General features: G+C 39.7%; 1 protein-coding gene across 3 annotated transcripts; it reads right to left on the reverse strand.

Moving 5' to 3' along the window:
- Nucleotides 1-3,202: 3,202 nt before the first annotated feature.
- Nucleotides 3,203-56,748, reverse strand: LOC121947248 (YLP motif-containing protein 1-like). 3 transcript variants are annotated; one of them, XM_042492212.1, is made up of 4 exons: nucleotides 56,723-56,748; nucleotides 43,501-45,559; nucleotides 11,431-11,664; nucleotides 3,203-3,314 (listed from the first exon to the last, which is right to left on the reverse strand). In XM_042492212.1, exons 2-4 carry the CDS (start codon nucleotides 44,220-44,222, stop codon nucleotides 3,239-3,241), a joined length of 1,032 nt encoding a protein of 343 aa, XP_042348146.1. In that variant the 5' UTR covers nucleotides 44,223-45,559; nucleotides 56,723-56,748; the 3' UTR covers nucleotides 3,203-3,238. The 3 variants fall into 3 exon arrangements, with proteins under 3 accessions (XP_042348146.1, XP_042348148.1, XP_042348147.1); XM_042492214.1 differs by lacking the exon at nucleotides 56,723-56,748 and adding an exon at nucleotides 50,749-50,973 and having other exon boundaries at nucleotides 43,501-45,556; XM_042492213.1 differs by lacking the exon at nucleotides 56,723-56,748 and adding an exon at nucleotides 50,749-50,769.
- Between the last annotated feature and the right edge of the window lie 15,341 nt (nucleotides 56,749-72,089).

Genomic DNA, 72,089 nt, shown 5'->3' on the forward strand with positions numbered 1-72,089 from the left:
GCACTGAATCAGAAATATTTTTCTTTCGTTCGGAAAGGGAGGGAGGGAGCAGAGAGGAGAGGAGGAGCAGGGTGAAAAGAGGTCAAAGCTACACAGTTTAACACACAGACAAAGAGGAGAGAGAGGAAAGAAAATCGACCTACGAGATGAGAAAAGACACAAAGGGCTCCACTGTTTTGACGTCTCTGTCCTTCGCTTCATCATCACCTCCATCAGATTCTTCGCTCAGAGTGTTTACGTGCAGCCGAGTGATCGAGGCGACACTGTGACCTCTGACGCCATCACATTTTCTCAAATATATCTGAATCTACGACACACGCAGACCGAGCTCCACTTTTGGGAACTTTACAGAACGTTTCCACAACAGATTTCCTCAAAAAGCACAAACGACACTTTCACGTTAAAAAGCTGTGTTTGTCTAAGACTGCACGCTGCAGAGGGGCGGCTGCGATCGTGGTTTGGTTTAAGTGTCCAAGTTTAATCTGGTAAAAAGATTGACAACAGCAGTTTCATGTTACGCAATCGATTACAATCATTGGTAAATTCAATGATTGTTTAACTGATTTATTGTTATTTGAAAAAAAAAAAAAAACAGGGCCTGCTTATTTCAAACAATAGTACAATTTTTTTTCTTAATCAAATCTCACAGGAACATATTGCATACATACTTTTACAGCATTACGCACCCTAACAAATCTATTCAATAGAAGAGGATGATTTCATAAGACGGCGCTTGGTCTGCGTGTACGAATCAGAAACTTGAGATTGATCTCATTATCATCTTTATGTAGCGAACAACACGTAACATTTCGTACAGTAGATGGATTATTAAATAAATCCCGGTTTTGTTACGTCAGCATAAAAAGTTTCCTTAAAGCTGATCACTCTTTTGTGCACGTAAACACTCGCACAGACGATCTTTCTGATATCACTGATTTCCTTTTATAACCTCGGAGGACTGCTGTGTGTGCGTGTGCGTGTGTGTGCGTGTGTGTGTGTATGTGCACTGTACACATCAGGCACCAGGGTTCTCCATAAAACTGAGGGTGGGGGTGGGGGGAAGCACTTTTCTCTCTCCGTGTGTCACTTTGAGTCACTCAGGCGCCAAAAACGTAGAAAACTTTACTGTGCACGTGGCGCCTCGAGCAACAGCTGATCTCTGCAGGCCTCAAGCTGCTTCCAGATTAACTCTTCGAAGCCATCAAAAACATGGAAATAAGGCAGTGAATAAGACATGACCAGAAATAACCCCAAAATTTGCAAGAAAAGTACAAGAAAATGACCTCAAAATTGGTTTGAAAAAATAAATAAATAAATAAATAAATAAATGAGATTAAAAAGTCTTGGACAAAATTTGTTTAAAAATGATAATAATTCTGTTTTTTTATATATGTAATGATGATAATAATAATTCCAAATATATTTTTTTCACAGCTGTTTTCCTAGACATTCTTTTCTTTAAAAATAATTTTCTACATCAACTAATTTCTTCCAATTTGTGGAATATTTATAACCCGAAAATTAGCAAAAAAGGGAGGGTTAAAAAAAAATTACCTGGAAAAAAATTGCTATTTGTAAAATGTTACAATAAGTAAGTTTTGTAACTAAGAAATTACCAGAAGTAAAGCCAAAGAAAGAAAAGTAAAAAAACAAAAAAAAAACAACCTTAAAATAAGAGGAAAAAATTACCTGGGGAAAAAATAAAATTTCATAATATATAAATAATAATATATTTATTCAATACCTGTGGCATAAATTTCAATATATCATTAGAACTCAACATTTTCCTAATTTTCGGAGAATTTCCTAATTTCCGTAACCTTTTTTTAAAATTTTAATTTCTTTTATTGGGCGGGACATTTCTTGCCAAGTTACTCACTGCCTTTTTCGAATGAAGTCACACCAATTTCGGGGTTCAAAAGTTTAAATTCTTGTGATAGGCTTCTGAAAGCAGCACACGAAAGTGATGTCGCTCCAGGTTTCAAAGGGTTAACTCAGAGAGGCCGGAGATCGGTCTGTAATCCTGATTGAGTAGCACCAAACTGGTTATCACGATTTATCACGTAAATCCGTCTTTTTTGACCTTATCGTCAAACTCTGTTCTGCTTTCTGGCGTTTTCGTGCCAACAGAGCGTAAATTCTCCCTGATGTAGTTCGGCGCCTGCTGGCAGACGTCGGATCCGCCGGCTGATGCTCGCTCCGGTGTTTTATTCGGTATTTGCTGGAATCAGAAAATTGAGCAGTTCTAAGGAGAACCCTGGTGGCGGGATGTAGGGACGGTAATGACTCTGCAAAAGACAGAGCAGGAGATCTGATGACTCCCATCTCGCCGTTTCACCGGGTTTTCGATGACCTCCGAGCGGTTACCTGCCGGAGCGGCTCGCACAGTTCATGATCGGCTCGGACCGGAGGAGTCTTCAGTTCAGAAGAATTCGGTGTGATGTGGTGAGGACATGCTGTACAACACACCAGAGCCCCGCAGAGACAGAGTCCCTGCTGTCCCCTGCTCCACGAGCGCTGGGATGCTGTGATGTCGTGGACGACCCCGTCGCCAAACTCTGTCCGCCTCCGGCTCCGGGCGCAGCGTGGACAGGAAACAGCGGGGTCATGGCTTCATGCTCGGACAGGGAGGATAAACTGTTAAAGCCCCCGTTTACGCCCAAACTAGGAGACGAGGGAGTTTGTTGTCAAAGATCGTCCGGCGTGTTTTCACATTATGCACAAGACTCACCGCCGTCGTGAGTCACTGAAGCAGCTGAAGCAGGTGTGAGCTCTCCAGGTGGGTCAGACTGCGGCGGCGAGGCGAGCATCAGTCCGGTTGGTTTAAAGCTGCGACGCAACTTTTTACTGTCCAACGCAGGGTGTCATTTTTCGAAAATTTGTCGCCAGTTTTTAAAAGAAAAGAAAAAATTCGGATCAGCAGCAGAGGTGCAAAGCCAGCTTCGGGACTTCCTTTTAAGGGTTTTCTTATTTTGCACAAGAAAATTGTCCATTTTTCTCCACAAACAAGCCTTTAATCTGAAAACCTTGTTCGTGAAGAAACCCATTTCCTCCTTTGTTGTTCTGTTTTTTGTGTGTTTTTAGCCCACAGGTGAGTGTTTTTTTTCCTGTTTCATGATCAGAGGGCGAAAAAAAAGAGAGACGGCCATGGACGAAGGAGGAAAACGGGGGGTTCGTGATCACCCGTCATTTTACCGAAGAGAGTCGGGGCGGGGGAGTGGCTCACGGTCGCCCCTGGTTACCTAGAGGAGGGGCTACTGCACTCGGAGGCGGGGCAACAGAACTGATGGGCGATGTCGTCATCTTCCTCCTCTCTGAGAGACAGACAAACAGACGAGAGAGACAAAGACAGAGAGGAGGAAAGAAGAAGAAGAAGGCAGACAGAAAAAGAAAAAAAAGGATGAAGGAAGAAGAAAAGAGTCAGAAAAGAGGAGTAAAGAGGAGCACTGATGATGGGATTTTAAAAGCAGAGCTGCAGTTCTGCAGGAGGCCACCAGATGTCAGCGCTCACACATCAACTAACTGAGGCGGTGACCTTCTGGAGGAGGTGAAGCAGCGTTCCCTCGTCGCCGCGGGAAACAATTAATCTCTAAAATTATGAACTTTAAGCAGAATCAAAGGTGAGCAAACTCACGTCTGAGTCTGGATGTTTTTCCTCGAGGGGAGCGGACAGAAGGGATGGATGGATGGATGGATGGATGGATGGATGGATGGATGGATGACAGGAGTGGAGGGGTGAGGTGGCGGGGAAGCCTTTGGTAGTTTGGAGATAGTGAACCTGAGAAAATGAACCCTTTAATACCATCATCAGTTCTTTGTACTGCATTCAGACGCCTTTTCGAAGCATTTTGTTTTGTCATTTCATTTTTGTGGTGTGTGATTTTTGCTGCTGGGACTATTTCCTGTGTAAGACGTGTCTATTATATTATAGTATTTTATTATATATATATATATATATATATATATATATATATATATTTATGTATACATATTATATTCTTATAATAAAGATATTGTAAAAAACAAACGAAAAACCCAAACAACAACAACAACAACAACAACAAAACTGGTGCCCTGCAAACTGCGAGAGACTAGAAAAATATGCCAAGAAAAAAAAAACTAAAACAAAGAAGAAAAAAATTACCTGGGGAAAAAATAAATATCATAATATATAAATAATAATATATTCATTCATTATCTGTGTCATGAATTATATATCATTAGAACACAACATTTTCCTAGGTTTTGGAGAATTTCCTAATTTCCGTAACCTTTTTGACCTTTTTTTAAAATGACCTGAAAATCAGTTTTTTGATTTTTAAAAGGAGAGATATAATGATTAGAAGTTTAAAAAAACAAGAGAAACTTTCATAAAATATATTAATAATAATAATTACATGATTAAAATAATGTTACTGAAATATGTATGTTTTTTACAGATGTACATGGTTCTTGTTTTTAGATTTTTCTTTTTTTTTTTTTTTTTTTTTTTTTTTTTTTTTTACAAATTTCTTGCTAATTTTGAGTATTTTCTTGTCTAGTTGCTCATTTCCTCCCAATGCTTTTCAAAAGGAATAATAATAAAAATTTCGGTATGAAGTTCAAACGAGTGTGATATTCACGGCGGCTGTGATTTTTTAAACCGGGCTGTCATCCATCATTTTCATCACCAGTGTTTTCTGACTCCTTTAGATAATCTAACGGCCGGTGGAGAGAAAAGAATATGTCTTTGTTTGTGCAGAACTCATTTTTTTAAATATCATTGGCTTCATTCGGGCACTAATACCTCATCATAAAAGTCCTGCACTGAAAATGTTACTTCACAGTAACAGTAACGCCTTGATTCATTTCAAAAACACCAGGCGAATGCGGCGAGCAACTTCACAAGAAACAACCTAAACATACAGAAGAAACTCGAGGAAAAAAAATACAAAAAAATCATATTAAATATTCATATTTTGAATACATAGTTTGAATACTTATAAATACAGTTTCCCTATTTTTTTAAATTCATCATATGTCTCTATCTTTCTTTCCTTTTTCATAGATTAAGTTCACGTTATTTTCCTGTCACATTTTACCAATTTCTAGGAATTTGCTCATTGCCTTTTTCCCACGATTTTTAAGAGAATAAAACTTAATAAATATATTTTGCAACATATTTTGAATACATAATTCCAATACTTATATAGTTTCTGGATTTTATCCTCATTCTACTTAGTTTTTTTTCTCGCTCATGTTTAATAGGACTGTTGGGCTTTCTGTTGTTGTATCGCCGTCTATGATCGCAGTTCTGCTCTGCTTTGTTTGTCAAAGCATTTTGTAAACGTTTTAACGTTGCTACATAAATAAATAAATAGAAAATAAATACATAAACAAATATATATAAATATAAAAACAAATAAATGAATAAATAAATAAATGCTCTACTCTCATCATGTTTGTTATACGGTTTAAAGTGATGCTGCAGAACGCAACAGAAGAATCGGAGGTCAGATCAGCTCAGCCCGCCATCATCATCATCATCATCATCATCATCATCATCATCATCATCATCATCTTCTTCAGCAGCGTGAGTCATGTGGTGAATCCCTCTGCTCTCTGTGTGTGTATTTATGCATAACACCCTCTGAAAAGCTCCCTCCCCTGCTGGTGACTCATCCTCCCCTCTCAGCTCTCACACACACACGCGCACACACACACACACACACACACACACACACACACACACACACACACACACACACACACACACACACACACACACACACACACACACACACACACACACACACACACCTCCCCTTCACAGACTGGGTTGCAGAAATCATGTCCTCACTCTGCATCTATAATGTGCGACTTTAAAAATGTGTCACTGTGGCGCCTTTTAACAAACGCACACACGAACACGAACACGAACAAACACGTCCCCGACTGTTGTCAAATAACACAAGTCCTGTTTGCACAGAAAAAAAATAACCTGAGACCTCGAAAGATTTAACAATTTATCCTCCGTTTTTGGGTTTTCTGTCACATCCACAGTGCACAATAATAAATTAACTTTTCCAGCCTCTGGATTTAACCCTTTAACACTCTGATCAACGTCAGTTTTCTTCACCAGCATTTAAACTCTCCGAAACCTGAGAAAAGTTGTTTGATTTCAGAAACACGGGAAAAAACATAATGAGCAACTTGTTGAGAAATGTCCTTCAAACTGCAAAAAAAAAAAAAAAAAAAAAAAGTTAAAGGTCGCAAGAAAATGACCTGAAAATTAGCTAGAGAGGTTATAAGATATGACCCAAAAAATGAGGGTAAAATGTCCAGAAAAGTTGATTTATTTATTAAATAATGTCATTAATGCGTATTAATCCAGCTAAAAAAGTAAAATTCTGAGTTGCTCATTAGATGTCACGAGTAATTTGCAGTAATAACTGAAAAAAAAAAGTTCTACCTGTTGTAATCTGCAGTCCTAAACCCCCCTAAATCTGACACACTGCTTCATTAACCCTTAAGGGACTGTTTGGTGCATGTTATGTGCTTTTCATTCTTCACTTTTGATAACTGTGTGTGTGTTGATGCATGTGTCCTAAATGTAGTCCAGATTGTGTATTTGAGTGTAATCAGTGAATTTGCAGCTCAGCTCCTACAATAAGTCTAAAATACACTGTGGAAACTAAATAGTTACATTCAGACTGTTCAGGTCCAAAAATGCTCCATTGAAACCCATTCAAACTGACATTTTTGATCCCACAGCCATCAGAGCAGAAAAACAGGACTTGTATTATTTCTGGGTGTCATTCTGGGCTTTTGACTCTGAATTTGTCATTTTGACTATTTTCCACCTGATGAGGTCATTTTGACCATATTTGGCATATGGAGGAAATACATGCTATTTCCACTAGGTGACCTGTTACAATCAATGTAGCTGCTGATCACTGACATATCCCAGACTGTCAGCAGCATCATCATCATCATCATCATCATCATCATCATCATCATCAAAATATATAAATAAATAAATAAACAAAATAAAATTAAAAATTAAAAAAACAAAAAGCATGTAGTATATTGAAAATGATTCGTGCTTTTAGTCGTCCATCATCTGAACATTGTAGTTTGATCAACGCAGACGGACGTCAATAACATCCGCCGCTGCATCATTACAGAGCCGAGGAGAAGAGCAGTCGCCTTCTCTAAAAACCGCGATCAGCTTTTCTTAAATACTCACGAATTCTGCTTCTCATTTTACCTTCACCTTGTGACGTTTTCTATCAAGGTTAAGGAAAAGTGGTTGAGAACGGAAATTATCTGGACTTTTCGAGCAAAACTGTGAGTTTATACTTTGCCTTCTGCCTGTCACTTAAAGCTCAAAGCCCATTGGTTCCCACTGAAGACGTAAACCTTTAAAAACAGAAATATTTTATGCTCCCGCAGCTGCTCACAGTAACAAACGTGACGGTCTGTCTGTGTTTGTCAGACCAAGAATGGTACAATGCAATGTTTTAGTAATGTTTTCAGCAGCAAATCTTTTTTTAGTTCCCAGAATGTTCTTCCTAAAGTTTTAATAACTTTCTCTATAAAAATCATGGAAATGTTAACTTTCTTTTTCTTTGTTAACATATCACATTACAGCAGCGTTTCATATTAAATATTTTGTAATCTAATCTAAATAAGTATATTTTTGGAATGCTGTCATTACAACAGGCGCTCCTCTCTCTATTAAACTCATTCCATGTAGTGCACAGCACGCACCACCAGAGCTCATTCTCTGGCAACAATAATATTAACAGCAACATATCATATAGCAGTAATTAAAAACATAAAAATAAATAAATGTAATTTATGAGGGCATGTAATATTACATGCAGATATTGTAGTTTCTGCATGTGGCAGTAAGTCAAATACGTATAACAGCAGTGGAGGTATCACAGTGCAACCATGCACAACCATGTAGCCCGGCACAGTTATACCGCCATCTGCCACATAAACCGCTGAAATTTCAGGAAGATATGAAAGTATGAAATATGCATACCGCCTGAGCCTAATCGAACAACAAATGATCACTAATTGACTAATCGATGCACAGTAAGTCGTTGCAAAAAGACAAAATGTGTTGCATTCATGTTAATGAGTATTTTTAGATATATTTTAATTTTTGAAAAGAAATAAATTAGTAAACAATAATTTTCCACCGCCCCACAAAAGCTGAGCGCCCGCAGTTGAAGACTCAGAATGAGGGATTGAATAAAAAAATGAACTGTGATCATGGTGATAAAGGAAATACACAGCGGCTCGCTGATGTCCTTTTAAAAACAGTAGAGGAAGAAAACGCATCAGGCTGTAGAAACAGTCACTGCTGGTTTTGGTCGAAGTTATAAAACACAGAAGACGAAGGAGTGACATCACTGCCCTCTGCTGTTCGTGCTTTTCGTTGCGCCGGTGCTGTTTACCACACTGGAAATTATAATCAAGAGATTTTTGTCGTTTTTAACACTCACTGATTTATTTTATGGTTTTTTGGAGCTCTGGTGGACACTCGTTAATCTGCTCCTGTGGAGCTTGAATTTGCACGTCACTCTGTGAACAGATTAATACAAGGTACAAGGTCGATTAATCAGTCAGTTTTTAAACAACGTTTGAAAAATGAAATTAAATTTGTCCTTGATTCTGCTACATCTTTGGTGCTGTCATCTGCTTTATGTTTCTGTCATATTGTTTGTGCTTTTTGTGTTTTTATTATGTTTTTAAACGTGCTGCAACACAAATTGCCATCTGGGACAAATAATAAAGTTGAGCTGAATTGAATTAATTAAGCATTTAGAGGGAAAATTCAGGTGCTGCAGCAGCAAATATTTGCAGGCTGTTTGGAGGGAAATATCACAGAGGTAACAGGTTTAGAACGAGGAGGAAGAGCGAACAAACGGACAATAGATAAAAGACAAAGATAAAAAAAAGATAAAAAGATGAGAAAAAATAAAAACTGAGATAAAAAAGATAAAAGGATTAAAAAAGTCTTCAATAGATAAAAAAAATAAAAGAAATTAGACAAAAATGTCTTCAATCAGGAAGATTATGCTGCTCATAATTTTTTATATTTTTTTAAATTTACTATTAAACACATTTTTGAGTTTAGTTAATTAATTTTAATGTATGAAATTTAGTTCTACTTTTATTATAGATTCACTTTTTGTATTTTTTAAATATCAGTTTATTTGCAGCTCTGTTTGTTGTACTCTGATGTAAGAAAGTATTCAGTTTTTTTTTTTGTTACGACACCCGTCAAAGCTGCCAAAAACATCCAGATTAAAAACTACATAAACCACTGCAGAAAATTATTAATATTTTTAACTCAAAATATAAAAAACAGTGTGTGTACTGGCACCACTGAGCTGTTAATCTGGCCTGTGTGTGGCTTCCACATGTTGATGTTTGATTCAGAACTGCGTGGAGGATGAGGAGGGAGGCGGGGCGTGATGAAGGTGATGAAGGCGATGAAGGCGATGACGGTGGGTGAGGAGACAGAGAGAGAGGTGTGATGCGATGGTGTTTTTGGGAGGAGGAGGTGGATGAGAGAGACGGAGCGACCCGAGAGGCTGCCTCACCTCCTGTGTCAGGTGTGTGCGTGAGTGGGCGGGGCTTCACAGCATATTAAATATAGCAGGTTAAATATAGCACTAAGGGGGAGGCAAGGTGGGGGAGGGAGCGGGTGACGCCAAGATGCAACAAGAGCGAATTTGACCGACTTCATGTGACGTGGAGTTTCACACAACGGCAGAATTTAGGCTTTTTTTTTTTCAATGCAAGTTCCATTAATTCATTTTTTTCAGAGCTTTAGACCAAATCACATGATCTTCATCGTGTCTCCTTCTACTGAAAAAGTGGAGTTTTGATTTGCAATTATCAAAGAGTGAATTTTTATACTTCAATTAGATTTAATATTTAATATATTTCACTAAAAATATAATAAGCTAAATGCAAAGGAACCAAATAATATTGTTCCAGAGAGTTTTTAAATACTTAATAAAGTCAGAACGTTCTGTCGGCGTGATGTGCAGAATTCACTAAAAAACTTAATTCACAAAGATTTAAAATTATTTAAAGGTGGAAAATTTTAAAACACAGTGCAAATTACAATAATAAATACTCAAAGAAATGTGTTATTTTGGCATTAATTGTCTCTGATAATCTGCAACAAAGTCAGTGTAGCAATAAATCAAGTTTTCTTACATTAGCTAACTTTTCTATCACTCATTAATGTAGTTACAACTTCAATTTATGTATTTTTATTATTGATTCACCTATCAACTAAATTCTCGGTTATTGAATGAATCTTTAGGTTCATAAGATGTCACAAAAAATGAAGACTGACCATCATGATTTCCTAAATCCACAGGTGATGTCTTTGAACTACCTTTTTTCCAAAAGAAATTAAAATTCTAGCTTTTTAATTTGGCTTTCAATTTGGGTAAAATTTTCTGGTATCGCAGTGTAAAGTTTTGCTCTGTTGTAACACAAATGTTGTTTTTGTCTCTCACTTACTGCTGCTGCAGCTATATTTGCCATTTTTTCTTCTTAAATATTGTTTCTCTTTATTTTCATCTGATCTCATCTTGTAAAGCACTTTGGGCTGCATCCCCGCATTCAGTGTGCTACATATATAAAGACGTTATTATTATTATTATTATTATTATTGTTGTTGTTGTTGTTGTTGTTGTTGTTGTCATTTCTATTATTATTACTACTATTATAGTATTATTTTTATTATTATATTATTATTATTGGGGTTGTTTCTGTAGTTGTTTCTGTTGTTGTTTTTATTATTTCTATTATTATTATTATTACTCGATGATTTACCTTTCAACTATTTTTTTAACGACCCTGAACCACACAACAAATCTGTTTTTTTAAAAAAAAAAAAAAAAAAAAAAGTTTATTCTTAAAAACTATAAAATCAATCAAGTGTTTATCCCCCGTGTGCATCGAGGACATCAACAGTGTCCAATAGCAGCAAATCAGAGATTTAATTCAGATAATAATTTTTTTTTTTATTTGCACAAATAAGGGAATATATTTTACAATCTTTTTGATTAATAATTTAAAATAATTAATGATTAATTAATTAATTAATAATATTTTGTCATTAATAATAATTCATAATTTGGATGGAACGTGTGGAAGCATCTTGGCTGCAGCGAAAACATTTAATAAACAAGTATTTTTTTTTAAATGAGGTGAGTTTAGAAATAATGGCGTGCGTCAGATTGGCTCTCGATGCGCTCGGGGTCACCGCCCTCCCTGCTGCTGGACGTGGCGCCCGGGGGAGGCCGCCGGGGGGTCGGTGTGGTGGGTGGAGGCAGAGCGAGGGGTGGGGGGGGACAGAGGGTGAGGGTCGCGCGCGCGACAGGAGGGAGGGGGGACTCTGGCCCTTACCTTGCCTGCTCGTGGTGCTTGGCGGGGGGCAGGGCGCAGGGAGGCTTGGGCAGGCGGAGGCGCGCGGGACAGCAGTACTGATGGTAGGTGGCGTGGCTGTTAGGAGGTAGGCTGGAGGAGTAGAGAGAGGAGGAGGAGGAGGAGGAGGTGGAGGAAGGAGTGGTGATGCTAGTAGGGTTGTTGGAGGAACGACAAGAGGTGGTGGTAGCAGAACAGGTGGAGGAGGAATAAGACCTGACAGAAAGAGAAAGAGAAAGAGAGAGAGATAGAAAGATAGAGAGTTGGGGAGAGGGAGAAAAAAGAGAGAAAAATAAAGTCAAGAGAGAAACAGAGAAAGGTAGACAACAACAACAACAACAACAACAAGAACAAACGGACAGGCACACATAAACAAACACCATTAGCACAGTTAGCATTACAGCACACTATCAGCTTAGCACACAGTATTAATAGCAGCATGTAGCAAACAGGTGTAGTGTTAAAGCAAAAAGCACATTTAAATCTGTCAGCTTAGCACAGCAGAAATAAGAGCAGCACAGCACTCAGATCTTACCATGTTAGCATTACCTTAGCACACCATATATACAGCAGCGTACAGCAGTTAGTCAAGTCTTAAACCAGCATACAACAATTACATCACAGGTGTTAGCTTAGCAGTTACAACGCACAAGATATAGAAATCAGCTCATGGTTAGCGCACAGTCAGTCTTAGCACTTGCAGTTAGCGTCACAGCGGTACATGTAAAGTGTACGGTGAGTCAGGAGAGGGAGGATGATGCACAGATAAAGATAGTCACTGCGTTTTCAGAGGGACAGAGGAAGGCGCTCACATCGCTGTCAACCGTCAGTCGCCGATACGCCGTTTGGCTGTTTCTTAACCAGACGCCACTCGCGTGAGGCGACAGCAGTGACACACGCAGCCCCCGGGCCAAATCTGGGCCCCGACAGAGCGCACGGTGGCCCCCCCAGAAATAAAGTGACTCACACATTGGGAATTGTTTTTGTTCTTTAAGTATCCATGAGGTGCCAGAGTGCATAAAACAGCATCAACATAGAGCTTGTTGATCAAAAAGTGCCAGTTGAGGACCCCCCCCCCCCCCACAAAACCCAAAAGAGGTCCTAGCTAAGATTCTAATGTCCTAAAAACTGTGAAACGTCCTTAAATCCTGGAAACCTTCTAAAATCCCAGAAATGTGCTAAAATCCTAAAAACATCATAAAATCCTGGAAACCTAAAATCCTTGAATTACCCTAAAATCCAAGAAATGTTCAGAAATCCTAGAAAAGTCCTATAATTCTAAAAATGCCTTAAGAGCCTTGAAAAGGGCTAAAATCCTAGAAATTTCCAAAAATCCTGGAAATGACCTAAAATCTTGGAAATGACCTAAAATCCTATAAATGTCCTAAAGTCCTGAAAAATATCTTAAAATCCTAGAAATGTGCTAAAATCCAAGAACTCCTGGAAACATCCTAAAATACTGGAAACCCTATAAAATCCTTGAAACATCCTAAAATACTGGAAATGACAAAAAATCCTGGAATGGACCTAAAATGCTAAAAATGTCCTGAAATCCTAGAAATGTACTTAAATCCTAGGAATTTCCTAAACTCTTGGAAACGTCCAAAAATCCTGTAAATGTCCTAAAATCCTAGAAACATCAGAATATCCTGAAAACCTTTTAAAGTCCAAAATAGGTCCTGAACTCCTGGAAATGTGCTAAAATCCATGAAACAGCTTAAAATCTGTGAAACCTTTCAACATCCCTGAAACATCCTGAAATCCTACAAATGTGCTAAAATCCTAAAACATGTCTGGTGCTGCTGCGACTGGCCCCCGGCCCTTGGCCTCATTTTTCAAAAGTGGCCCCTAAAGAGAAATTCACATCCATCATCTCTGCGCTTCACTGATGGTCTCACGGAGCAGCTGCACATCCGCTTTATGGTAAAATAATATTTCTATCACGGAGTTTGAACCTGTGGCCTTGCGGCTGAAGGATGCCGCCGCTAACCGCTCGCTGAACCCTGCCGCCCACCAAACCACCCATCTGTCACAGAGCGGCGGCGTGAAGAGTCACACTCGTGGCGATCTGAAGGTTGTGATGTGACGTTCACACTCGGTGACACCGTGAGAAGTGCCAGAAGTTACAGTAAGATGACGATTTTGTTTTACAATCAACCAGAACTGCTTTAGGTTTATGATGTGTTTGATTTAAGCAGCTTTTTAACCATTTACAACCTGTGCAAATTGTTTTTTGGGGGTTTTGTTGTTTGTTTTGAAAAACAGTGGGAGGAGGTAATGAGCAACTTGACAAGAAATTACTCAAAAATTGCACAAAATTAAAAAACAACTAAAAAAAAAAACAACTAAAAATGGGCACAAAAAGATTAAAAAACAAGAATAAAATAAAAAGAAATGACTTTAAAAAAGTGTTACTGTGTTACATATTCCCATGACATGATGTTAAACATGTTATATTTTCAGAAAATTTCCCTGTTTTTTTTCTTTTTTTTTTTTTTTTTTTTTAAATAAACTTACACTGATTTTGTCTCTGCTTATAAAAGACAAAGATTTTCGGGTCATTTTTGTGGTGAATTTTGTGCTCTTGACATACTATTTTTCATTTCAGATTTTTTGTATTGCTTTTGTATTTTTATCTTAAGTTTGTCCAAACACCAAGTCAAACTCCTTGTATATGTAAATGTACTCGGCATTAAAACCCGATTCTGATTTCTTTGTCATCTTTTCCTAATTTCTTGCAGTTTGCCCAGCACCTTATGCCAAGTTGCTCATTGCCTTTTTTCCACCCATTTTTTTTTTTTTTTCAGGCTTCAGAGGTTCTAATGCTTGCAAACAGCATCTGAACGCAGCACAAGAAAACTGATGACGGTCCAGGTGTTAAAGGGTTAACAGTAACTACAAGAAACTAGAGCACCGAGCACCAGTCAAGTTTCTCTTTCAGGTTACAACCACGTCTGTGAAAACACGGACGCTTCACACACAGAAGATCTCTACAAGCAGCTCAGTTTACAGATTATTGTCACGAATTCAGTATTTGACCAAAAATCTCCTCTTCTGTTCCTGAGATGTGACGCTGAGTAACGGACAGAAAAGTGTTTTTGCGTAATATTATGATGTCATAGTGATCTTTTGGATAAAAAAATGTCATCACTTCCACATTTCTTCCACCAGTCTCGTCACAATCAGCGTACGAATTCTTGAGTTATGCTCAAAAACATGTTTTGTGAGGTCACAGTGACCTCCACCTTCTATCAGCTTATTTTTGAGTCTGATCGGATTTTTTTTTTGCCAAATTTGAGGAAACTCCTTTAAAGTGCTCTTCAATTCATGTTCACAAGAATCAAGGTCACAGTGACCTTGACCTTTGACCTTTCCCCACCAAACTCTAATCAGTTCATTCTTGAGTCCATGTAGACGGTGTCGCACGCGTGCAAACATGAGTGCAGCTCCCACGCAGCTACAGGCTACAACAAGGCTAAAAACATGACGCCATTGATGTTTTTCAAAACAACTTGGCATGCTGGGGCTTCAGGATACTTGGATTACTTCAGAGGAGCAGTATGGAGACATTTTGTTGTTATATTATGTATTTTTTTAAAATGCATATATTTTATCAAAGTTGAGTGTCTCATTAAGTATCAAAAATCTGAGTGAAAATACATTTTCCTGTCTATTAGAAAAGCGTGTTGAAAACAGCTCATTTTGAGGATAATAGCATTTCTCCAGACTGTGTGGGCGTGGCAGATCACGTTTTGATTGACACCTCCTTGGATCCCACTTTTGTCGACTGTCTCTGGTCTCCATGACGACAGCCATACAGCAGAGTCAGTACATCCCTTTCTGTCCCAGTCCAGAATTACATTGTTACATCTACAGTATTGAAAGGCGCGCTTAAGGATTTTAATTTGGCATATTTAACTAGTGTTATAAGAGTGGCGTGGCTCCTTTAGAGCCAGCGTGTGATACGAGTGTTAGTGAATGCAGTTTTGGGTTCACACAGTCTTTAATGTATGAATCCTGGTCACCATTTGCTTCAAATGTTTGGGAGGTGAGTGCAACATCTCCGGCAGCATTTTGTGGACTATAAAACTTCACCTGACTTTCCATCGACATGAGGGCGAGTAGATAATGACTGAATTGTCATTTTTGGCTAAACCATCCGTTTAATGTTTCAAGGTCATCCACATCATGAAATCACAACAAGGTTAGAAGAAAAAGTCAACAACTTTGTGTCACCGACCCTGGATTCTGATTTTAACGTGAGGCTGAGTGAACGTCCTGTGTTAAAAATTTAAACATGAATTGAGGTTAAAGCAGCCCTGGGCTCTCTGGGTCCTCCCGGGCCGACGCTTAAAAGTTTAAACTCTTCCTCTTGTTTGCACACAGCTGCTGTCTGCATCGTTTGTCTCCCAGCATGCTGAAACGTATGTTTGCATGGCTCCGTTTCCACACAGAGCGCTGCAGCGCTGCGGATCAGCCCGAGGAGCTGCGTCCACGCTCCACCAAGCCGAGACCTTATTCCTCACATTTCATGCCGCTCGTTGTGATGTGACAGTTTGCTGGTCTGCTGCACACTCACTGTCACTGTGTGCAGCTGCAGGCGTGATGTATGCCACGGCGGCCGGATGCACACTGTGATACAGTGCAGGGCGTACAGTGTAAATCCAGGCTGATATACGCAGACTGAAACGTCCTGGTGACCCTCCGCGCTGCTGAGAGCTTATATAACGTCAGCTGTCAGCGAGTCTCTGCTCTCTGCTCTCAGCTCTCTGCATTTGTTCTTACATGTTGCATGAAATGATTCTGACGTTGGCTTTCTGCTCCGGTCAGGACTAATGTTCGCCTTTACATGAGTGTTCGGCTTCACGTGGAGCCGAGAAATGTTCTGTTTTCTTGTGAGTTTTTGGGATGTTGGCATCATTTCTGGATCACAGAGATGTAACTTTTCTAATCTCAATGGACAAACGGGGCGTAATGAAACCTCCTGCATCAGTGACGCTAAATTCACAACCCGCACGCCAAATCTGACCCCCATTAAAGTGCCCAGTGGCCCCCAGGCATTTTCTCATTCACAGTAAAAATAAAGTAATTCACAATGGGAATTATATTTGTAGTTTTAATATACATAAGGTGTCAGAGTGCATAAAATAGCAACAAAATAGAGCTTGTTGATAAAAAAAAAAAAAAGCCAGTGGAGGATCCCCCACAACCTCCAACAGAGACTTGCTAAACCACTAACGTCCTAAAATCCTAGAAACATCGTTAAATCCTAAATATTCTAGAAACATTCTTGAATACTAGCATTTTCCTGAAACCCTAGAAATGACCTTAAAAGTCCTAGAAACATCCTAAAATGCAGGAAATTGAAATGTCCTAAAAATCACGTTTGTGTTGTGTTGCCAGGTACCATCACGATATCACGATAAATTGATACACATTAGTAGATATTTTGCGTGGCGATATTATATCGCTACAAGGCCACCAAGTATCAATTTTTTATTGTATTGATTGCAAACATTAAAAATAAAACCTTGAGTACTGGAGAAATAAAATAAGTTGCTTTTTAAGTCCACACGATGTTGCTGTTGAGCCGTTGGTGAGGTCGGCAGACGACACGTTCACTGTGCAGGAGAGAGTTAGTGCGACACACAGGAGGAGGACATAAGGAACGCACCGTCGGCATTTAAATCCAACGGTGGATTTATTTAGGATTTTTTCACAAGGAAGGGATGAAAGAGACGGAAATGATTCATGGGGTTAGGGAGGAGTGTCGCATGAAGGTAAAATACTGTGGAAATACGACAAACCTCAGGGCTCACCTCACTCACCGCCATCCGGAGAGAGCGATAGCCGACGACAGCAGGGGCTAGTTTAAATCGCACTATATCGCAATGTAAAGTATCGCAATACTCGGCATATCGCAATATATTAAGAATCGCAATAATATCATATTGTGAGTTACGTATCGTGATAATATCGTATCGTGATAATATCGTATCGTGATAATATCCCCTCAAGACTCTTGTGTAAAACAGGAGTGATGGCAGGTACGCTCTAGTTTTTATGTACAGATGAAAATCCCAAATCAAGAAGCCACAAACAACAAACACATTTCTGTTTCTAAAAGCCGTCGTAACAAATCTTTTCAGCGCCTGAGTTGTAATAAGGTCAGAAATTTTGGCATTAAGGGTAACGTCTCTCTCTCTCTCTCTCTGTCTTTCTTCTCTCCACCCTGAGGAGGAATAAAGCACCTCTCTCCCTCCTTCTCTATCTCCTCCCCCAGTTGTATTAGTATGGAGTGTGTGAGCTGCGAGCACTGCAGAGCAGGCTGGAGCCATTCATTACCATACTGCTCCCATACTGCAGAGGGCGAGAGACACAGCGAGACACACAGAGACAGAGAGAGAGAGAGAGAAAGTAGTGCTGCAGGATGTGACACGGGTCAGACTGTCATCATCAGTTATCTTTAGATCAATAATCCATATATCACTGTCACAGTAAGTGCTACCTCCGTCTAATTACTCCAAACTAATGACATCACGGCGGAGGTAATTGGTCACCTCAATTTCACACCTTTCATATCACCACCGCTCATGTTTCTTTAAATTAATGTACATCAAACATGCTGTTAATGATCTGCTTCAGCAGAGGGCGCTCAGCAGAGGGGGAGATGCTTCCAGCTCTGACACCTGAGCGTACTGGCTGGATTTCTTTCAAAGGCGTGAGAGGGAGAAGACGATGAGCAACTCAACAAATGAATAAGCAAGAGTAAGCAAGAAATGTTTAAAAAACAATTAAGAAGAAATTTAACTAAAAATATGCAACAAAAAAGAAAATCAACAAACAAAAACAAGAAAATGAAATTAAGAAAGTGCTAAAAAAGTAAATATAATATTTGTTTTTCCTGTAACATAATTTTTACACATTTAATAAGATCTATAAATAGAATTTTCAATGTCCTATAATCCCCCACCAGCTAATTTTTATTTTATTTTATTTTTTTAGCAATTTGCGGTACATTTCTACCCAAGTTTCTATTGCCTTTTTTTCCCAGGTTTTTAAAAAAAATTAATCAAACCAATTTTCTCAGGTTTCAGAGGTTTAGACACTTGTGAAAGTCATCTGAATGCAGCACCAAAAAAAAAAAAAAAAAAAAAACAAAAAAAAAAACTGATGGTGAACCAGGCGTTAAAGGGTTAATTTATGGGTCAAATCTGGCCCCACAACCATTTTCTGATTTACAGTAATCAGAATCAGAAATACTTTATTGATACCAAAGGGGAAATAGTGGTTTGTTACAGTCACTCTGATGCCAGCATAGAGAATTATAGCAAATAAGTAAAGTTAAGTAATAATAATAAATAATAAATAATCCTAATAAATAAGTACCAGCACAAAGTATGTAAAAATATACAACAGAAATACAGTAACAGTAAAACAATTACCAGTGGTATGAAAATATGACATGTACATAACATGTGAATATAAATAATGTGCTGAGTTTGTTAACTGTGTAAAAATATAAAATAAGTAATAAACAATTAGAAGAAGTGTGTGAATATTTAAAATTAAAAATACATATAATGTGCTTGGTTTTTAAAGTGTGTAAAATATAAAACTGCATAAAACAAGTGTGTAAGCTAAATTTACAAAAATGCTAGAAATGTCCAAATATCTTGAAAACGTCCTAAAATCAAAGAAAAATCTAAAATCTGAGGAATGAAGTCTAACTGATACTCTAATTCTTCCTTTTTGTGTAAGGACACTTAGTCACTTATAACAGTACACCCCCCCCCCCCACAGTTTCAGACGGAGGTAACAACGATTTTGAACAAATTTGCGGAAACAGTGTCGAAGGCTTGAGACTCTAAATGGACGTTTCCCATGGCAACAGTGGACCTCACAGGTTCACTGTTACACCCTCCAACACTGATACAAGGAGCCATTTCAACACAGTGATCAGCCATCAGAGACGAGCTGGACGGACGGACGGACGGACAGATGGACGGACAGACAGAGTTTATCAGGCAGAGGCAGTGAGCTGCTTTAACAGCTGTTATGTAAGATAATAAATAAATTAAAATTATGCTCCATGTGTGAGTGTGTGTATCACGGCGTAGGATTTCAAAATGTCAAAGGGCTTATGTAAGCATGTGATAGGGCACTCCAGGTGTGTGCGTGCGTGCGTGCGTGCGTGTGCGTGTGTGAGAGAGCAGAGTCAAAAGGTAACTTATTACTTTGTGACAACTTTTTGTTGTAACTTTATTTCCTGTATTACAGGTAACTAGGGGTCAACAGATTATTGGTGCCGATATTCTGCATGTTGCTGATTATTTGTATTGACGTTATACTTTAATCATTGCTGATAAAATGAATGAAATAGTGTTTCCTTTTTAATTAATAAGAAAATTCTTACTGTAAATTTTCTATACATTTCTACAAATATAATTATAAAGAATATGCATATTTAAATTTGGAGCGCATTTTTGTGATTAACCCTTTGAAGCCCGGAGTGACATCACTATTCTTGTGCTGCTTTCAGGTGCCTTTACAAGTTTTTAACCCTTTGAAAATGAAGCACATTGGTGCGATTTGTTTAAAAAATATTTTTAAAAAAAAAGCAACAAGCAACTTTGTGAGAAATGTTCCAAACACTGTGAGAAACTGGCAGATTTAGAAAATTATTTTTTAAGACGCAAGGTGAAAAAAGAGAAGAAAAAAAAAAGCCAGGGAAAAATGATCATAATTATGAAATAATAATATTTTTAAAGCATTTTCTCTGTGATATATTTGTGATATATTTTACCCTTTTTCCTTTAAAAAATAATCTTTAAGGTTTTTGTGTTCTATAATAATGTCTTATATCTGCCCCGATCATCAGCTATGTGTTATGACAGTTATGGACAAATGCATCACTTCTTATTTTTGGCATCCATAGAAAGTTCCAGATCTCCAAAAAAACGTGAGAGCCACTGACGGTTCCAGCAGATTCAAATAAAAAGTTTAAACACAGTAAGTAAAAAAAAATATGAGCGCCATAAACTGCAAAAATCTTTCAGTAATGTTAAATCTACAGAGATGAACTTTTCTATAATGAGACCAAATACATCTTTAAAAATAAAGGGTGAAAACACAGATACATAAAGAGACAGAGGACACGTCCCCTCATCACCCATCATGCCTCCTGTCTGTCCCCGGCTCTGTCAGATTACAGGCCGCTCTAATCTGATTACAATCTCATTTCAATCTCATTAGTTCATCTAACGTCCGCCTGTCGCTGAGTCACCGCCACATGCCAGCCAGCCTGTCATAACACATCACACACACACACACACACACACACACACACACACACACACACACACACACACACACACGTTACAGCATCTGTCTGTTATCTGCCTTAACTCATCGACATTTGAACGTTTGAAGGGTTTTGTATTTTAGTCATTAGACAGATTTACATTAACCCTCAATCTGCACAAATTGAAACTGAAAATATAAAATATGCCTGATGGAAACATTTAAATTAAAGAGCAAAGAAACTCCCATTTATTGCAAAAAAGTTTTGATGCTCGCATGAAACCCTTTTTAGTCTTTTCTAGGTCACATGATGTTGTGAGGTCACATGATGCTGTGAGGTCACATGATGCTGTGAGGTCACATGATGCTGTGAGGTCACATGATGCTATGTCTATGTGCTTTTCAGTAGGAAATTGCTCCCTAGGAGCTTATTATTGGGAAGTTCTGAATCCACAATTCCTCTGTGAAATCGTGGACTACGTCTCCCAGAAATCCCTCATACGTGGCCGCTCCCACGTATAAGGGGCTCTTCTTTCCATCATGGCTCCATAACACGCCTACGTGGCCTTGGATTGGAAATAATGACGGCTAGTGCGGTGGCTGCAATAGAAATAAAGCTGCTAATGTTTGAGCATCCATCGCCATGGTTACTGGGATGTTATCACCAGAGGAGAAGTTGCACAACATCACTCAGTGGAAACACAGTCAGCTCGCACCCTCGTTATTTTGACATTTCAAAAATATCTTGAAAGTTTTGTGCAAATCTGCAATGGAAATTTGCCTATTTTAGTTTGTGCTCCAAGTAGTTTGATTTGTTTTGTGAATTTTTCTTTATCAATAAAAAAAAACATGTATATCAATTTGTGATATTGGCAGAAATTAGCATTGTGGCTGATACTGATTCATCATCATCATCTTCACCATTTTAAACCCATCATCTGTCAATACTAATGAAGTGCAGAAAATATTCGTCCGTAATCAAAATACCATGATAATATTTCTGTAGTCAGATGATGCAGGGTCAGTCTGTGTGGTGTGTGTGTGTGAGTGTGTGTCTGTGTGTTTACACTAACAGTCAGTTCACAGCCTGAGCGGTGTGAAAGTCTTCCTGACAAGCTCACAGGAAGAAAGGAGGGACACATAACTGACATCTTTTGACATTAAATTAATCAATAAATCGCCTCCAAGAATTGCAGAATTGTGGTGGAGGTGTGTGTGTGTGTATGTGTGTGTGTGTGTGTGTGTGTGTGTGTGTGTGTGTGTCTGGTTTGTACGGTTTGTTTGGGCTGGTGAAAGCTGTCAATCGAACCCTGGTACGGAAGAAACAACCAAATTTTACAAAAGTAGATATGTGATTTAAGAAACTCTATCAACAATAAATCAACAATACATCCATCCGCTCACTGTGAAATCTGATCTCAAAATTGATCCTAAAAAGGCCAGCGCCGCCGATATGGGCCTTTGCATCAGCAGCGTGAGCGCGCTTTAACGTATTGTTGCAGTTAAGTGCCTCAGCTGAGCGAACTTAAGCTTGATATGCATTAAACAGTGAGACGGGAATGTCTTAACGGTCTTCATCATCATAGAAATGTCCTGAAATCCTGGAAATGTCCTAAATTCCTAGAAAAATCCTGAAAACCTAGAAACATCTCAAAATTGTAGAATTCTCATAAAATCCTAGAAATGTTCTTAAATCAATAAATAAACCATAGACAGCTATCAGACTGTTGGTAATATGCTTGTTGATACGGTTGCATTAAACGTAACCCATCTTCTATGTAGCCTCCGTGTTTTTCCCACTTTACCACCTCAAACTCAAGAACACAACAAAGTCAGAAGAACGACTTCCCATCTCGGAAATTACGACCCTCCGACTTCACATGAACGCAGCATTCATAGACAGTAAATGCTTTAAACGCTCTCCGTGCTCCATCTGGGTTTCTGTCCGTCACCTGCTGTTTGCATGAGTCTCTGCAGGCTGCAACACTCAACAGTTATCCTCTGTATCTACTGAACTTCTATCTATAGACAGACAGAGAGGGACAGACAGAGAGGGACAGAGAGAGAGGGACAGAGAGAGAGGGACAGAGAGAGACAGAGAGACAGACAGAGAGGGACAGACAGAGAGGGACAGAGAGAGAGGGACAGACAGAGAGGGACAGACAGAGAGGGACAGAGAGAGAGGGACAGACAGAGACAGAGAGACAGACAGAGACAGAGAGACAGACAGAGAGGGACAGAGACAGAGAGACAGAGAGAGGGACAGACAGAGAGAGACAGACAGAGAGGGACAGACAGAGAGGGACAGACAGAGAGGGACAGACAGAGAGAGACAGAGAGAGAGGGGCAGACAGAGAGAGACAGAGAGAGGGACAGACAGAGAGAGACAGAGAGAGAGGGACAGACAGAGAGGGACGGACAGAGAGAGAAAGACAGAGAGGGACAGACAGAGAGGGACAGACAGAGAGAGACAGAGAGAGGGACAGACAGAGAGGGACGGACAGAGAGAGACACAGAGAGACGGAAATCAACAGCGTAAGAGATGCTGTGTTTCAGTTTTAGCTGCTCCAGAAAGGAGGCCATGCCAACAGTGTTGTTAAGGGCAACCGTTGCAAATGAAGAAACATGTTGTCACGGTAACAAGGACTGCGTGCATGTGTGAGTGTGTATGTACGGTGTGTGTGTGTGTGTTTTAAATAGATCCTTCACTGCTGCTGCTGTTGATTTACTGTTTCCAATAGGTTAAATCTGGAATATGTCCACACACGCACACGCACACGCACACACACACACACACACACACACACACACACACACACACACACACACACACACGTGTACAAAGTCTGAGACATTCACTCATATATCTAAAAACTAAAGTTAAAAAAATAAACAAACATGGATACGTCTCCCCCGTTAACTGGCACAGTATGTGTATGTGTGTGTGTGTATGTACGGTGTGTGTGTGTGTGTTTTAAATAGAGGGACAGACAGAGAGGGAACAGACAAGAGAGGGACAGACAGAGAAGGGACGAAACAGAGAAAAAGAGACCCGGTAAGTGAGAGATCGGAAATCCAACCAGCGTGAAAGATGCTGTCCCTTGTTTCAGTTTAGCTGCTCCAGAAAGGAGGCCATGCAACAGTGTTGTATAAGGGCAACCGTTGGCAAATGAAGAAAAAAACATGCTTGTCACGGAACAAGGACTGCGTGCATAGATGTGAGAGTGTGTATGTACGGTGTGGTGTGTTGTGTTTTAAATAGATCCTTCACTGCTGCTGCTGTTGATTTACTGTTTCCAAAGGTTTAAAGGAATATGGTACACACGCGACACACACACCACAAGACGCAACATGCACAGCTCAAGGGAAAATTTAACTGTACGCAACGCACCAGGTACGCACGCAGCACGCACACACGCAACACTAGGGGCACACAACAGGACACAACACACCACACACAACACACACAACACACACACACACGCACACACAGAAACACACACACAACACGACACACACATCCCACGACACACACACGTGTACAAAGTCAGCTGAGACATTCACTCATAATATCTAAAAACTAAAGTTACAAAAAATAAACAAACATAGGGGATGACGTCTCCCCCGTTAACTGGCACAGAAGTGTATGTGGTATACCATATATATATATATATATATATATAAATATCAATATATATGTTTTATAGATCGATTGTCAGTCGCCATCGTTTGCTGGTGAAGTTTACGACTTTTTGAGGATTTGACCTGCTCCTGAACTGAAGACGCGAGAAACTTCTGATAACTTCTGGCAAACTTGTGTGTGCAATTTTATACATTTAGCAAAGTTTTCATTTTTTTAAATTTAAAAATATTCCATATTACAGTGCACAGAAGTTTTTATTGAGCGACATGTACAATTACTTGAGACTGTGCTGCTTCTTTTGGATGTGAAATCTTGATAAAAGTGTTTAAAAAAGACATTATATTGTGTAAAATACAAAGATAAAGAAGAACAGACTTAGAATAATGGGTCTTAGCTAAAGTTAAATTCAAACGGTGAACAGTTTTACTTCTTTGATTTATATAGGAAAAAAAGTTTGTGAGAATATTACTTTTCTTAACATTTTGGGGGTTTCTATAGTGTATTTATTAGACTGAAGAGCTGAAAGAAAAGTAGCACACACGCTGTCAGACACATTTATCATTAAAAACTGTATACTCCGGTGAAATTTCAGAAAGTATGAAATATTACATACAGCCCAGCCTACAAGTACAAAAACTATTTTTGGAAACCTCAGCCACTACGTCAAGAGCAGAGAACATAAACTACTGACAATGCAGAGGGCGTTATTGAATCCAAAACTAACATTATGAGATCTTTCTCGCTCTACAGGAACCCACACACACACACGCGCACATACACACACGCACACACACAGAGCTGGACCCCAGGGTGTTGTCCTGCGGCTCGGCTCCGAGAGGTAATTCATCACTTCTCTATTCATATCAGCTAGCCTATTTTCCCCTGCAACACACAAACACACAATACATACACACACACACACACACACACACACACACACACACACACACACACTGCAGCGAGTGCATGCATGCACAGCAACATGGTGGCAAACAAACTCTAACACACACACACACACACACACACACACACACACACACACACACACACACACACACACACAGGTGCAGGGCAGGCTGCTGATATTTAACTACAGTGCAGCTCCATTCAACAAGCCTGCGGCACTCTGCACTGCTGCAGCCCACACACACACACACACACACACACACACACACACACACACACAACACACACACACACAGACACACACACACACACACACACACACACACACACACACACTCTCTGAACAGATACTGTAGCTCACACCTGCCGCCTGTGTCCTTCATCAGAGACTCAAAGCGTCATGTGGATGTGAGGTTTTGACTCTTTTGCCAAAATCTAAGCATCCGTGACTCAGTTAATCCAAACCATCATCACACAGTCGGCGATGGTCTCACAGAAGCTGCCAGGTAGCGTTTTTCAGACGGTCTTTTTGGTTTACTGGTATTAGCGTGGATGTTGGCGTGGATGTTTATTGACGTTTAAAAGTCTAGACCCCAAAAATTGGACGACCTCACAGAGGGAAAAAAAAAAAAACTGTCTAATATTCAGGTACTTTGTAAACTCCATCATCGAGCTCTCAGCGTCCGATTTTGACAGAAAATAGTGCGGGTGGCTAAGACACTGATTATGCACAGATGCATTCTGGGTCAGTCATGCTTCAGAAGCATGGTGTGAGAGGTACCGGAGCAAAAACTGGGATGGAGCGAGAGATAAGACGGTGCTCCAGCTTATTAAAAGCCAAAATCCATCCGCTCGCGCCTGCTCACGCTCTACAGCTCATCAGAGGGAATGCAGCGACAGCCAGTATGAACGGGTGCTTACCTGGTGCAGCCAGGGCTGTGCAGTTAAACAAATTTCAATTTCAATTTTCGCTCCCAACAATTACAAAAACAACAATCTCTTTTCCACATTCTGTTTTAAAAGTGAAGCTTTATTTTGTCTTGTGCCCTAAATGACTCATGCATACACTTTTTGGCTCCTCCTTCCCTCAGCCTGAGCTCAACGCTTGCAGACGACACGACCAGCGAGGCGAGTTGTATCAGCGCGAGGAACGATGACGGAAGAAAAGCAACAGCATTTGGTGAGGAAATTAGGCCCAACAGATTCTGTTGTGTGGAGCCACTTTGGATACGAGGCGTCCGACGTGGAGCAAAAAAAGAAAAACATGCAAGATTTGCTACGTGGTGGCGTCTGCACCGCGTGGCAACACGTCAAATCTTTATAATCATCTAAAGTTTAAACACAAAGTGACCAAATAATAAAATAAAAAACAAAAGGAGAAAAGGAAAACTCATCAACATCCACCGCGCTGCAGCCATCAGTTAAAGACACTTTACACAAACAACTCAACAGGAATTAAAAGAAACTCAGCAGGAAAAGTATGAAGGGAAATTAAAGTTGAACCGTTTATAGAAGTTTTTTATGTTCAATAAATGCAACATGTTTACAAAGTTAGTCAGTAATCGTGGTAAATAATCGGTATTTCAATACTGACCCAAAATAATGGTGATTATGATGTTTGCTATAATCGAGCAGCAGGCCCATGTGCAGACAAAGATGATCATCTTAAATTCTGAATAAAAGTTTTTAAAGAGTGCGACACCTGAAGCTGATGAGAGGCGATCAGCTTCCCTCCTCATGTTTCGCTCTAATCTGAACTCACGTTTGTCAGTTTTAGTTTCGCGATGTGATTACCTCAATCATTTCATATTCTTTGCACTTTTACAGTTTTTAAATTCAAGAGTTTGTTCTTTTATCAGCTTTCAATCTGTTTTCTATGAGATTATTTCTTTTATTAGCGTCTTATCTGCCTATACATGTGGTTATTATTTTAATCTCAATTTCATGCTTAAATGAGGTTAATCCTCTTCTCTACAATGTATTTACTTATTAGTAAATTGTACTTTTAAACTTGCAGCCTCATATGTTTTTGTACACATTGTTATTTTATTACTTAATTGCTCTCAGTTGTGGCTTTGTCATTAGGGGGCAGGGGAGGGGCTGCATGGGTGTCTGACATTTATCTATTAAGATTATAATCATAATAAAGTGCAATCAAGTGCCTGATTTAAAAACTTAAAATGCGTGATAAAAACCACTAAAAAGGGTCAAATATTTCATGTTTGTGCATGTTTCAAAGAGTTCAGCAGCGGTTTGGCTGTTGCACATTCTGGCTGTCTCAGATTTTATGGAGCGATATCTCTAATCAAACTGTAGATGTCCAGCAGTATTTTCCTGTATTTGACTGAGCTCCTGTCCTCAGCCCCGGCCTGTTCGGTGTTAAATGTCGTGTAATGTGTCAGCGCCAGTTAACCAGGTGTGCGCGCACCTGCTGCCTTTGACAAATGAAACGGAGTCTCATCCTGATTCTTATCCAGACAGGGAACTGTCTGATCTGTAAAGCGCCTTAATTCATCATTAATGAGCCCAGAAATCAGACGTTTTGCTCTTACAGCAGCGCAGGTGCAGAGCAGCGGAGAGGGGAAAGATCATTTCTCGGCACAATAACTGGTGGTAGAGAGCTTTTGTAAATCACAAACTTTGACTCAAGTTATGCCGTCGACCCTGAACGATGATGACCAACACGTCACCTCGGACTGTTGTTGACAAAGTGTGATTATTCGTTGGCTATTAAAGATGATCAAATATTATTACGATGCTGACAAATATCACGATTCACTTTTTTAATACCGACTTTAGGAAAAGATCTTGAGACACTGTGCACGCTGTGCCGACTCGTCACCAAATTCTTCACACATCCACACACCCAAAAATACTCCATAACATCATTAACCCCCAGGGCCCACTTTAATAATACATAAGCTTTTCAAAATCAAGCTTTAAAAATATTAATATGATTTTTTACTTTCATTGATTCAAATTTTTAACCAACATCAGTCCTATTCATAAATATCAAATATGCATTTATTTTGAGAATTTCAGCCCTTTAAATGCCAGTTTTTTTCACGGTGCTACTATGTTTTTAGATGTAAAAAAGTAAAAAAAAAAAGTATTTTCAATATACTAGCTGCTAAGTAGATTTTTCTGATGCTGCTGACAGTCTGGGATATGTCAGTGTGTGAGTGTAGCTGCTGACAGTCTGGGATATGTCAGTGTGTGAGTGTAGCTGCTGACAGTCTGGGATATGTCAGTGATCAGCAGCTACATTGACTGTGACAGGTCACCTAGTGGAAATAGCATGTATTTCCTCCATATGCCAAATATGGTCAAAATGACCTCACCAGGTGGAAAATAGTCAAAATGACAAATTCAGAGCCAAAAGCCCAGAATGACACCCAGAAATAACACAGCCAAAATTATCAGAAAATGAAGGATGTAAAGCGCATTAAATGCCCAAAAGAATCTACTTTGCATGAAGTATATTGATGAGAATTCTATTTTTGTGTTTTTTTTCTTATCTAAAAACACAGTGGCATCTGACAAAAACCAGATATAAAGGGTTAGAAGTCTGAAAATTAATGAATATTAGATATATATATATTTTGACATTTATAATTCAGACTGATGTTGGTTAAAAAATGAAACTCAGTACAAGTAGAAAATGATATTAATGTATAATTATTTTTAAAGCTTGATTTTTAAAGTCACATTTTGTGCACAGAGCGATACGAGTATGTGTGATATCGAAGCGGGATCAAAGGGTTAATGAAATTAATAATGAATTTTTCTTTACGACGTTGTGTGAGACCGCTGGCAGCTTTTCTCCCAGAATGCATTGCAACTGTCCTCTCGGGTTTTGCAGTAGTGTGGATGGATTACCGGCGATGTCATCAGACCGAGACGCACAGCAGCAGACATTTTCTACCATAACGACAGGAGATACTGCACTGCTGGCCTGGATAGATACACACACACACGCTCACACTCACACTCACACACACTCACACTCACACACACACACACACACACACACACACACACACACACACACACACACACACACACACACACACACACACACTGGCCCCATTTCCAAAGGACTGTGATAATATTCCTTGAATGTTTTATTTGTTTCTCTCGGACGTCTGATCAGACCGGAGGACGGAGGGTAGTAACAGGAGATAAAGTCCTCTCAGTCAGAGGCGTTGAGTCAAATGTACAGTCACTTGTTAGTTTTTGCACTGTGAGTCAGAGGGACAAGTCCAGCTCTGAGGACAACGTCCTGCTAAAAGGTTGGACCGTCCTCCCTTCACCCCACCCCCACTGTCCTTTTTGGGGCTGTGTCTTTATCGGAGGAAGGGCGATTAACCAGATGTTGACCCTCTGAAACATGACAAAATCGACTTGCTCTCTTTCAAATCATTGCAAGAAGGCAATGAGTGATTTGAGAAGAAATGACCCAGAAATTAGCAAAAAAAAAAAAAAGAAAATTTGAAAAAAATTAACAAAAAAAGAAAAAGTTAAAAAGTAAGTTAAAGAAATAACAACAAACAAACAAGGAAGAATATGGAAAAAAGTGCTTAAAAATAATGATCAATAATTTTCAACATGTGCCTGTAATACTTTAAATATAGTTTTCTGGACATTTTGACATGTCCCCCTAGCTTATTTCTGATACATTTCTACTAATTTCTGGCAATTTGCGGTCATTTCTTGCTGAGCTGCTCACTGCCCGTTTTTGAAAGAAAACAAACCAATCGGCTTCATGTTCAAAGGATTAAACATTTGTGAAAGGCGTCTGGGAGCAGCATGAGAAAAGAGATGTCAATCCAAGTTTTAAAGGGTTAAATCCTGATGCCATTATCCTTTACAGTAGCTACAAGGAGTCTTAAACTGTGTATGAAACAGTCTCAGTTTAATACTGATGCCTCTTTCTGACCTACATAAGCAAACAAGACCATCAGCAAGAAGAATTGCTATTCCTGTATAACATTTATTCTCCGTGTCCCCGTTAAGCCCGGTATAAACCTGTTTACAGTTTGTACACAATGATAAGGTAGTAAGTTTGTGCACGTGTTTTGGCAATGGAAGTAGGGCTTGGTGATTATATCTCAAATTGATATCAGAATTAATTGAACATTTTACCTCGATTACGATTAATGAACAATTATTTAGATTTTTGGTTTTTTTGTGGTTTGTTTTTTGCCCTCATAGTTCACTGACACACTTTCATGTGACCATGGTGTGTTGGAGTGTAATAAACATGTGGTTTATTATTATTTATCAAACTATCCAGCATTATATAAAAATGAAAAGCTCCATCTTAAACAAACTTCAGGTGAATTTAAGCACATTGTTTTGACAAACAAAAGTTTTGAGTAGGCCTACAACAGACTGCCAACATTCCTAGTTAGAGAAAGGTTGAAAATAAGGCAATGGACCTGTGGCCCCGGGGCCCCAAAACATTACATCTACTGTAAACTAAAACAAAGTAGTCTGAATATTTGGCTGTTTGTTCATTCAGACACTTTGGTGCTGTGAGGAGAAGCTCCACTCTGATTGTCTGTCTGTCTCTAACCACGATCAGCTGTTTGATCTGCGATAATGAAACGCTGTGGAAGCACATACGACTCTGTTCAGCTGTTCTAGAGTCAAAGTCGTTTTTTGCATGATTCTTCAACACTTTGCACACAGTGTAAGACAGAGCCCAGATGCGTGAGAGTTGGCAACCCCAGTGGGGAAAGGATTAGCAGCACTTTTGAATAACTGAAATAACCGACATGGTCAAGATTACAACGGTTAGAGGTTCTGAATGTTGGTTTCGATTGATTTTTGATTAACTGCCCAGCCCTAAATGGAAGTATGGTGGAGAGCAACAGCTTGTCAAGTTATGCAAGAGGCTTAACCACCAAAGATCACAAATGCTACCTCAACCAGCTGACTTTGACAAATGGTGACCGACCTCCAGATCCATGTGCTGTTAGTGAGCTGGGTTAAGACGTTGGCAAGTGGCCATTTCTAGGATTTCAGGACATTTATAGGATTTTAGGAAAAATTTTTCTTGAATTTATGGTGTTTTTAGTATTTAAGGATGTTTCTAGGGTTTTAGGTCATTTCTAAGATTTGGAGATTTTCAAGGATTATAGGAATTATCTAGGAATTTAGAATACTCCTATAATTTCAGGACGTATCGAGGATTTTAAAAAGTCAAGACATTTCTAAGACTTCAGGACATTTCTTGGATTTAGGGCATTTCTAACATTTTAGGACGTTTCTAGGATTTCAGGGCGCTTGTAGGATTTTGGGATGTTTCTAGGAATTTAGGACAAGATTTTAGCAAGTTTCTTGGATTTTAAGACGTATTAGGACATCATGAGAAAAACAGCTGTTGTAAGCTGTTTCTGAGTGGGACTAAAAGTTTAAATTATTTATGCTGTCACTGTTTGTCCTGGTCAGAAAGGACACCTGCATTAAAGTCTGCATCTCCTCCCGTCAGTCTGCTGCTCTGTATGGAGCTGGACAGACGCTCTGTGAAATAAAACTCACATCTTTACATCAGCTGGCCGCCAGAATATTCTCTGTGCCATCTGTGTGCCGAGAGATCTGCTGCCAAAAATCAGCTTTACAACAGGACGTCACACACTAGTTAATGTCCTTTTATGCAGCTAAACGTTTACAGATGGACACATATCCAAATGTTTTACACTCAGGTGAATACAGACGGGGTCATCTTTAGTGTTAATATTTCCTGCAGTTAACACAGAACTAAAGGCTTTACTGAGGCCTCTGTATTTTTTTAATTTAAATTTTCGATGCCATACTGATGCTGCTGCCAAAACTATGTGACTGATGTACACCTTCTTGAGAGAGCGAGCAGTAAAGCTCCTCAGAGCTGATCACACTCTTTAATAACTCTTTGAAACCTGAGCAAACTCGCCTGATTCCTTCCAAGAACATGTGAAAAAAACCAATGAGCAACTGTTTGAGAAAACAGTAGCAAAACAAAGTAAAAAAAAAAAAAAACTTTCACATGTGAACACCATAGACTGTATATAAAGATGGACAACATGACAGCTCCCCCAAAACTGAAGCTTTTTTACCTGTATCGGCCCCTGGTGTCTGACCCCAACACTGGGGTTCGGATCCCCATTAGGGTCCCTAAACACTTCATAGGGGGTCATGAGACCTTCTTGGTTTTAACCCTTTGAAACCCAAACTGACATCACTTTTCTTGTGCTACCTTCTGACGCATTTCACAAGTATTTAAACCTGTGAACTCTGAGCACACTGGTCTGATTTCTTTCAACAACATGGGACAGATGCAATAAGCAATTTGGCAAGAAAATTCTCGCAAACTGCAAGAAATTAACAGATTTAAGATTTTTTTTTTTAAAGGAAAACAATTCTAGAAAACTATGTCTAAAATTATCTGAATTGTGTGAAATGTTAGATTTTTTATTTTGTTTTTTTGGATTTCTTTTTTTTGTTTTATTTTCAGGCAATTTTCTTTTCTTTTTTTAACCTTTTCTTGTGCTAATTTCTGAATCATTTCTTTTAAAGATGCTTATGAGTATGTTCAGGTCTTAATAGATAGATGAGGCCCCATCAATCAGAGCTGAAGTGGACCAAAACGAAAACTAAAAAAAAAAATCAAATGACCTGACAATGTGGACACAAAAACAATGAAAGACGACTAAATGTGAAAACAGTCTCAAGCAAATCTAGTTGGCAACGATTTAGCACCAAGAATATGCAAATGGACACTTCGGCCTGATTTAGCACTTGTTTGTCAGCACTTCCTGTTTGATCATAGTGATGTCACTCTGCATCACAGCGACTCGACTCACAGATATGTGTGTGTGTGTGTGTGTGTGTGTGTGTGTGTGTGTGTGTGTGTGTGTGTGTGTGAGTGAGAGGATGAAAAAAGCTGCAGAGGAGCCGAGCGTGTCTGCTGTTATGAAACCGACGGCACTCTCTCCTCCTTTCCACACCTCTTCCTCCTCCTCCTCCTCCTCGGCCTACCGAGCTGTTGCCATGACAACGCAGCATTTAGCAACCCTCCTCCCGGACCCAAAGAGGAGGGGTCCACCTTCACCGCCACCAGCAGCAGCCGGCTCTGTGTCTCATTTCCATGTTGCCAAATATAACAGACAGACGGACCGACAGAGGGAGGGGAGAGAGACACGGCACTGTGTGTGTGTGTGTGTGTGTGTGTGTGTGTGTGTGTGTGTGTGTGTGTGTGTGTGTGTGTGTGTGCGTGCGTGCGCGTGTGTGTGTGTGTGTGTGTGGATGAGAGAGATAGAGTCTCAACATCCAGGTCAGCTGTAGAATGATTACACCATCAATCAACAAGACTGATATCATCTAACTTCTGTCTCTCTCTCTCTCTCTCTCTCTCTCTCTCACACACACACACACACACACACACACACACACACACACACACACACACACACGCTCTCTAATTAGATTGTGTGAGTTGCAGGGTGACTACGGTGAGCCGGAGGGGACAAGTGTTATTAAGAGAATTTGAGTTTTTGTGACTTGCCGCATTTAAACTGGACTGGAAATGATTTAAGAAATGATGTAATGCGATTAAAAGTTAATTTCAGTCATAAAAAGATCATTTTAAGGATTTGAGCGGATTTAAAGTGACGGGCTTTGACTGACTGAGACAGCCGAGAACATGTTTTATGGAGATGTCGAAGAGAGAAAACCGGAGAGAGACAGAACGGGATGAAGAAATAAAGTAGTTTTAGGAAAATGCTCTTGATCAGGTTTGTGCAAAAGTCCTTCTTTAAAATCAATCAGTGACGTCAATTATCGTTTGACTAGAGCTGAGCAATATGGAAAAAGTCTTATCACGCTAATTTTTCATATCAGTTGATATCGATAAATATCACAATATGCATCAAATTACTATTTCTGTCAAGCTTAAAGGTTCCCTTTGACTCCTAAGTGAGATATGAAGATATCATAACCAGTGATGCACCATAACGATTATTTCAACCGATACGGATAAATCGATAATTTCCATCTTCTCATGGCCGATGAGATACTGATAACCGATAACTTCTTTTTGTTTGTTTTTCATTACAGAGGGATATGAAAGGCTGAGATGTGGTGAGTCAATCCTAAGACTGCCCGTCTTTTTCTCCAGATGGTCCAAGACTCACTTAGAAAAACAAATAAATCCTAAAAGAAGAGAAAGACAAAAATCGTATTTACTCTACAAGCCGTTTTAAAGAAAGTTTATGTCCTCAGCAGAAGACAGAGGATTTGTCAAAAGGCAACCTCCGAGGCTGAAAATGAAGCCAAACACAGAAGTGCCAAAACCTGCAGTTCCTCTAAAGTCCACTCGAGTCCAGCTCCAAAAAAGACGATCTCCACAAAACGCCAAAATGCCCAACTTTACAACAGAAATACACCGGTTTACAGCCCCGTACAAAAAACAGTTTTGGTCTCTATAGCTAATTTAAAAATTCATCACAACTATAATGGGGTAGATGCCCAGCTAGCAGGACACGTTCCCACAACATTGGCTAAGGTTATCTATGAAGCAGTCAGGACCGAGGCGCTGGCATCACTGAAGACGTTTGAACACACCCTCCCGTATAATTTTGCTAAATTCAGAAAACGTTATTGAGGACTGAGATTACAGAGGTTTTTTTTTAGATGGAAATGTAATGTGATATTTTAACAAAAAAAGCTGCAATTTGCTGGGTTCCCTGCTCGCAATTTTTGGTTCTAAAAACGTTCTGAGAATGTTACAATGTAACCACTGATGTTTTCAGTGGCAAGTTTTCTTAATGTTCCCAGGAACGTTCTCCGAAACGTTTGGGCAACATTCTCTGCAAAAATTTAAAAAATGATCATGTTGGTTAAGATTTTTTTTCAGTACGTCTTAGTCTATTAATATTTAATTTATATAATATCAGAAATTGTATCTTGCATTATTATAAGCCATTCTTGTGGTACAGAAATGTCACATTGTCATGTTTCCAAAGATGTACATATAGATTTAAAAAAATAGCACTAACCTACCCATTAATCTTTTGTATAAACCACTTAATTATGTGATTAAATAAATAAAAATACTGAAGTGTAAAAGATATATTTAAGGAATCCCGAAATGTTAACAATTTGCAGTTAGGTGAAAGTTGCCTTCATGTGTTTTGTGTTTGAGTCCCGCTGCTGAAAATCTGCAGCCGCTCTGATGCACACCTCAGAAATCAGAGTCACGGATTAAAACGGATCGATGAGCGATCCATAAACAAGCTGATCTATGGCCCCGATAGGTTCTAACATATTGATCCAGACACATTTAATCTTCCAGCTGGGGGTGCGGTTCATCTGCAGCGAGGACGCTGAAAGACAGCGAGGCGGAGAGGAGCTCTCATCAAACACAAACTGTCAGACGCAGAACGATGCAAAACTCTCACGAACACTACGAGTTCAGGAAGTTAGCATCACACTGGTTCCCTCAACGAAAACCTTCTGGGAGTTTTGGATGGGATTTTCGATTATCGACAAAAATGAGCTTATGTTACTTGCAAGTTTTGTTCAGCATGATCATCTTCCCAGATTAACACCACTTTTTTGTGTTTTGAAGCGTAAATGAAAGAGCTATTTTAAGGCTATAAACTAACTAGGGCCTAAATTATTACTACTTAATGAAACAGATAACTGATACTTTTGAACGGATACGCATTCACAATAAAAATGAAAATATTTTTGTCAACATTTAGAATTTGGAATTAAAATTAAAATTTGGACGTTGGAAACTCCAACACTGGATCAAAACTGAAACTTTCAACATCAAACACAGAAAGTTCCAAGCAAAAACAAAAGTTCAATAGAAATTTAAATAAAAATTAATAATAAAAATAGCTCCCTGAGGTTTTACAAAGTAAAAGTTCCTTCCATGTTGGCACTTTAGCAATCACTAAAATGAAACGCAGATACAGATAATCAGCAAAATGCCAAATATCGGTGCCCAATAATCTGCCAGGCTGCTTAAAATACGTTGCTGCTAAAATGAAGCCACAGTGCAAATGCACCTGTGTGCACATGATCACGACGGATCCTCCTCCGCCTCACTTGAGCCACGAGAAACCCCAAACGTTACATGTCAGCATCTGCTGACCACAAAATATGAGAAGTAGAAAACATACATGGCACCTCGTGTGAACTGACCTCATTAAAAGACCCGTGTGCTCGTCTTTAATCGACCTCCCGCCTGATCTGAGCCGCTGTTTAATTGCCGCCGTTTGTTGGCAGAAACATGTTTAGCTCAGGACTATCAGGCACCAGTCAGCGCTGATGAGGAGCTTTCAGCTGACCTCCGATAATCTACTGAGCCGAGACTTTTAGCTGACACACACACACACACACACACACACACACAGAAACATAGCGAAATTGTCTTTTGTTGTCAGAAAAATGTGAGATTTTTCTTCATTTTTTTTAGCACATTAATGGTGATGAAGAGAGTCTACACTCAGCAGAACTGTTTCCAGGACACTGAACTGATAAGGTAATACACACCCCCACACACACACACACACACACACACACACACACACACACACACACACACACACACACACACACACACACACACACACACACACACACACACACACACACACACACACACCTGGTGCAGCAGTGCTGCTGACCGCGCTCATTTACACTGGTGTTATCGTCATCAGCACACAGAGGACGAGATGTCAGCAGCTGTTTACAGAAACAGGGTCAGAGAGAGAGAAGCTATCCAGAGTCCTGGATTAAAACCCCTTCAACATTATGTTCACTGTTCTGTTGCCGTGAGCAGAAAAAGACACAGAAGAGGCTTAAAAAAAAGAGACCTCGTCTCGGCCCGGTATCAACATGTGATCCGTATCTGGATATCTGATCTGGATCAAGGAAAATGCAGCTGTTACTCTCACAGAAGATCCAGACCACATCTGGAGAGGGATTGTTTAAAGATGGTACCTCTAGATTTTTGGAATGAGTAAATAAATAAATAAATAAATAAACAAAAATACATTTCAAAAAAAGAAGATGTGAGCAAAATGGCTTGATTTCTCTGAAAAACAGTAAAAAACAGTAAAAGTAAAAGAAAAAGGTTCAAAAATACAAAAAATAAATAAAATAGTGAACAATAATAATAATAATAATAAAAATAATTATGATAATAATAATATGATAAATAAATCTATAAATAAATAGCAGCAGCATTAAGAATTTCCAGGCACTGCTACAACCTGCAAGACCACGGTCACATAGATGACGGAGGAACCCAAGCGAGCACGACTGCTGCCATCCGTCCTCGCCGGCTCTGATCACCGTCTCACAGTAGTTTTTAGTTTTCAGTGATATTTGCCTCAAACCAGACTTATATGCAAAAGCCCAAAATGCAGACACAAATTACAGGTTTATACCAGAAGGAGACGAGGAAGACGAAGACAGAAGACGAGAAAGAAAAGGAGGATCTGCAGCAGAGAACTGAAAAGTGAATGATGCCTCCTCTTTAAATTTATTTAGCTCCATTTTTCTCTCTTCTCTTCATCCTACAGATCTGACTCCTCTGACTCCTCCACACCCACACTGCAGAATCACATCGCTCTCTCTCTGTTCATTACCATAACGGCTCGCCGTCACTCTTTCCCTTCAATAACATCAATAATATGTCCCAGCACTGATGTCTACTGATGGTATCAGCATCGTCACGCCACACGTGTTCGTATCATCTGAGCTCTGAAAGTTTCTGTGATCGTCACAACCAGCCCAGGCGGCGCAGATCTGTTTTAACTGTACGCAGCAATAATGACTTTAAGGTTACATCAAAAAGTCAGAAATTGCAAGTATTGCCCGGCTTGTTCCTGATGAAGTGTCACGCAGTAGCTTGCTGGTGCTTGTCCAAGTTAGACACGTGTCTTACCACCTGTCCTGCTCACATAAACATGTATGTAGCTGCTGTGTAGACCCCCGAGTTTAAATATACATCAGGATGTGTTTGCCTCTGCATGTGTTTACGGGCTGAGAATAAGAGTCCCTCCCCTTTTTATTTCTTTCATGATTTTTGCTTTTCCTTTTTACACAGTATTTTCACTACCTTTATTAATGTTCTGTGTGGGATTATTTTATTGTATTTTATTATTTTATTTTGTTTATTTTTTATGTATTGTAGTTTATTCTGTTTTATTTTATCACATTATATTTTTTTCTGTTTTTTTTATTCTTGAAATGTTATGTGCCAGTACTTTCACTACCTTTACTAATGTTTTGACTGGGATTATTTGTTTTATTTTTTATCTTATTTTCTTTCATTTACTTTCTTTTATTTATTGTATTTTATTCTATTATATTTTAGTTGGTTCTATTTTGTTTTTATTCTCAAGATTTTATGTACCAGTACTTTCAATACATTTACTTATGTTTTATGTGTGATTGTTTTATTAATTTTATTTTTAATATTTTATTTTTATTCATCGTATTTTATTTTGTTTTATCCAGTTTTGTTTTATTTTGTAATGTTTTACTTTATTTCATTTTAATCTATTCTGTTTTTTTGTTTTTAATTTTCACTGTACATTTCTACTGCTTCATTAGTCCACTGGCCAGTTGCAACCAACAAAATCGGTCTGTAGGATGGAGTCGGACTGAGAGAGCTTTATGATTAAGGTTGAGGTTTAGATAACTCTTTATAAGAAAAATAAAAGGGGGACGTGTTTTCTGTTTGCTCTTTGTACCACCCACTTGTTTCAATAAAAAGCTGAAATAAAGAAGTATCCTGCATGAATATTGGGTTTTTTTCAGGACATGACTACTGCCTGAAGACTACAGACTGAAACAATGGTCCTAAAAAGGCCGTTAACAGAAGCAAACACTTCTGTGCAGTTTGTTCAGAAACTCCCTCCCTCGTGCTGCTGAACACTCGGCTTCAGCACGGAGAGTTCGCTGTTTCCTCGGCTTCACTTTTGAATCTTTAATAAAAAAAAACATTTAGGATCATACCAGCGTTTTGCATTTTTTATTCCGTTTACTACTCGTCGGTGAACTTGAGGCTGCTGTGCGTGTAGTTGACGCTGTGGTGAGAACGGCTCTACCCTCAGAGGCAGCGGGGATTTTAGGGAAGAACCTGAGTGAGTTTTGCAGTGCAGTTAGCTTGTTTACGAGCAAACCGGCAACTAACTTCCCAACAAGACGAGTGGGGCAAATATGACCCGAGTTATACAAACCCTTAAATAAATATGTCACTGATATTAAGAGGGGTTTCTTCACAGAGGCTGTCTCTGAAGTGGAAAGACACAAATACTTCTGAAGCTGTTGCTACATGAGCAGAGAAAACAGAGAAAAAGCTGTTGTTTTTTTATTTTATGTGCTGTCATTTTTTGTTTTCTTTTTAATTTTATGTCCTGTAATTTTTTTTATTTTTATTTTATGAGCTCGTTTTTTGTTTTGTTTCTTTTCTATATGCTGCTGGGTTTTTTTTATTTTATGAGCAGTTTCTTTTTTATTTCATGTGCTGTTGTTTTTTTATTTTATGCGCCATAAATTTAATTTTATGTTTTTTGTTCTTAGGGTATGTCTTTTATGTATTTTATGGTGAAACTGAAAGCAAATTTTCAAATTTGTAGACAATAAAGTTTTCAAATTTATAAATTTGTAAATTTGTAAATTTGTAAATTCACACGATTTTGCTCAAGAGGTAGAAAACCTAAAATTACCAGAATGCACTGCACCACACCAGACATATAAGATTGTGCCGGTGGGTGACGTTATCAAAACTCGTACGTGTGAAACAATGGCAATGGCAAGAAACAATCCAGTATTTCAGTTGAACTGTAAACTAAAACAGGTTTCTAAAGAATCTGAGGTGAGTTTCACTGGCACTGTTCAGATGGAGGAAAGTTTACCACAGTTCATTTACACAATCTACCCGCATAGTTGTTGGGCAAAACTGGTGGAAAATTGCCAAAAATGCAAAAAAGTACATGACATAACACAAATGTGACTATAAATCAGAAAATCATTACAAAACTTGCATTTTGACCTCTACCTCTAAACTGTAGATCCAACTTGTACCAAATTTTCTGTGGATTATAACTGAACCAACGTCATCAAAAGTTATCAAAATTCTGTCAAAGCAAAGTGTTATCAAAGAAGAGCGATGCACGGTGGAGATTTGGACGCAAATAAATGAGCATCTGTCTGATTGTCAAAAAACCTGTTTGATCATTTTAATACATGTCTCTTAAACTGTTTAAGGTGTTGCTCCTACCGTGCTTTCAACTTTCAAAGGCCCACGCAGGCTTGAACTCAGGAACTGCAGCTTGCGGCTTTATTTTAATATGCACTTGCTAAATCGACACTATTTAGATAAAATATCTTTGACAGAAGTTTGAGACTCACAGCTCAGAACCCTTCAGATGAAATGTTTAAACTGCTTTGTTGTGTGCGTGTGCGTGCGTGCGTGTGTGTATGCGTGTGCGTGTGCGTGTGTGTGTGTGTGTCTGTGCCTCTTGGGGTTTTTTTTTTACTGCTTCAGCCTGAGGTGCTGCAAGGTGCTGCAAAATAAATCTGTGTGAGGGTGTTTTGCATTTTGCTGCATCATGCCCAATACGAAATCACTCAGAAACCAGTGTAGGCAGCTCTGCAACATGCTGTCATGCCTCCGTGCCATAATCTGCCCCAGTGCAGTGTGGGATTTATTGGATCACACTCAGTCACTTGAAGAGGCAGCGAGCAGCCGATTGCACTGTGCGATTTCATAACGAATCAGCCTTATCTCCACCGCTGTCAGACTCCATCATTGTTCTCTGCCTGTTACATCATTTGCAAGCTTGAGGTCAGCTGTTTTTCACGATATCAGCTGTACCTGAACGTCCCATGACTAAGGGCTCGGAGGATTTCTTTTTTTTTTTTCCCAGCACTTTGATTCCTAAAGATGAAGCCAGATCTGAAAGTCTGAGTCACACTGTACCTCTGTGTGCAATCTGTTTTACTTTTTGGCCGCTTGTATGAGAGCTTATAAGACAAAGCAATAGTACTATTAAATCTGTCTCCATGAGTCATCACTGCGTTTCCCCAGCCTTCAGTTCTGCAGGTCTGTCGGGAGCCTCTCCGTGTTTGCAGAGGAGAGGAGGCGATGCTCTATGTTCCCAGCAGCAGAGCGAGCTGAGCAAAGCTTTAAACGCTGCGAGCACCGAGCGAGGTTAAAACCATTTCAACTGTTAGTGAGAGCGTTGTCCTTCAAACAGGTTTTCCACAGTTGCATAGCAACAGCAATTGCCATGACCAGTGCTACCCGAGACAGCGGTTCAGTGTTACCAGTTACAAAGGAACTGCCTGCTTACACGCATGGGACGCCTGCAACCCTGCATCCTGTTGCCTACGGCATCACACAGTGTGCAAAGATGACAGCCACAGACGGCAGCGAGGCTCCGTCGCTCAACACTTCCTGATAGGATGCTCCTAAGATAGTGTTGCCAGGCAACAAACCCAATTTCAGGCAGCGAAACAGAGTTATGACTGAAAATGTATTCAGAGCAACACAATTATGACAAAATAAGAGCAAAAAACAACCTGCTAAGTAGTTACGATGGTGATTAGTACAGCAAACAATTTCCCGTTAACACAAATCACAGCGTGTTTTCTTCATGATCAACAACCAATCCTATTGCTGAGCAAAAAATATCCATTACATAACACTGTTGAGTCTGTGCTCCACCAATTATCAGCGTTAGAGATGCTGTAGTCGTTTAGTTCGTGAGTCTCCGGAGGCTCGTGCTCTCCTGCTCTCCTGCAATATGTAAATTCCCACTACAACCTTCCACTCTGCAGCCCTATTAGCTGATAAAAGGATGAATATTTATCAACCCTGCGCACACATTAATCACACTATCTCAGTACAGAAAGAAGGCACATGGGGTAACAGCTGCCCCTCTGGAGGAAGAAACACTTCAACAAGTCAACTCACTTATATTTGTTTGAGTCCAAAACGCCTTGCAATAACCACGTTCAGCAAAACAGCTTTGCCGTAAAATCTATTGCTTGCATTTTTGTTGCCAGCGAAGAATCAAGCAAGAAGATGTTTCCAGGTCAAATTTAGCATGTGGGCTTAAACCTGCGTGAGGAAAGCTGCAAAGTTAGTAGCGATCAAAGTCAAAGATTTTGCGCGAGTTTCGGCAAAACAGACAGTGGGACAACAGAAAGGCAGCCAAGTTTGGAAATTTAGTGAAAGGATGTCGTGTCATCACTGTTGCTCGACAGCAGTTCAATACGGTTCAATCAAGGTTTAGAGAAGTGATACTCAACTTAAGACCCCCTGATAGGGTGCCAGGTGGCCCCCCAACCATTTTCTAATTCACAGTAAAAAATAAAGCAATTCACTGGGAACTGTTTTTGTACTATTAGTAAAGTTAAGGTGTCAAAGTGCATAAAACAACATCAAAACAGAGCTTGTTCAACAAAAAAAGTGCCAGTGGAGGATCCCCCACACCCTCCGACAGAGGTCCTAGCTAAGACCCTAATGTCCCAAAAGTCAAACATCCTAAAATCAAAGAAATGTCCGTAATTCCTTAAAATGCCCTAAAATCTGCAAAATTTTAGAAACTTCCTAAAACCCTACAAATGTCCAAAATCTTAGAAACATCCTAACATCCCAGAGATGCCCTAAAATTCTAGAAATGTCCTTAGATCAGAAAAACCAGAATCTTAGATGCATCCTAAAATAGCAGAAATGTCCTAAAGCCCTAGATACGTTCAAAATCCTACAAAAATGGCCAAATACTAGAAATATCCTAAAATTAGAAAAAGGTCCTGAAGTCTTAGAATTGTTCTAAAATCTGACAAATCCTGAAAATGTCCTGAAATCCTAAAAATGCCCTAAAATCCTCAAAATGTCCTAAAATCATAGAAATGTATGTCTGGGGCTGCTGTGACTGGCCCCTGGTCTGATGTCATTTTGCAAAAGTGGCCCCCCAAGCAAAGCAAGTTGAGTATTTTATAAATTTAGCAACCTCCAATTTCACTATTTCACCAGATCCTGGTTGTTTTCTAGCAAAAATTGCCAGCCTGCATGTAGAAGGTAGATTTTGATCATTTCTGTCCACTACTGAGATCAGCTTTGCCGTCCTCTCGTGCGATCTTTGGCTTTGGTTATAGGAAGAATAAGTTAAAGTCTAACTTACGATTTGTGGTGGTGGAGGGTGTGGGCGTGATGGTTATTGGAGGCGTTCGCTCTGTGCAGGCGCTCGAGCCTCTCCTTCTCTTTCTCCACGAAATTGGTGTTGGTGCCGGTGCTGGTGGAGGGCACTCGGGTCAGCCGACTGTGGGCCCGCGGCTGATCCCTCGGTGGGATTGGAGGAGGGGGAGGCGGAGCTGGGGCCGGGGAGGAGATCGGAGCCGGGATCTGGGTAGGTATCGAGATGGACGGTGGGGCCGATGCCGGAGCAGGAACCGGGATCGCCGTCGTACTGGTGCTGTTGGAGCTGTTGTAGGAGTGGTGGGTGGAGGAGTGGTGCTGGTGGTGCTGGTGGTACTGGTGGTGATGGCTGTGGTGCAGGGGGATGGAGGAAGGAGGCTGTGGAGGAGCTTGGTATTGGCTGTTGTGGTGGTGGTGATTCTTGGTAGACATTGACTGGGTTGGCGGAGGCGGCGGAGGAGGAGGGGGAAGAGGAGGCTCGGGGGGAGGAGCAGGTGGAGGAGGAGCAACAGGTTGCCGGTCCAAACGCAGGTCTTTGTTCTCCTGGCTGAGCCGGTCCAGTTGGACCTCCAGCTCCTCGATTCGGCGCCGCTGTGTTTCGAGAAGCTTCTGCTGGCTCTCAATGATGTTGTTTAGTTCAAGAAGGTACTCCACGGCCCGGTTCGGGCTCTCCGGACTGCCCTGTCCTGGGCCTTGATTAGTATCCATGACGACCTGGTCTAAGACTAACGGCCAGGGCACCTCAGGCTGAACAACGACTGGGAATGCCCAGTGAGCAGGGTTCACCAGTCCTAAATCCTAAACTACAGAGTGTAAATGCTGTTGGCTGTTACAGTTGGTTGAATCCAGGTTGGACCAACTTCTGCATGAGATGAAAAAATGCTGCCTGAGTCACAGCCACAGCTGGTGCAGAGCCAAAAGCTAGCTCACTGAGTGTTAGCGGCTAGCAGATTGGTGACGCAGGTAAATGAGCTAGCAGGCTAAAGGCTAAAACTGAAAAAGGCTCAACACAACAGAGAAGAACTCGCCCCAGAGCCTTTCTATGTACTCTACTGTCTAATCTACAACCTAATGTCTAAATAACTACAAAACTACTCCCTATGGCCCTAAGCCCTACACCCTAAAAACTACACTACCCTTCACCCTCCCCCCCACCAGAGGTAAGTGGGGGGGAGAGGACTTTTCTTCTTTGAGTTCTGATTCGAGGATCAAGATGGACCTCGTCCTCGCTGGCTCCAATCAAAGAGGTATACCGAGTCTTCGACCATCCCCTGGTTCAGTCAGGTGGCTCTGTTGAGGTTCAGACCCATAATAGTTTGAAAGAGGACAAAAATAAAGACAGAAATTTGCCTCCCCCCCACAAAAATCAGTTCTGTTTGTCAGTGAGTCAGTTGTATCCACTCTTTGCACTCCATGCAGAAGATCAGAACATCGGTTTCCAAGAAGCCGGCATGGAAACTTCAGCTAACAGAGACTTTATTTGTCCCTCTGTGACAAAGATATTGCATCTTATCATTGTATCAGTGACAGGAAGCTGGTCCAGCACCACATGTGATATTCTTTCCATCCAATATAAGTGGGGGTTTTTTTCCAGCAGAAATGCAGTCTGCAAGAATGCGCACAAACTCCCAAACAAGCTGACTAACCAGTAGCTCCCCTGTTGTGCCTCATCATAATAAAATCCCGGGGTCAGAACCCCTGTGGTTATTCTCCAAATCAAGAGTTTTCTGAGCAGAGAATTCAGTTCAGACCCTCTTCGTCAACAAAACCCAGAGAAATCAACACAATGCAAAGCTCCACAAAACGAAAACGTAACGTCCGTCGAAGATCATCTCCTGACAAACACTGAAGAGGAGAGCTTCACCTCTTCCTGGTCCATGGGTTCACCTGCAGGCCTCAGCCCGGTGTCCTGCACTCGCTCTGTCAGAGGAAGTGATGCGCAAAGGTTAAATGTCATGTCAGATGTCTGTCTTCTTCCTGGACACAGAGAGGCAACTGGGATTCACCGTCATTATTCTCCCGCAGGATGGCGTATTCAGATCCTTCTTTGTGTCATCAATCGGATTCATGAAAGAGAAAGAAAGAAAGAAAGAAAGAAAGAGCAGATGAGAAGACAGTCGGGCAAAGACACTCAAAATGACAGACGGCCAAGGGACAGTCACAGCCGCCAAATACATGTTTCTAGGATTTTAGGACATTTCTAGGATTTTAGGATGTTTCTCAGAATGTGGGACATTTCTAGGATTTTAGAGCATTTCTATGGTTCCTGGACATATCCAGGATTTTAGGGAATTTGTAGGACTTTAGAACGTTTCTGGGATTTCAGCATGGTTCAGGGATTTTAGGACATGTCTAGGATATTAGGGCATTTCTAGGACTTAATGACGTTTCTAGTATTTGAGGACATTTCTAGGATTTTAGGATGTTTCTAGTTTTTAAGAACATTTCTTGGATTTAAGTATGTTTCTAGGATTTTAAAACATTTCAAGGATTTTAGGACATGAATGGCCTATTAAGTACTTGTGTCGGGGTACAAGGGATCCTCTACTAGCATTTCTCTTTATTTTGCATAAACAAGCTGTATTTTTATGCTGTTTTATGCACTTGACTACCTTATGTATACTAAAAGTACAAAAACAATTCCCAGTGTGAATCACTTTATTTGTATTGTAAATCAGAAAATGGTTGGGGGGACCACCTGCACCCTGTCAGGGGCCAGATTTGTCCCACGACCTGCAAGTTGAGTATCACTGCAATAAGTAGTAAAGCAGGTAAGACAGAGTCAACGGGAAATATGAACCTTTAATTTTTTTTCTTTTACCATCATTTTGTCTTTGCCCTCTCCACTCATTCACTTCCTCTTTTATCTTATATTTTCTCACCTGTTTCTTATCTCTTTCATCTCGTCCTTCTTTTATTTTGTCTCTTTCTTGCCTCTCTTTATTTCATCCTTTCTCTGCCCTCTTCCTGATCTCTTTTTTCTTCTACTCTCCTTCCATGTGCTGTTGTCTTTCTCTATTTAGTTTCCTCTTTTCATGTAGTTGTTAGCCTCTCATCTCAATCCCTTTCATTTCTGTCTCTCTCTCCTCCTCTGTGGTTGCTAGGAGTGTGAGGTCTCTCAGCCCATAAATACCAATGACATGCTCTGTCTAAGCCATCAGAGACAAGAAAAATCATCACACCCCATCAGCCTCTCCTCCTACACTCTATCACCATCCCTCCTCCGTCTTAGTCCACCTCTTTCTCTCTCTCTCTCTCTTTCATTTTCTTTCCTTTTTTCCTCTCTCAGAAATCCTTTGCTGTTTTGCATTCTCATATGCTCACTCAATAACTATTCACTGCTGCACCTCTTTAAAGTCTTGCATTTTCCTAAATTTTCTGCATCTTATACACCCTATTTTAGACCGTATTTTTTTATTTATAAAGGTTTTATTTATTTTCTTTTCCATCTTGCGCTACGCATTCAGTGCATTCAATTTTTATCCTTATTTTATCTAGTTTTCCTAGCATTATCAAGTGGGTTTTATCCATTTGAAGATGCATTCTGTGTCTTCTGTTCTGATCTTATTTTGTTTTTACATGCAGGTTTTATTAAATCCTCATGTGAAGCACTTGGTGCATGTCATTCTTTCTTGTAAAGGACGTTGGGCTGCATTTCTTGTTTGAAAGTTGCTATACAAATAAAGTTTATCATTATTACTTCTGGGTAATGTCCTTCCCGTGTCAAAAATGTGCACACTTATCAGTAATGTGCAAAGTTTTGCTGCTTTAGAAAAAGTTTCAGCTGAAGATACTGCACCACACACACACACACACACACACACACACACACACAGAACAGCTAGCTCTCAGTCTCTATTGCAAAGCGGCCAAACAGTTTCCGTTTTTATATCTCTTCCCATTAAGCACATTCAATTATTCATGACTCACTAACTGACCACCATCCCTCTCTGCCTCTCTCTCTCTCTGTCAGCGTCTCTCTGCCTTTTCTCTCTGTATTTTCGGGCTCTCTGCAGATTGTTGGCTCACGCCGCCTGAACGGTCTGTTACAAACACACTGTATATGTAGTCAGGCAGAAACTGAGGCATCTGTGATGGTGTGTGTGTTTACTGAGCTCCCATTTCTGACACTGAATGGCATTTGTAAAAGTGTTTTCTTGAAATTATTTTTATTTTATCATTAAAAAGTGTGATTTTTAGATAAATTACAAAAAAAAGCTTGGAAAACGGAAAATAATTACTTCTTGTCGTTTATTTTGGACCCTATTGTTTACTGCTTATATCAAAGTATTGTAATTTACTGTATTACTTGTAAGTCATTGTATTACCTCTGGTGAGGTATTTTTTTTAAATGCCCATTTGGGTTTCTAGCCTCTCTAGCACCTGTTTTTCTGTCTTCTTTTTGTCCTATTTTTTGTTTTTAAATGGTGCGAATAAATAAAATGAAATGAAAATGCTAGAATGCCACATCTTACAGACTGAATCACCAAATCCACTAAATCTTACAGACTGCAACCAGCTGAAACTTCTCCCGGTAAGAATTAACTTCAGTGGTTCACTATTCGAAAGGTTTTTAGTGAATCATCTGCAGAAGTCTCTTCTTCTCCAAAACAAACAGACCAGGTGATTTGAACCGGTAAAAAACACTGAATAAATCAGTTTCACGTAAGGAATCTCTGCTCGTTGCAGAGGGGCTGCAAACTTCAGTGGCTGACACCACTGTTTAGTTTGTTTGGGTTTAAGTGTTCAGGGTTCATCTGGTAAAAACGCTGAAAACAACAGTTTCACATTACAAATCACCAGTCGCTTCCCATTACAGATTATAGTAAAACTTTAGTAAAAGTGATATTTTCAAAACATCGATAAAACAACGTGGAGCTGACTGTGTTTCCACTGAGTGATCTTCTGTGACTTCTACTCTGGTGATAACATCCCAGTAACCATGGCGATGGATGTTCAAAATATTAGCAGCTTTAGTTCTATTGCAGCCACCGCACTAGACGTAATTATTTCCAATCCAAGGCCACGTAGGCATTAAATCTTTTTTGCAATAAATGGGAGTTTCTTCGAAACTGACATGTTTCCATTTGGTGTATTTTATAGTCACAATTTCAGTTTGATTAATTTGAGGGTTAATGGAAACCCGCCCACTGTTTCTTTAACGCCACTGTGCGTGTCAGAGCTGGGCTGTTGGCCTAGCACCTGCTAATGTGTGCTCACCTCTTTGCTCTGATAACATTTTCACGATAAAGTTCAGTTTTTCTCTGATGCTTCTCGACCCGGAGGAGCTGTTAACCACGGTGGCCGATGTGAAAACACAAATGTTCCAGTCCGTTACCAGTGATTGGTTTGTCCTTTCTGGGTTACTGTAGACAAATGGCAGTGCAACATGGCGACCTCTGTAGACGAGGACCTGCTCCCTATGTACATATAAACCAGTCAGTCTGAGGTAACAACAACACAACCATTCCAATTTTCAGGTCATTATTCATACTCTCTTTCTGACAATATATTCCCCTAAATCCCACACACCGGAGCTTTGACTGCATTAAAGAGCAACTTAAAGCTGAATTAATTTTCTCTGGCTAGTACTTCAAACAAGTCTGGTCATGTGAACCTGCAGAGTGATCAGCTGAATCAGCAGCTCATCTTGGCTTTATAGTTTCAGCATGTTTATTTGTGCAACCAACAAGTTCACATTCCAAGTCATCACATGTTGCCACTTTGTCAGCAGACTTTTGTGTCTGCACATTACATTTTATCATCATCGTCATCTGCTGTTGACGTTCCAGATGTTCCGCTAGTGACGCTGGTATGTCAATAAAGCACATGGTTTGAAGACGCTGCCTGTGGTTATGTTTAGGCAACAAAAGCACATGGCAACCAACGCCAAATGTCAACAAAAGCACATGCTGCAATGGATAGTTTGGTTTAGGTAAAATGGGCACAGATTAAAAAAAAAAATGACATTCAGACAGGAAGCAAACACTGGATTCCCACATGAATCTCCAGGTTTGTTGGATCCAACAGACGCCACCTGTCCGTGTATCATGCTGACGCAGCAGGTGACCTCCAACTGTCCGCTTGCGTTCTAAGATGGCGCCACCTGGCTGCATATCATACAGCCGCAAAAGGTGGCTTTTCATGCCCAAATCACTGCAAAAGTGGAAGTATTTGACATTTTCTGAATTTTCTGAAAATGTGCTGGTCTGACCTACAACTTCACTGTTGTGGTTCACTCTAGATGCTCTCATAGCATCTTTTTTAGAGAGAGAAAACTGTAAAAAGCCACTGGACACTACCTGACAAACAGCAGAGAGACACAGTTCACAGAGACAGAGATCAGCTGATGAACACAGTGAAGCATTTAGCAGCTAAAGAGGCATATTTCCTCCAGGAGATGGTGGAAACCAAAAATAGAGCTAAAAGACAGAGAATAGAGGACAAACACAAAGACTCCTTATGAATGTTGCATGTGGAAATAAGCAGCTGTTGATGGTGATGATGATGTATCAAAGTTTCCTCTGGCCCCGAGTGGCCAGAAAAAAAACAAAAACGAACTACTTCAAGTTTCCAGAGTCATTAACAAACCTTCGCTCACAAACTCCAGTCATATAACATGTGCTTGTTCCAAATAAGCCTTGAAATATTTATTTCACGAGTTGTGAAATAAATCCTGACTCTGAGTACAGTATGTTCTTTATATGCACACAGAATTGATTAAAGTGTGGGCGGTTTAAACATTTTTTTTTCTTATTCAGATTTATATTATTTCAGCTCCATTTAACAGGACTATTTTTAATTGGCCAATTTTACAGTCATGTTATCTGCCATCGACACACACACACACACACACACACACACACACACACACACACACATACACACACACAGAGAGTAGTTCATACAGCCCACACATATTTTACACACACACACACACACACACACACACACACAGACACAGCGCACGCACATGCATGCAAACGTACACGTGAAACACATCACATACAAACACATGCACGCATCACACACTAAACAGTTTACACAGGCTGCACATGCACACACACATACCAGTCCCGGTGGCCTACATAGCGAACAGTTACATACATGACACACATACCAGTGCACGCACGCGCGCGCGCACACACACACACACACATGCACACTAACACACACACACGGACACAATGCAGCATCCCGAAAAAAGGAATAAAAACAGGCAGCAGAGTCTCACAGGTTTCAGCGGCTCCTGCAGAGGTGATGGAGGGATGAAGGTGGGGGAGGAGGAAGAGGAGGAGGAGGAGGAGGGAGGATTATTGATCCCTGCTCATCCCTCTATCTCCTCCTCCACTGCTGCTGTCACCATCATCTCCCACCGAAAAAAAACCCCAAAAAACACAAGTCCACCGATTTTCCTCTCTTCTTGATCAGATCATGATCAATTCAATCCCTCCATCTCGCCCTCTCTCTCTTCCTTCATATATTCCTCTGCTCGGCTCTCTGCTGCTGCTGCTGCAGGCCCGGCTCCTCTTCCTCCTCCTGCTTCCTCTTTTTCTTCTTGTTGCCGAGTCAATCTCTTTCTAATTATCATTCCTCTGCGTCTGACAGCCGAGCTATCCGCTGCTGCAGAGCTGATGATCCCCCCTTTCTTTCTCTCTCCCTCCCTCTCTCTCTCTCTCTCTCTCTCTCTCTCTGTGCGCGTGTGAACGGACGGTGCTTTGGTTATTATCACTGGTAAAATATTAGTTTTTTTCTCCTCCGCTGTTCTGCCGTAGAAAGAGGAGGAGGAAGGAGGGAGGAGGTGTCGAGTCCAGACAGGCTGCCTGGATGGATGGATGGATGGATGGATGGATGGATGGATGGATGGATGGATGGATGGACGGATGGAGGAGGTGGAAACAGAAGAGTGGAGAAGGAAGAAGGAGAAAGGAGGGAGGAAAAGTGTGCATGTGTTGGCGGCAGAGAGGAGAAACGCGCACCGTCACGCGGCGACAAGCGCAGAAATCACATCACCGCTGGTTTACCGCACAACCCGGAGCAACCACATGTGTCACAGAGGATGTCAGAGGCTGTGGTGCAAATGTTACAAACATAAAGGACTTCAGACGAGACGCAATACAGCGGAATTATCCAGATACTACAGATTAACGTCAACAGAACAGATTATATGCGCATGATCAGAGGCTGCAGGTAAAACTATTTACTCTGGGTCGACCGATACTGTCTTTTCAGGGCCAATACTATATACTGATATACCTATTATTAGTAGTTAATGAGGCTGATAACAGATATTTAAAACTGATGTGAATTTACCATAAAAATAAAAATCTTGCTGTTAATATTTAGAATCTGGAATATAACAAACTCCAACACAAAATTTTGTTTAAATGCCTTCAGCAAATGTTTGATAAAAACTGAAACTTCCAACATCATTTACAGCAAGTTCCCTGCAACTTTTTTTCTCATAAAGTCAAGGGAAAATTAAAATAAAAATAAAAATATCTCCCTGGGGTTTTACAAAGGAAAAGTTCCTCTTATGCTGACACTTTATTTGCACTTTTGTAATGTATTAATTTTATCTGCAATCAATAAAGTAAAACAACAATACAGATAATTGGCGAAATGCTAAACATTGGCTCCAATTATTGGCCAGGCTGATAATCTGTCGACTCTTTCTATTTACCAACCTAACTTGCGTCTATGTTGCTCTGTAGTACCGAAACCATGCTGCATCCCAGCTATCAATTTTTGGTTCTAAAAACATTCTGAGAACGTTTCAGTGGCAAGTTTTCTTTAGGTTCCCAGAACGTTGTTCTTAAGTTGTTTTTTTTTATTGTTAATATATCACGATCATTTTTATCTAAAAAGGTCTGTAATTTCAGTCCTCAATAACATTTTCTAAATGTTCCCTTAAAAATGTTCTTCCTTTGTTCTAACATAACACTGTGGGAACTTTTTATAAAAGAGCATTTTATGATCTGTCACCTCTCAGCATTACCAAAACATCCTTAGAATGATGCAGTTAAAATGTTACATCTTAGTCAGCATTAAACCTTACAGGAACATAATGTGAAGTGATAAACATCCTTAAAACGTTCTTTGAACATTAGATTAAAATGTTTTCATTAATGCATTATTGCAACTTGTAGGTAATGTTAGCCAATGTTGTGGGAATGTTCCCTGCTACTTGGGATTACACCAAACTCCACACACGAACTATACTCAGGTTAACCTTCAGGGACCCTGCTGCGGTAAAAGAGTCGGGGCTAGGTTTGGGCGGTATCACGCTACACCAGGGTATTCAAAAATCCCAAAGGTATATTTTGGAATGCCATCATTAAAACAGGCGCTCCTCTTTCTATTAAGCTCGTTGTATGTAGTGCACAGCATGCACCACCGGCGTTCAATCTCCAGCAAAAGATTATGGACTGAAGCCAAACCATGATGTGTTACACCAAAATCACATACACAAACTACACGTATGTATCACATCGTAGACATGGCCGATTAAAACCTGTCAGGGGGATGACAGTCCAGAGACCACATGTACGGACCCAACACAACACAAAAGATCTAAAAGTTATTTTAGCACAACAGCCTGCTTGTTTATTATTATTATTATTTCACATTTTGTGGCCAATTTAAGAGTTTAAGAGAGTCCAGATACACTAGCTGCACATATTTCTGTCAGAGCGAGACAGATAAATCAGCCTGTATCGGGCTTTCTGCAGATCTATCAGTACCTGAGTTACTGGGTTTGAGGTGATTTTTAAACAGTGTCGCTAGGCGGGTTTCCATCTCAGATTTTAGTAAAACTTCAGTGATATTTTCGAAATGTCAATAAAACACAACATGGAGCTGACTGTGTTTCCACTGAGTGATGTTGTGCCACTTCTCCTCTGGTGATAACATCCCAGTAACCATGGTGATGGATGTTAAAAACGTAAGCAGCTTTATTTCTATTGCAGCCACCAAACTAGCCGTCATTATTTCCAATCCAAGGCCACGTAGGATTTCTGGAGGCTGATAGTCCACGATTTCACAGAGGAGTTGTGAATTCAAAACTTCCAGATGATCCGCTCGACTTTCTCAGAGTTATGTGATGCAATAACAGCTCTTGTAGCTCCTCTTTGACTCTTTGTGTTACATTTGAAAAAAAGTGTTTCCACTGCAGTTTTGTGAAATAGGACTTTTTCGAATTGCCTGAAATACCACCTCATGCGCCCATAAACACTTTTTTCTAATATTTTTCGAAAATGACATGTTTTCATTTGGCGTATTTTATATTCGCAATTTGAATTTGCTCAATTTGAGGGTTAATGGAAACCAGCCTAATGCGACCAAGACCTGTGATCCAGGTGCTGCTGCGTGCAGGTCCAGAGCATCAACACCACTAATCTGTGAAGTATGAAAATGCCAGAAAATAATGACTTTCAAATGTTTTGTTTTGTCCGATCAATAGTTCAAAACCGAAATTGACGTGTTTCCATTTGGTGTTTTTTACATTCGCAATTTCAGTTTAGGCATTTTGACAGTTAATGAAAACCAGCCGAGAGTTTAGGGGTCGACAGATTAGCCAGATCAGCCTGGCCGATTATTGGAGCCAATATTTGGCATTTTGCTTGTTATCTGCATCTGCGTTTTATTTTAATAACTGCCGACGAATTTAATTAATCAAAAAATTTAAAGAAAGTTCAAGCAGGGGGGAAACTTTTACTATGTATAACCTCGGGAAGCTACTTTTATGCATTCAGCTTTTACTTAAATTTTCACTTTACTTTATACTTTTATCAACTTAAAAAAAAAGTTGCTGGGAACTTTCTGTATATAATGTGTACCAAAGACATTTAAACAAAGTTTTGTGATGGAGTTTGTTGTAATCCAAATTCTAAATATTGACAAATATTTTAATTTTTATTGTAAAAGTGTACTAGTTCCAAATATCAGTTATTGGTCTTATTAATTACTAATATCGTTATTGTCGTCTACCCTGAAAAAACAATATCTGTCAGCCCCGACTAAAGCTACTACTAGAGTTTGTCCACCAGTGAGCACTGAATCATGATTTTTACACTTTAAAATGTTCAAAATGTCTCTGGTCACATTTTTTAACTAAATCTAAAATATTTATCAGCCAATATGTTGTTATTGTACTTTTTTTTATCCCTACTTTCCGCAGACGGAGCCAATAGATTAAAGTCTAGTCCACGTGTTACCTTCCTCCGGCTCCGCTGTCTTGTGAATCGACGTTGTCTCAGCTCCGGCAGTCCGGATGATTGCGGATCAGATACGCAAGGCTTCTATTTTTGCCTGACGCTGGATTACTTTGCATCAATTCAGCCGAATTCAGCACAGAGCAGACAGGAAGTCAGACAGCGACACAACATTAAAACATACAGTTAATTTTCATGATAAAACACTCCGTGTTTACATCTGATCGTATTTCATTTAACTACATCAACAAAATGGCACAATAAGCAGATGGTTTTCAGAGGTCACTACCGACAACACGGACAAAGAGAAGATAATTACAGAAAACCACAAAATTATCCTTTTTATAAAGACAACCATAGAAAGGACATGGCAACACCACATCGGCAGTTCGGCTGATCCGGCAGTGTTGCGCCGAGCCGCACTCAAACCGCAACCGGTGGGATTTGATGAGGGAGCAAAATCGCAGCTGAGCCGTACCACAACACACATGCAAACGGTGGAAATCCACAGTTAGCCTTCCAAATATTGACACCAGGTCACAGTGTGGACGCGTTCGTACAGGAGACACATTGACCTGATGAGACATTTGAGCTCAGCGATCTGCCTGAGAGTACCTGAGCGAGGACGCACACGAGCCAACAAATCCACGTGACTCAATCTATACAACACGTGGAATCAAACACTTTACAGCAAATCCCGTTACACGAGCACAAGCCCGCCAATCTCACACACGATGGACCGCTATAGTCGATACTTTGGATCCTGACAAATGTGCAATAATAAGATGAGTACAGGGCCCTGAGGGATCTGGGGCCCCTGGGCAGTTTCCAAAATCTGAATAAAGATTCTGTCCAGAAAGTAAATCTGAGGTAAAAATGCAGGAGGCTGCTGCTCTGAACGAAATAACACCATACTGACGCTGAGATGACGGGACGCGTAAAGCACTCACGCTGCGATCATGTGATGTCGGAAGGTTTTAGTTTCCGAGTTGGGAAGTTGTTCTTCCGAATTCGTTGTGTTCATGAGCTTTGAGGTCGTAAAGTGGGAAAACATGGAAGCTACAAAGAGGCCGGGTTGCATTTTAGTGCTAAGAGTTAAAACAAGAGGTTGATAGCCAGATTACTTATCAATATCAGGACATTTTTCCAATTTTATGACTTTTCTCAGACTTCAGGACATTTTTGGGATTTTGGGACATTTCTAGGATTTCAGGACACTTCTATGATTTTAGGACATTTCTAGGATTTCAGGACATAGGTAGAATTTCAGGATATTTCTAGGATTTCAGGACTTTTCTAGGAATTTAGGACATTTCAAGGATTTCAGGACATTTCTAAGATTTGAGGACATTTCTAGGGGTTGGGTACCTAGCACTCTTTTGGCGGCCAGATTTGGCCCACTTGCCACAGGTTGAGAATCACTGATCTACAGTCTAAAAATACTCCAAAGATGATTGGCAGTTCAACAGGCTGAATAAAGACCCACTAATCAAAGGACATTTTACAGAAGGTGACACACAGAGAGGAAGATATTTAGAGTCCAGGGGCTGTATCAGGATCAGGCCTGCAGACATCAAACCAGCTGAAGCTTCGATACTCCGGATCAATAACGATCATTGATCACGCTGATGGTTATAGACCATGCATGCTAGAAGTAGGAATGTCATGAGAGTATTTTAGGTTTTTGGTCTCGTTCTGTTCGCGGTGTTTCGGCATTGTGTGACAGGCAACCCAATTAACCGTCAGCGCTAATTAACGATGCGAGCACGAGCGCTCCGATGTGAAATCACTTCCGCGGAAAAGCGTTTAAATAAAGATTTCGAATAAAAAAATCACAGCAGCTGAAGTTGATCCTTTCTGATGTCTGCGGACATTCAGAGCAGGAAACACACAAACACACGCACGCACACGCCGTCCATCACACACACGCGCGCACACACACGCGTAGCTGCCGTCTCGCGCAAACATCAGGCAGGTTAAATAAAGCTCAGGTACCTGAACCGCTGCTGCTGTGAGTGTGTCCTCTGTCCTCTGCTGCAGAATAACAGTAATCCCCATCACACACACCAGTGTGTGTCATCAGGACGCTGCTGGGAGCTGTGGCCGCAGACGGCGCCAAAGATCCTCTCCTAAAAAACAGGAGCGCTCACTCTGTCTCTGTTTTTCACTGCGCATTTTACCTCCGAGCTTCAAAATTTACTGCTTTCTGCACTAATGCTGCCTTCATGTGCTCCTCGGAAATATCGTTTTTATAAGTTACTCCACCTGTTGACTACATGAACCGCCCTCCAAAGTCGGAATCACTAGAGTGAAATTGGGAAATTTCAGTGATATGAGTTGCCGAGTCGTTACGCTTGCGCGATGTCTCAGCAGAAATGCGGAGAGCATGGAAACAAAGCCCCAGGAAGTGCGGCAGGTGTTGTTTTTTACATAATGGCCAAAGACTGGACATCACCCCAACTGGCCACATGATGCACACTGGCCACTGACTTACATCGGGAGAGAGACGTCTGTAAATCAGTAAATAATTTTTTTGTGAACGCCAACCCCCCCAGGACTCCTATCACTATCTAGATTTAAATAATCTAGTTCAATAACGTTTGGAAAGTTTAAAAGAGCCACAAGATTACATATTTTAGACCGCCATTCAAGCTAGCGAGGCTCTAATACAGAAGTTGGTCACTCCAACTGCGGGAGTTACCCGCTTGGGCGCACCTGGCTGCAGTTCGTCTCTAGTGCACATAATCTATTAGATCTGAGGATTTTACACAATGCTACACCAGAAAAAGAGCTTTTTCTGCTTCATGAGCCAATGAGCAGCTCTCATAGAAATGAACGAGGCCCCGCCTCCATAACTGCATCCAGACTTCCGATAATACATCCATATTCAAGAGTCGCAATCACGGTTAGAACATCTCAATGATGCACGAGTTGCAGAGATCTGATGCTTGTGTGACGTTTAAGGGCAGCAGAAATGGTGGAAAACATGGAAACAGTGTCAACAATTGGTGGTAAAAAATTATGTGTTTGGTTATTTTGTTCCAAGTAGCTATAATTTACTTTTAGTAGTTTCACATTTTAGTATCTGCATCAATTAGCTGCAACAAGCAAGCAAACTTTAAACTCTAGAGCATGCCAGGTGAGGATACTAACACTGATAACAACGTAGTTTTACAATACAAGTTGCAGACTTCGTAAAAGTATAAACACGGTGGGCAAAAGTCAACTTTTGGTCTATGGGAAGAAACCTTTTTTTATTAATTGATATAGTAAATATCTAATTTGATCATATGTTGAGTGCAATATGGTCTTAATGTTAACTGCTGTCCATGTAGAGTGACCTAGATTAAAAATAAAAATAAATAAAAATGTAGTTCATAGAATATGTGGAAAAAAATATATAAACATATAAATAAATGGGACAACCTCTTGTTTAAATGCTCTCAGCATCAAAATGCCACCTCAAAGCTCTTGAACACAAAGATTTTTTTATGCATGTTGGAAGAACGACTGCCCAACTCTGAAACTAAAACCCTCCGACATCACATGAAAGCAGCATAATAACCGGCCACAAAAACAAATAAACCCAAGAATGAACTAATCTAATCTAATTAACGACAGTTACGAGGAAAGGTTGGAAGTTTTCATGAAAAGTGTCTTTGCAGTTGTGAAAAACTGAAAGAGCAGAGCCGTGAGAGGAGTCTGAAAACAGCAGCGAAGTGAGCGCTCCCTGCTTTTCTCTCCTCTCTGATGGCTCTGTTCATCAGCATCCTGCATGCACTTGTGTTACTGCACCTGCAGCTCGCCGCCTCCTCCTCCTCCTCCTCCTCCTTCTGCTCCCTGTCAACTTCCTCCTCCAACACCTTCTATGCCTCCTCCCTCGCTGCTCATGCTCTCACTGCATCTTTCTCTCCTCATCTTTGTCCTGCTTTGCATCCCTCTCTTTTCTCCCTCCCTCTCTCTGTTCCTCATCTTCCTCTTCCTCCTCTTTCTTTTCCATCTTATCATGCTTCTTCATCTCCTCCTTTATGGCCCTTATGCTCCTCTCTCTATCTTCTCTCTGCTGTTACTTCTCTTTTCCCCTCCTTCACCTCTTCCCACTTTCTTTCCAGCTTCCTCCCATTTAAATGACTTCAGGTTAAGTGTTACAAGTGGAGAATATAAGGAGGGGATGAAGAAAGGAGACAAGAAATGGAGTGAGGGAGGAGGAAAGAGGAGGAGGCACTGAGGAAAAGAAGAGAGAGAGATGGAGGATGAACAAGGAGAAAAGAGAGAAAGCGTGTCAGAAGGAGACTGACTGCTCTAGTTTCATCTCTGACGTCAGCCAGAGGCTTGACGCAGAAATAAGACGTCACACCAGGAAACCAGAGTCCCGCAGAGCGCCATTTTGGACCCGACAAAACGAGAAGGAGCGCGAGAGAAAAGCAGAACATTTCCACTGAGCCGCTGATGTTAACCCTTTCAGCTGGAGAGGGACACCGGCTGCGTTTCCTGGCAACATTTCACATCTGCTTCAATGGAAAAACATTTGTATTTGTTACATGATCATAAGTAAATATTTGCAATCACGGTCATAACCAGGATTTTGGCTGCGCAGAGATCCGGCCCTGCATCCCCAGATCATTGAAAACCCCCAAAGACAATAGAATTTTAAAGACCACACAGTAACTCAGTAATACCCCTATCTGTTCTTCTTTATTACTATATAAGAGTTGTTGGGTGTTTTTGTTGTTTTTTGGGGGTTTTTTTAAACATATATTATTTAAAATGTAATAAAATTCAGGACAGGATAAGAATTATATTTAAAAGGGCTTTAAAAGGGCTTTAAAAAGGCTTTTTTTTAAATTAGTGATTTTTAAACAAAACATCTCGGCTTTTTTTTGTTAAAGAAAACATTTTATTCATTTATTTTTATTTTGTATATTTTTTTATTTTTTGCCCTCTGCATGTTTTCTTTAGATTTTTTTAAATTATTATGTCTTTCTTTTTTTTTTTTTTAATCTTGTAACTTTCTTTTACTGTTTTTTTATTTATTTATTTATTTATTTTTGCTCATTTTTGGGCCTTTCTTGTTAAGAAGCTAAAAGCCTTTTCTCTGTTTTTTTTTAATCAAATCAGTTTGCTGAGGTTTCAAAGGGTTAATCTGAAAAGAAAAGAAAAGACAAGAAAAGCGTTCTTAAGGGTTAATAAGGTGCTGGAGTGAATAAAAAAAAACATCAAAATAGAGCCTGGTCATGAGAAAAAAAATCCTGCAGACTCCCCGGGCTGTATAGTAGAAGTACACTTACAACACACAGAAGTAAACAAAAAAATGCCAGAAATGTGACTATCATCACAACTTGTGAGCTCCCACTCCCAAATTACACACGTTTTGTTAAAACAGACAGTAAAATATTATCGGTTGCACCTTTAGAATCGGAGTTTGACTGTTTTTTGGGTTTTTTTTGATGCTCTGAATGTGTCAGGATTTACCGAAAAACACGGAAAGTTAGCTCAGATTACTACGAGCTCACAGAAGCTTCGGTGTTATTCTGATATCAGTTTCAACCTTCAGGAACACGGAGCCGCTCTCCGTCCTCCTCTGCTTGTATTTGGAACAGCAGGAGAGGATAATTAATTGGAGCGATTAGAGGGAGGAGGTGTGAGTGTGATGCCGTGATGTATGTATAGTGTGTGTGTGTGTGTGTGTAGGTGTGTAATGTGTAGATTATTATATGTGTGTGTGTCTTCAGGGACATGCAGACGCAGAAAAGGAGCATCACAGCTGTTATTAAACCTCCTACTAGTTGAAGTGCGTGTGTGTGTGTGTGTGTATGTGTGTGTGTGTGTGTGTGTGTGTGTGTGTGTGTGTGTGTGTACAGTGAGATCCATGTTCATGTGTGGGCGGCTGACACAAGAAAGTGTGCAGTATGTGTGTGTATGTGCTGCTGCATATAGGTGAATGCGCCACCTTCAATAGTTTTCCATCATTTAAGGAGGTATTTTCAATTTTTCTTTTTCTTTCTCTGCAAAGACGGCAATGAGCAACGAAAGAAGAAATGACCCAAAAATAAGCAAGAAAGTAAAGAATTAAGAGAAATTTACCTGAAAATTAGTAAAAAAAAGAAATTAAAAAAAAAAAAAAAACAAAGAAATGAAGAAAAAAGGGGTGGAAATTTATTTTAAAAAAACCCATTCTGTAACATTTTAATTTTTAAATACATATTTAGGATAATTATATATTTTTTCTATTTTTTTCTATTCTATCTAGGGTTCAAGGAAAGCAGCACAAGAAAAGTGATGTCACTGCAGTTTTTAGAGGGTTTAAACAAAGCTGTCAGCAGAAATAGCCCAAAAAACAGCAAGAAATTATTAAAAAGATCAGAGAAAATTACCTGAAAATTAGAAAAAGGAAAAGCTAAACAAAGTTTTAAAAAAAAAATAGAAAATGACCTGCTTAAAAATGATTTTAAAAAACCTGTAACATTTTAATTTTTAGATATGTAATTATGACCATTCTAATTATATTTTTTTCTATCCTTTTTCTTTTTTTCCCCTAAATTTTATTTCCCCTAGCTTTTAAAAAATAATTTTCCAAACCTATTAATAAACGCTCTCATGAGTTGGTATTTCAGCCGATTCTAAAAAGCCAAATTTTGCAAAACTGCAGTTAAAACCCCTTTTTTTTTTGGCTTTGCTAGGTCACATGATGTTATGGCTACACACTTGTCGGTTAGGAACTGGCTCCCTCGGGCATGATGGGAGCCAGTGACCTTAAATAAAATGATAAGTTCACTAATTTCCCTATAACAATCCATCAAATCTGCATAACAGGTCCCAATGGATCATGTTTATTAAATATTAGACAAACAATTATTTTCTTTGCAGAAATGGACACGTTCTAGCTGCTGTGACCTTCCTGCCCTGTGCATCTGTACATATGTACATGCTGCTGAGTTTGTGTGTGTGTGTGTGTGTGTGTGTGTGTGTGTGTGTGTGTGTGTGTGTGTGTGTGTGTGTGTGTGTGGAGGCCGCGGCGTCCTCCGCTGCCCTCTGTGTTAGCAGAGAGAGCCGTGTTGGTTCATCACTTCTGTGCTGTTTGCTAATGCAGATGCACCTCTGAACTGTGGTCGGTGTGTGGGCTGCGGAGCTGCGGAGCTGTGTGGGAGAGCGTACAGCGCTCGCTCGCACTCAACATCCAGGGTGAAACGTACAGGCCGCGTGCAGAGGATTTACACGATCCAACATCATCATATTGTTCTTTGATTTTCAACAAAGAAACGTGTCCGGCTTGATGTGATATATGTCGAAAGTCAGTTTAGTTTAATCAACGTGGAAAGTGCTCTGAAGGCAAATATTTCCATACTGATTGTGTTCATGGTGCTCATTTGTCAGTTTCTATGAAATATGCAACAGTGAATCTGAAATGTGGAAATGTCTCTGAAACATTCGTGCTCATCATAACATGGTGTTCAATTCAGCACAGATGATGTTGTTTTACTACCAACAGAGAATCCAACAGTAGGCAGGTTTCCTTCACAGATCTGCACAAAACGTAAATGATGTTTTCAAAATGTTGATAAAAAATAATGTGGAGCTGACTGTGTTTCCACTGAGTGATGCTCTGCGACTTCTCCTCGGGTGATAACATCCCAGTAACCATGGCAATAGATGTTCAAAACATCAGCAGCTTTATTTCTATTGCAGCCACCGCGCTAGCCATCATTATTTCCAATCCAAGGCCACGTAGGCGTGTTATGAGGCCATGATGGAAAGGCGAGCCCCTTATACGTGGGAACGGCCACGTGTGAGGGATTTCTGGGAGCTGATAGTCCACGATTTGACAGAGGAATTGTGGGTTAAAAACTACCACATGATCTGCGCTAGTTATGAAGAGTTATGTGATGTAATTACAGCTCTTGTAGCAACACTTTGACTTTTTGTTGAGCATCATGTGACCGATAAAAGCATTGCAGTTTAACGAAATATGTTTTTTCCAAATCACCTGAAATGCGACCTCATGTGAGCAGAAAAATGTATTTCTGATAAATGGGCATTTTTTTAAAAAAATTGGCATGTATTTTATGTTTGCATCTTCAGGTTGTGCAATTTGAGGGTTAATGGAAACGCGTATAGCGAGAAAAGCGTGAGAAGAAGAGGAGGAAACAAGAAAGCAGCTCCAAAAAGAGAAATAAGGGTAAAAGGTAGGAGTCGATCGATACTGGTTTTTCAGGACCCATATCGATACCAATTATTAGTCGACCGATGACCGATATGCATTTACAGTAAAAATGAAAATCTTTCTGTCAATATTTATAATTCGGAATATGACAAACTCCAACATAAAACTTGTTTAAATGTGTATCTTGTGGCAAATGTTTGATAAAAACTGAAATTTTCAACATCATAAACAGCATGTTCCCTGCAACTTTATTTAATAAAGTCAAGTGAAAATATAAATAAAAAACAAATAAAATAAAAGAGCTCCCTACTGTTTTTAAAAGCTGACACTTTCTTTGCTTTGTTAATTAATTTTATTGACAATCATTCAAATAAAATGCCGATACAGATAATTGGCAAAATACCAGATAATCTATAATCTGTAATAATCTGTCGACCCCTCATAGAAACACATGGGAAACACAAGGAGGAAAAAAGAGGAAGAAGAACTCATTAAATCATGAGGAAAGTAATGAAATATGTGTGAATAAAGATGACTTAACCATATCACCATAAATATATACTATCACTATAACCAGTCAGCAGCCTCCCTCTGCTCCCCACACACCTCCTGCAGCAAACACACTGCATGTGTGTAAAAAATCATCTTCCTCACCGACACTCAGAAACACCTCAGCTGTGAGAAATATGATTTTTGTCATCAGAGTATCTTCAAAATTTAACATTTCCTGCATGAATCTCGTCACGAGGATCCCTCCTGCAGGAGTCAGCTGCTCTGCTGCTCTCTGCTGGAGAAAACGTCAAACTGCATCTTCAATAAACACACTGGTTTCCATGATAATGTATTAAACTGGACAAATACCTCGCTTTATGTCCATATTTTATATCAAAATTATTGATTTTTGTTTTCAGGATAAACTGATGCATCACATGTCTTTGATGAGAACATGTAAAATGACTGAATATCTATCAGGATGAAAAAGAAATTTATTTAGAAAATTATTTTTAAAAAGCTAGGGAAACTATACTGGTAATTATCAGAATTATATATACATATAGAATTAATATATAAATATACATGTGTAATGTAAGATTAGAATTATTAGTTTTTCAAGGTAATTTCATTATAGAATTTATATTTTAAAAGCTAATTTTTGGGCAATTTTCTTGCACTTTTTACTATTTTTTAAATACTTTTTTTAAAAATACATTTTTTTTTTTTTAAATTTCATACTATTTTTTTCATATCTTTTTTATTTCTCATACATTGCCCATTGCCTTCTCTCCATTTCTAAAAAAAATTAAGCCATTTTGCTCTGGTTTCAAAGGGTTAAAGCATGTGTTTTGCTACACAAACTTTCCTTTGCTTTTTGCAAAAAGGTCACATAAAAATGATACGCACGCTATCTTTAATCAAAATGGGTTAACAGGTGTTTTAACTATTTAATTCCTAGAGACCTGAAGAGGAAAAATGATCAAGTAATTCGAAAAAAAAATTAACCAGTTTTCTTGTGCTGCGTTTAAATGCCTTTCACAAGCCTTTTGACCCCCAAAACCGGAGCAAAAAAAAAAAAAAAGGCAGTGACCCCAAAATTGCAAGAAACTTGTGACAGTGACAAAAAGACTACCTGAAAATTGAGATTAAAAACAAAGTGGGGAGAATTTTTAGAAAATTATCCAAAAAAAACAAAAAAAAAAGGAAAATTGATAGTTATAATGATTTTAAATATAAAATCATATAGGACAAAACATATAGTAAAACACATAAAATAAATAGATATGTATTTTATTTTCAGCACTTTTAAGGTCATTTTCTTGTTAGTTTTTGTTTTTTGTGCATATTTTCAGTATAACTTTCTTTCTTTATTTTCACTACTTTTTGCTAATTTTTGGGCCATGTCTTGATTGTGTTGCCTGTTGCCTTCTTTTTTGAATGAATTCAAACCACTGTATTAAACCACCTAAATCTGCAAGTATGAATGTACATGAACTCTCTAAAAGTTAGGGGTTAGTGTGTAAGTGCAGTAACTACCATCAGACACACGGTGGCAGCGACACCATTCAGCGTTAAACAGCAGACAACCAAAAACTGCAGAAAGAAGCTGCTGCAGATTCAAACAAATCATCCAAACCAGCATCAAATTATTAACAGCACTGTCCCACAATGCAATGCACAACAAAGATGGAGGATCTAATGGAGCTAATGTTGAAATAAAAAAGGTCTCATGTTTTTACTGTCTTCTATACCATCACCCTTTAGCAATTCATTTATATTGATTTCACAGACTCATTCATATCATATAAAGTATTCAGTCTTCGCTCAGATATGTTGGTGCACAGATACCGAATAATAAAGTACACGTTGTCAAGAGCTCATATTCTTTAAAAAGATTTTTAAAGGTAAATATAATTAGACTTAATTAAACAATATCACAGGAGAGGGAGTGATGCTGTGCATGTGAATCATCACGGGTATATATATATTTATATATATATATATATATATATATATATATATATATATATACATAGGAAAGGGATGGGGTGGGGGTCTACAAATGGTTATTTTTTAAATACAGTTCAGTAAAATAAAATAAAATAAAATGGCGGCTGGCAAACATGCTCAGAAGGGGCAGAGGAAGGCTCCTTTTTGTAGCTCTCAGTGACATTTTTTGGCTAAATAAAGGTGAGGCTAATGCATACACAGGTGAGGCTCAAATCAACCTCTAAATTTCAATATAAGCAATATCGCCTCTACACGAGCACAAATCATACACGGGGGGAGATGATTACCGCGCACGCACACACACACACACACACACACACACACACACACACACACACACAGATGTATAAACAGATTTAAACTCACCGGCTGTAGCAGGTGGGGGAGGCGGGCTCCTACCTGTCCTGTTCCTCCTCAGGTGTGGATGATTAAATAAAGTTATCCAACATGTCCGGCGCATTTCCTGTCCGTGAGCCCGCGTTTCCAAATTAACCGGTCCGCTCTGACATTTCAAATTTCCCACCTTAAATCCGCGTTAGCTAACCAGCTAGTTTCGACGGCAGTGATTTCCTATGACGCAGAGAAGGCTCTTTTTCCGGGTTTAGAAATGTGTAAAATACCCGGATATACTGGCCTATACTGCATGCGTATTAGAGATTAACGGCTGCCGAGTGCCGAGTGCGGCCGAGTGAGGCCGAGCGCGGCCGAGCCGTGGGCCGAGCGGGTAACTCCGTCTGGCGCAGCGACCGATTTCCGGATTAGCGCCTCGCTAGTTTGAACGGCGGTCTAAAAAAATGTAATCTCGCGGCTTCTTAAGACTTCCCAAATGTTATCGAACCGGTGGTTTACATCCAGACAGGGGTATAAAGACGTTTCGCGGGTTTTGATGCAAACGAAAAAATATCAACTGATCTACAGACGTCTGTTTCCTCATGTTAGCAAATGGGGAAAAGTCTTTCTGGGCCGGTGCGCATCACGTGACCGACTCAAACGGCCTAATCCACTTTCGGCCGCTTTAATGCAAATTTAGCATCAGAGCGTGGCGCACTTCCTGGAGGCGTGCGCGATATCCTTCCGCTGATGACTAACCAGGAAATTTATTCCGATTTCATTATAGGAAACATGATGCAGTGTGTGTGTGTGTGTGTGTGTGTGTGTGTGTGTGTGTGTGTGTGTGTGTGTGTGTGTGTGTGTGTGTGTGTGTGTGTGTGTGTGTGTGTGTGTGTGTGTGTGTGTGCGTGCGTGTGTGTGTGTAGCCTGAATTATCCTCCTCTGTGACATTGAGCTCCATTGTTATTAAAAACACATGAATGAGCCACACTGTATTACTATATGACACATTCCTCCATCATCATGAACACACACGCTGTACTTTATTTAATAAACCGCACAGCTGCTACAAATACTCACTAGAGCACCGAATGTGGATTAATCCACCACTGAAATTAGTCCCCAACTAATACTTCCTCCTGTTTGTTTGATAAAATACTACAGTGAGCAGCTGCACCTCCTGCAAACTTAAATATACAAATATATTAACCCTTATAGGGCCCACTTTGATATTACGCACACTGGTATCGCTCTGCGCACAAATGCAAATTTCAAGTTTTGAAAGATGATACACATGAATATTATTTTTCAGCTTTCATTGAGATAATTTTTTTATGATGCCACCATGAAAAAAAGAAAAAAAAGGTATTTTCAATATCCTCCATGATATGTGGATTATTGTGGATGTTATTTTTTGATTATAACAGCCTTTTTAATTTTTTTTTTATTTTGGTGCAGTGTCAAAAAGTCACTGCTGTTTGCACAAAATTACCTTATCAAAATCAGGCTATAAAAATCTTATCGTTAATATGATTTTTTACATTCATTGAGTTTATTTTCTCAACAAACATCAGTCCTCATCATAAATATCAAATATTCATTAATTTTCAGAATTTGAACCCTTTTGATGCCTGTTTTTGGCATGATGCCTCTATGTTTTTAGATTAAAAAAAAGAACTATTGTTAATAAATTACATGCAAAGTAGATTTTTTTTTATTATTATTATCACAGTCTGGGTGACAGTGTACCTAGTGGAAAAAGCATGTATTGCTTCCATATGCCAAATATGGTTAAAAAAATCAAATTAGTGTTTTTCTGCTCTGATGGCTGTGGGATCAAAAATGTCAGTTTGAATGGGTTTCAATGGAGCATTTTTTGACCTGAACAGTCTGAATGTAACTATTTAGTTTCCACAGTGTATTTTAGACTTATTGTAGGAGCTGAGCTGGAAATTCACTGATTACACTCAAATACACAATCATGCTTAAATTAATGCCATATGCATGAACACAGCCAAAATTATTAAAAAAAAAAAAGAATGAAAAGTGTGTAAAATGTGCCAAAACAGTCTCTAAGGGTTAATTATGACTCTATATGTTCTTTCACTGTATTTTCCTCTCTGTCTTTCTGCTCGCCTCTCCGTGACCCCTCTTTAATTTCAGAGGATATAGATCTGCAGATACCAGGAGGACAATTAACAAGATTTAGTCGTTTCAGCCTTAAAGCCCATTGACTCTCTCTCTTTCTGTTTCTGGTTCTCATTATGAGCTTACAGATAATTGTTTTTTTATTAGAGCTGTTGCACTTCTCTCACAAACATCCAGCAGGACTCGCTGACTTTCCTGCAGCTTCTTTCATTCAGAAAGATTCCTGAAGGCGATTCTGTCAGCACAAAAGCGTGTACATTATAGACCGATTTTTGGCCAATTTTCTCCAGGTTTAAAATGGTTAAAAGACGTGTAACATCAATTTTATATGTTAAACATCCTCAAAACCTCCTGATTTTCCACAAATATCTTTTCCACAAATATCTTTCATCTTTATGAAAAATACTCACACACATAAAAACTGTATGTGAGTGCTGGAGACAATAACCTCCTCTTGATGAGGTGGACGTTGTGATCAAAAGAGATTTGTTTTTTTTCCATTCCGATTTATCTTTTATTTTGTTTTTGAATAAATCTGCAAACATGAAAGTTAAACTGGATGCATTTTATTTACAAAATAAATCCAACAGATGAATTGCAGTATGAGAAGGTGAAGGAAATCAGATTTAAACATGTAGAGCTGTTATCTCTCTTATTGAAAACGTCACATCTAAAGCCTCTGGATGATTGAATGTGTCGAATAATAAAAGATAAAATAAAGGAGACGAACTGAGATGTCTTTCACCTCCTCTTCTCTATGTTTATTTCTCTGCTCTTTTCTCTTTTTCCTCCAGCTTCACCACCTCCTTCCCCTCTTCGCCTTCATCAGTTTGACCTCCGTCACATCATTTTTTCACCTCATCCTTTTTCTCCTTCTCAGATTTCCTTTAATAACATTTATTCAAAACTTTTTTTTTTTACCTGTTACCTCTGTTACCGGCAGAGACACCAGCGGAAAACACCCGCAGAGACACCGGTGGAGACACCTGCAGGGGACACCTGTAGGGACACCACAGCGAATGAGTGCGAAGCGGACACTGCGGAGAATGAGAGCGGAGGACACCCATACTGAATAAAAACATAGATCAATTATGCAGTTCTGTTTTATCGCTTAAGTTTTGTGCTAATCTGTAAGGAAACCTTGTGAGGAGAGGCGACCTTGTTCAAACCACCAATGACGGCTCCTTAACCGTTTAAAAAAAACGAGCAAATTATCATGATTTCTTTCAAAAACAAGGACAATGAGCAGCAAAAGAAGAAATGACCCCAAAATTATAGAGAAGATTTCCTGAAAATGAGTCAAACAGACTGGACAGATGGTTCAGCCAATCACCTGCCAAGTGTTTTTTGTAAAGTGTCTTCTAATCAGTTTCCAGTGACGGCTGCTCACATGGTTCCCTGTAACAAACCATCTGCCCTGTCTGTTTTTACTGTTGACTTCCTGTCTCAGGACTGGCTGAAAGCTTTGTCTCTGAGCAGTGTGTTTTACTCTCTGATCCCTCACATGTCAGCACTTTGAAAATCAGTCTTTGTCAAAAAGTGAAGAGAGTCATGATGCACCAAAACATACGCTCTGCATTTGCAAATTGTTCTACTTCCATATTAATAAACCCATAATGATCTTATTTTATCATGTTTTTATTGAATCAGTTTTATCTTTTTTTTAACGTCATGGTTTGGAAGTCTTTAAATCAGATTGTGACGTGGTCGTTTATGTTTTTATGTTTGTTGTCTGAGGTGTCTGATAACTGTGTTGATGCCACTTTATACTGCAAACCAACCAAATCTACCTACAGATACAAATAAAGGAGCCTGAAGCTGCATTAAAACACCTCTGTGTCCAGTTCACAGCCTTTGATCCTTGTGGTTGTTCCAAAGTCGAGGCTTAAAAACCAAAGGCGACCGCGGCCTTCGCCATCAGGACCCCTCGGCTTTGGATCGACCGGCCTGAGGAGGTAACGCTGCAGAATCTGTCACGTCTTTTAAATGACTTCTTAAAACCCATTTTTTCTTGACTTGCTTTTATGTGATGTTATCTATTTACATTTGTCTGTTTTGATTAATCTATTTTAGTCTGTATCTTATCTTGAATTTATTCTTTTATTTATTTAATTTCTGTGTTTACGGCTAATATTCCTCAAACAGCATTACCTCTTATTGGTGTGAGCTGTTGTTATTTTTGTTCTGTGATTGTTTCTCTCTTTGTTATTCGCTTCTGTTTGCCAAAGCACTTTGTAAACCCTGTTTTTAAGGTGCAATATAAATAAAGTTATTATTATTATTATTTGGTTTGCGGGTGAAGCCAGTCGTCAGCGGTAACCTGACTGAAATGATCTGATCTGGTCAGAATATTTTCTTTATAAATGATGCTGCTCTGACTTATTCTTATATCCTCTCCTGCTCTTCACTTCATCCCTCTGTAATAGCTTGTCAAAACGTAAAGCCTCGATCTGTGTGTGTCTGTGTGTGTTTGTGTGTGTGTGTGTGTGTGTGTGTGTGTGTGTGTGTGTGTGGTGTGTGTGTGAGATTTAAGGGGCTGCAGCTGAACTGTCACTCTGTTACACTGAACCCCCTGATGTGTGTCTGAATGTGTATGTTTGTGTACAGTATGTAGCCCATGTGTGTATTTGATGATGATGTCTAAACTGTGTTACTCTGTGTGTGTGTGTGTGTGTGTGTGTGTGTGTGTGTGTGTGTGTGTGTGTGACCCCTAACCTTCAGAGTGTGTGCACTGAGCTGTTGATTGTTGAAGCTTTCAGACTGTCAGCATGTGAAGATTACAGCGTGTGTATGTTCTGCTGCCTATTAATGTGTCCCCTGACACACACACACAGACACACACACAAACACACACACACACACACACACACACACACACACACACACGATATTCCTCGACTACCACTTTCACTCTCTCACATACACTACACTCTCTCTCCCTCTATTTCCTGAATGCACGCTCTAATTCGTCCCTCGACACTCTCTCTGGACATCATGAACCTCAGGACTCTTTGAACAACGGCTGAAAGCAGAAAATGGATTTCAAAATGCCCGAAATGGAAAAAAAAAATAACTAAAGAAGAGAGACATGAAAACGTCTGACGTGGGAGCATCTCAGTGTTGATACAGAAACAGGAGCGCTGCTCAGTAATACCAGCCTGTTTGCAGTTTGTTAAATACGGCCACTTTGACTGTGCTTTTGGCGTGTAATCCCCTCCGCTGGTATATGATGTCACGTCCACATGCTCACCTGATGGCGCCCAGCTGCGTATCATACAGACGCGAAAGGTATTTTTTGACGTTGGGATTGTACGCCGAAAGCACTGCAAAAGTGGCAGTTTTTAACAAATTTAGAATGAGAACAGGCTGTAAAGTATCTCTATGGAGACAAACTTTGCACAGATACAAGTAAGTGTAATCAAAGTCGGAGACATAAAACATAAAAAAAAAGGATCTGAACCCTTTGACACATGGATCAACATGATCATCTTTTCTTTTGCTACATTAAGACGCCTTTTGCAAGCATTTATCTTGCAAGCATATATCTATATATCACATAGTTTTATATTTAACAAATATTTGCATTTTTCAGCTATTTTCTAAGGTCAGTTCCTTTAAAATACATTTGTGTTAACTTTCCCTTCTTGTGCTGATTTAATTTCTTGCTTTCTTGCTCATTGCCTTTTCCTAATTTGAAGAAATCAAACCCACTTGTTTTAAGTGTTAGTTGCTCATGCGGGCGTTTGAATGAGCATGACACAAACAGCGGCAGCATAATATATCACAAGTATTTTCTTGACAAATATACACATGATAGTTAAATGACGCTTAACAGAAAAAACTAATTAAGGAGAATAAAAAAGTAACAGCAGAAAAATAAAAGTTAATTCACATGAAATGTTCATGAACTTAGTACAGATACAAAAGAGACAGAACAGGACGCACATTAACACGTGTGCTGTATATGATGGATGTACAACAACAACAACAACAACACACACACACACACACACACACACACACACACACACACACACAGAGTGTATATGCAAAAGTGACAGAGATAAATGGATGTTTGGGTGGCAGATTCGCTTCGACACACACATCAACAGAGAGTTTCAGTCAGCAGCACACACACAAGCACCGAGATGTTTGTGTGCAGTGTGTGTGTGTGTGTGTGAGCAGAAACACAAGAGCCAAAACAGAGTGTGTGTGTGT

The sequence above is a fragment of the Plectropomus leopardus genome, chromosome 8, assembly GCF_008729295.1.
Source record: "Plectropomus leopardus isolate mb chromosome 8, YSFRI_Pleo_2.0, whole genome shotgun sequence".
NCBI lineage: Eukaryota > Metazoa > Chordata > Actinopteri > Perciformes > Serranidae > Plectropomus > Plectropomus leopardus.

Excerpts from the sequence above, each read along its gene's own strand:
- LOC121947248 (XM_042492212.1), bottom strand. The coding sequence starts at position 44,222 with ATGGATACTAATCAAGGCCCAGGACAGGGCAGTCCGGAGAGCCCGAAC. Across the intron at positions 11,665-43,500 it reads ACCCTCCACCACCACAAATC|GTCTTATTCCTCCTCCACCT; the intron begins GTAAGTTAGACT and ends TCTTTCTGTCAG. Across the intron at positions 3,315-11,430 it reads AAGCACCACGAGCAGGCAAG|AGAGGAGGAAGATGACGACA; the intron begins GTAAGGGCCAGA and ends TCTGTCTCTCAG.